The sequence below is a fragment of the Ochotona princeps genome, chromosome 6, assembly GCF_030435755.1.
Source record: "Ochotona princeps isolate mOchPri1 chromosome 6, mOchPri1.hap1, whole genome shotgun sequence".
Lineage (NCBI taxonomy): Eukaryota > Metazoa > Chordata > Mammalia > Lagomorpha > Ochotonidae > Ochotona > Ochotona princeps.
Window position 1 is genome coordinate 71,495,375 of NC_080837.1, and position 71,587 is coordinate 71,566,961.

At 43.7% G+C, this 71,587-nt stretch overlaps 2 protein-coding genes across 2 annotated transcripts; one reads left to right on the top strand and one right to left on the bottom strand.

Moving 5' to 3' along the window:
* The first annotated feature begins 3,237 nt into the window (after nucleotides 1-3,237).
* LGALS3 (galectin 3) lies at nucleotides 3,238-10,606 on the top strand. Its single transcript, XM_004584844.3, has 5 exons — nucleotides 3,238-3,662; nucleotides 4,177-4,473; nucleotides 6,398-6,486; nucleotides 8,161-8,326; nucleotides 10,307-10,606. The coding sequence occupies exons 1-5, from the start codon at nucleotides 3,645-3,647 to the stop codon at nucleotides 10,460-10,462; spliced, it is 726 nt and encodes a 241-aa protein (XP_004584901.2). The 5' UTR covers nucleotides 3,238-3,644; the 3' UTR covers nucleotides 10,463-10,606.
* Nucleotides 10,607-12,617: 2,011 nt separating this feature from the next.
* Nucleotides 12,618-53,078, bottom strand: DLGAP5 (DLG associated protein 5). Its single transcript, XM_058666482.1, has 19 exons — nucleotides 53,057-53,078; nucleotides 51,311-51,549; nucleotides 44,771-44,964; nucleotides 40,870-40,929; nucleotides 35,746-35,830; nucleotides 35,537-35,656; nucleotides 33,645-33,715; nucleotides 31,776-32,050; nucleotides 29,319-29,443; nucleotides 28,540-28,663; nucleotides 27,972-28,057; nucleotides 26,840-27,000; nucleotides 24,912-25,007; nucleotides 21,884-22,103; nucleotides 19,869-20,064; nucleotides 17,820-17,880; nucleotides 17,116-17,332; nucleotides 15,135-15,184; nucleotides 12,618-13,001 (listed from the first exon to the last, which is right to left on the bottom strand). The coding sequence occupies exons 1-19, from the start codon at nucleotides 53,071-53,073 to the stop codon at nucleotides 12,861-12,863; spliced, it is 2,538 nt and encodes an 845-aa protein (XP_058522465.1). The 5' UTR covers nucleotides 53,074-53,078; the 3' UTR covers nucleotides 12,618-12,860.
* Between the last annotated feature and the right edge of the window lie 18,509 nt (nucleotides 53,079-71,587).

Below are 71,587 nucleotides of genomic sequence, written 5' to 3' on the forward strand. Positions count from 1 at the left end.
CCTAGTGATGGGAGGGGGCCTCGAGATCCTTTGCCACAGTGGCAGGAGGAAAAGCAAGAGAAAAAAACCCGTATTAATGGGGGGGAAAGCATCTTTTAAAGGTTCCCCTCAAAGATGTTTCTCCATAAACAAAGAAAATTCCTGGTTTCCATGGTACCTGGCCTTGGGGACAAAAGGCCAGAAACCTACCTTTCTTAATCCTGGAGAACAAGTAAGAGAAAGCAATCCTAGGAAGGAGCTAGTCTCCTGGATCCCAACTCGGCACTGCTGTTTGGCCCTGGAACAACTTCCCCTAGGCTCTGCTTCGTGTTTCAGTTCTCCTGCGCTCTTTGGAGAGGAGCTAGGTTGGGGGGACAGTATCCCAAGGGCTTCCATGGAGTCCTCTGAAGGAGTCCGGATGCATAAAAGCTGGAGTGATTTTGAGCAGAGATTTCCAACTTGTCCCTGGGAACCTGGACAGTGGGAGTGACTGCTGGGTGGGCCTGGAATAGCATAGTGGCAGGGCTACCTGCTCTTCGTGAAAGGGAATGCTTAGCAACTAACAGCCAGTTAAAATGGTCTACATTCTAGCTCATGTTTATGTGCCCTACTACAAAGTTACACCTGACCATTTCCTGGACATGATTCCAAATGGGTAGAATGTCTCTACCCATTATTTTTGATGAAGTGTCTCCACCCTCCAGTTCCCTCCCCCTCTCCTGGCTTCTCTAATTTCTGTAAATTCTAGGAAAAACAGGGTGGAGCTTGCATGGTCACAGAATCTTTAGAATGGGAAAATATGTTTACATTTGGTTAGGTGCATCCTTATTTGTCAACTGCACATCAAAAAATAAAAAGAGGGCAAGAAACAGCTTCCAGGCAGCTAAGGAACTATTTATCTTGAGATGTCTTCTTGTTTTTCTCTAAAATTCTCAGGCTGTCAACTTTGATTTCAAAAATACATCAGTTATAACTGAACCCACTTTGAAAAAGAGTTGGGAGGGGTGAAGATACATCTGACCCAAATAGAGCTTACCAAAGCTCTGGAAAAGTACACTTTATTGGTTAAAAAATGTGGTTCCAATTAGCCAAGTGACTGTAGCAAATGGTGCCTTACATGGAATGAGTCAGCCAGTTTTTTTTTTTTTTTTTTTTTTTTTTACTAACACCATCTTCTTTTGAATTTGTTTACACTTCAGCATGTTACTTCTGGGTGAATAAATCAGAGAACTCATTTCTCAACAACATCATGAACACTTGCGAAGAACTATTCTTTACCACGGCCAAGTGTGAGGTTTTGTGTTCATGTAGAAGGAGTCTGCGTGAGGAGTCCGCAGACTGGGGCCCTGGTCTTGGAGCTGCTGTGGGCAGGGTGATCTGGGGCCGCCATGTTAGCGCTATGAACCTGTTTCCTGCGAATACTCGTGGTCTCTTGTCACTCTCAGAAGATGGCTCGCCAGAACTAAAATGCGAAAGTGCATTGTAAACAGACGAGAACCACATACAAACAGGGTGTCTCAATTCAAATGGGCGTGTGTGTTTCATCTCATGACCCATATGTCATGCCAGGTCTGTGGGGAACATAGTGGAAATACAGTGAAATACGCTTTGCTCTTCAAATTATATTTGTTCAGATTGGAAACTAAGCAGGCCGGAGCAGAGACTTAGAAAAAAAGATGAAATATGAAATTCTGAAAATGCATTGCTCATAGTTTCGGGTTGTAGTTTATCTTTAAGCACATCTTACTGAGTCCCTTTAATGGAGAACTGTATGCAGCAAATGATACACAGATAGCTTGTAGTTACCACGGAGATCTTTCAGGTCTCTGTTGACCTGTCTAAACACACCCATGCAGGATACGCATGCTCACCAGCCTACAGGAGTGGTTCTCTCCATGGATGGTTCTTACCATTGATCTTTGCTGCAGGGCATATCTGGCAACATATCCTTGGCTGGCACAAGTCTGAGGATGGCATGCTCTTGACACCCCTGGGGTTAAAGTCACCAATGCTGTGAAGGAACTCTGAGTGACGCACAGTCCACAATTCATCTGCAGTGTCAGCAGACAGGTTGAGAACAAACTCCTATACAGTGGGCACCTAATGCACAGCAGGTTAGAGCTGGGGCTCTGCTGGGCTTCCCCAGGGTTGGAAGGCGCACGTGTCATCTAAAGAACAAAACTCTCTGCCTACCTTGAAGTTCAAGATCGAGTATTACTGGTGTTCAAAGTGAGAGGCTTTATTTGTTGGGCTGAGACATTCCATTCCTTTCCCTTTCTATGACAATTCCCCTCCCAACTTCCTTTTGCTGTAGTAGCATATTGTCTCGCGTGGCAGTGTGGCAGTCTTTTGGGAAATGGGGCCACAGGCAGAGCTGCTAGCTTGGTCTTTAGAAAGTCAAATCCTGTAGGAAAAGCAGTGAGTGGACAGTGAGGAAAGTGCTGGGGTCACTGTGACTTCCTTTCTGAAGCTGGCAGCAAGCAAGGAGTCACACATACTAGTGAAACATGTGGTTGTGAATACATACCCGGGGACATCTAGAGTATCGAGTGTGTCAATGACGCACATGTTAATTATCAGGAAGGACTCTGAGTTTTTATAGAAATACATACATACAGTCTTTGGGACCTATCTGGTTGTCATCATTAATTTGATCTCTTGGGGACAATGTCACTTCCTAAAAGGATTTAGTAAATATCACAAGTGGGCAAATCAGGAAACATGACTCCCCGAGCATGTCAAGATCTGGCTAACTTGGGTCACAGCAGGCTATCTGGAATCTGGAAACAGCTCAGTCAGGCCCAGGTGCCTTACTGTTCACACTGCCTGTTGTCCATACCAGGGGACTTCAAAAATGGAATTAAAAGATAGGTTAATTTTGATGGCAGATTGTTTGAAATGCACACATAGCTTTTTCATCACTCTTACTCTGGAGACCCTTTGCTTCTATAAGGATTCAAATTCCTGCTGCACCTGCTGACTGCACTGATCTAGACATCCCTTTTCTACTTGTGGGTCCCATCTTCTCTAGTGGATCATGAAGCCTTTCGGCAACCCATACGTTGACCATCTCTCTTCTCACTTAGGCAGGACCCTGACAGTGTCAGGCAGGCCCAGGGTGGCACCAGAGTGTGCTGGTGAAGGAATAAATAACCAGGCAGCAAGCAGGTCTACGTGGAGATCACTGTGTTTTGTGTCTCAGTAGGAATCCACCCACACTGCTGTTCTAGAACAGCAGACAGGGCAGGCGGGCCACTGAAACCCACTGAAGCCATTAGAGAGGTCCCGGCTAATGGCAGGTGGCGAGCGCCCAAGCAAGAGGCCACCACCATTTTACCATTTTTCCCCTGGCATAGGGACAGCGATTTCTCCTTCCTACTTCCTTCTCCATCTTGCATCTGGCTCCTCCCCAGCACGAGTCAGAACACGGGGTAGTGTGCTGCAAGTTGCGGTTTATGAGTTAAATAAGGTTCTGCAATCCAGCTGGCAGGCAGGCACCTCCGCCCCAGGAAGGTTCCTGGACTCCTCACTGCCAAGTGAGGCGTTGCGCCTGGAAACGGACTGCAGCTGGGCAGTGGACTCCGTGAGGTTGCTTGCAGGAAATCCACAAGCTCCCTTCTAGCCTCACTCACTCACCTGTCTCTTTTTGCTTCCCTCACAGGAAAATGGCTGATGGTTTTTCGGTGAGTGTCTCCTGCTTTCTCACCCTAACACCCATTGCCCGTGGCCACCATGAGACTTCGTCTACTAGTCTCCTAGCCTGTGGTTTTCCTGTGGCTCTGTGCAGATTCCAGAAGAAAGCCAGGCACAGGCGGGCCTGGAACCTCTGTAATGGCCCAGGAATGGGGGCAGGGGTGTTGCTAGCTGCTTCTCTCCTGTTGATAGGCGCTTCTCTCCTGTTGATAGGCGCTTCTCTCCTGTTGATAGGCAAGTGAGAGCTTGGCGAGGAGAGCTAGCTCCCGGCCATGCAAATACAGTCCTCTCTGCTCCGAAATGCAGGGAGCCAAGAAGAAAGTGGAAAGGTCCCATCTCATCAGCTGAGTTTTGTTTGGAGAACTCTAGACTATTAAGAGATGGGGAAAACTTATTACTGTTTTAGACCTCTCCACAGCCTTTCAATTTGTGCATCACATTTTAATTTTCAAAAAACTGTGTGACTATTCCCTATTTTGTAATTATTTATGTCTTTCTTTCCAGCTCCATGATGCCCTGTCTGGGCCTGGACAACCAAATCACCAAGGACATCCTGGCCAATGGGGGAACCAGCATGGTGCACCAGGCTACCCAGCGGGCCCCCATCCTGGACCCTACCCTGGGCATGGGCCCCCAGGACCTTATCCTGGACATGCACCCCCTGGCCCCTACCCTGGCCCTGGAGGCTTCCCCGGGCATCCAGGTGGACCTGGCGCCTACCCACCCCCACCCCATGGACAGCCAAGTGCTGCTGGAGGTTACCCAGCCGCCGGCCCTTACAGCACCCCTGGTGGAACACTGGTAAGGTGGAGCTGGTCATTTCGTGTACTTGCCACATCGAGGCCTTCAGGGAGCTGCTCCCAGCCACAGTGGGTGTCCATGCTCAGATTGCATTTGCCACATGTTTTTCTGTTGTAGGATATCTGATGCAAAAACACGGCAGCAACCTCATTTCTTGTCTCACACGAAATAATAATTTTCATGTGGACAATTCCTGTTGGTAAAGCAGCATTTATTTAGGAAAAAAGGGGGAAAAGGGCTCCTGCCATGGTGGCAGGAGGAGGCTCCATGTGTCCTGAGAAAAAATCCCAGAACTCTGCCACAGTATCAGGAGGAAGGAAAAAACTCAAGTTGATGGTGGAGATGGTGTCTTGTATGAATCATCTCAGGGGAGTTATTACAAAGGACAAGGGCACCTGGTTTCGAATCAAACCTCATAGGGGTGGGACTGGTTAACTTCTTCCTCCCAATCTAAAGATAACTGATCACGCAGGTACCATCTCTCTGACAGTGGCCAGAGATGAGATTAGGTGCGTCACTTCTTGCTTTTGTTAAAACTTTGAGATGGTGAATTCCTATGTTAATTCTACCCCGTGTCTGGGGAAATTAAGACATGGGGGAGAAAAACAATTCTATATTTAAAAAAAAATAACTTGGGGAGCAGAAAAACCCTAGCTGCCTAGTGTCCTGACTCCTAAGACTCTGCGATGCACCTTTTGCAGGCATCACTAAGGTTGCTTTCATAGAGGATGCATTAAGGCCACAGGACTGGGGAACAAACACCCCCAGTACCTAACACGTGCAGCAGTGGTGCCAGCACAGAGTAGATCCACCTGTAGGATGCTGTGGTTATGCCTGGTTTTCATCTGAGGAAATTGGCAGGAGGCTTGTTCTCGGAGATGCCTCCCTAAAGCTCATGGGAGATGTGTCTTATGGGAAAAAATATGCATGGGTTTCAAAACCTTCTAGTAGTAAAATGTATGCAAATGTTCCATTTGCTCATGAACTCTCCGAAGTTCCCTTGGTAACAGGCCCAGGGTCATGGTAAGAGTAAGAACCCAGGTGACCCAGTTGTGAAAGACAACATGGTGATGATCCAAGGGCTGGGTTTTCGTTACAACACAATTGAGAAGGGAATTCTGAATGTAAGCCCAGTCCTGGGGGCATAGGGGGCCCTTCCCCTCCAAGACAGTGCAAACATTAAGGCATAGAGTGAGAAAAGTGCCAAATAACTTAGTGGGATCAGATCATTCTGGGACTCCAAGGAAGCTCCTCACATTGGGGACTCCAGAAGGGAAAATTTGGGGGACAGAGTGACAGAGACCCCTGCTGTGCTGGAAGGAACTAGTGGCAAACCAACAGGAGGATGTGCAGGAGTCACCTGGCTCTGGGCTAGAGACATTTGGGTGCAAGTTGAATGTGGGGGACACACTGTAAAGGGAGACAGGGCCACCAATGGGGTTTTGGGGATAGCCCCAGACTGGGAACACAGAGAATCACTCATTTGTGGAATGAACTGTGCTAACTAAAAAGTGTTCAGGCCACAACTACCGTGTGCCTGACAAGTAGGAAAGTCCCAGTATGCAGCAGGGTGCCTGCCCTCAGAGAGCAGAACAGTTACAGCCAGGCTGTGAATAGGCTCTTAAGAGTGGCACGAAGCACCCTAGCTAAAACCTTACCCCAAACAGTCCATGGGAGCGACAGCTGGGGATGGCCCAGGTCATCAGGGTGGCAGTGTTCCACAAGGGAGCTGCTTCCTCATAGGCAAACTCGTGTCCCCAGGCGCTGAGCAGGGTGGCCTTGAAGTCTGGAAACGTGGCTTTGGGGAGGGTTGGGTGTTCCTCACTTGCGGTAACAGTGCCCGGGCTGCAACACCACCACTGTTCTCTTTTCCCAGCAAACCTGACCCCTAACTGTAATATGCACGTGCCTTTCTCTCTTGCAGGCCCTGCCGTATGAGCTGCCTCTGGTTGGAGGAGTCATGCCCCGCATGATGATAACGATTCTGGGCTCGGTGAAGCCCAATGCTAACAGGTAAAGAGGCCCGAACTAGCAAGCCTCAGGTATTTGCTGCTGGGTTGTTTCAAAAAGAAAGGTCTGTGTTGAGTTTAAAACTTTGATGTATGTATTTGAAATGCAGAGTGGTGATCATGGGGGAATCATCTGCTGGCTCCCCCGCTAGCCCCCAAAATGCCCACGACAGCCGGGGCTGGCTGTGACCCTGGAGTCAGTATCTCAATCCGGTCTGCTTGCTGCCTTCCAGGGAGTTCATTAGCAGAGGCTGGAATCAGAAACAGAGCAGGGACCCAAACCCCGGCACCCTAACATGGGGTGTGAGCCTTTTACGGGGTGACTTAACCACTGCCAAATGCCTGCCCCTATTAGGCTTTTAAAATTAACACACCGAGACTTGTGGCTTGGTATGCAGGTGAGGTAGGTTGCTTATACTCACACATGGTATGAGGAGGCGGAGAACGCATTGAAGCCACTAGTGAGCCAGACCCTGGAGTTCATGACCCAGTGCACAAAAGGTTCAGCTCTAGCCATGCACACAGGTTTATCCCAGAATCCATGAAGAGCCCTAGGAATGTCCACTGCATTGCCCCCTGGGCAATTGGGGAGACACAGCGTGGTTGACAAGGTGAACCCTGCAGCTACTGGGCTGATTCTGCACTCACACTCGCTCTGCAGCAGCCCGCTATGCTCCTGCACAATGCCACAGCCTAAACTCACCCTTCTGTCTGCACAGCCTGGAGAGCTTCGCCAAGCACCCTCTGTCACTGCATATTTGACAGCAAGTTACAAAAAAATATACCTAAGCACTATAAGTCCTTGGCAAAATGGATTGAAGATTTTGTTTTGGCTAAAAAAAAAATACATTGAGGCTATTGGTTCTTTGGTTCAAAGGAATCCTATTGTCATTTTCCTCAATTTAATTGTCTGAGGATACAACTTACTGGGCAGATTAAAACATCCTGAGAATCTTCGTTAATCAGTTCACTGGTGTCACCTGCAACAATCTGGGTTGGGCCAGGCCAAAGCTGGTTGAGCAGAGCTCCACCAACATCGCCCAAGGCGGTGGCAGGGGTCATCACCTGCTGCCCGCCAGGCCGCAGTGGCAAGGGGCTGGTAAGAAACGAAGTATTCTATACAGGCAGTGGATGTCCCAAGCAGGGGCCTCACCTGCTGCATCATGATGGCCTGCCCAGGCCTTGCTTTAGAGCAAGAAGCTCCCCGATTCTGGTTTAGTCCCCCAGCAACACCTGGGAAAATCAGCCCGGGCTAGTCCTCTAACAGGGGACTGTGTGTTATCAACCAACGACAGGCTCAAAAAGCGGCACATTTTTATTGTCATGACTTTCTTTATACCTTGCCCGCTATCTGCTAACTGTGGAGTTGCCCATGACAGGCACGGAAAGCACCAGGGCAGGGCAGGAGAGAGAGAACCATTAATATCTGCGATAAGGCTTAAAGGGTCCTCTACCTGGTTCTAACCCTCTCCACGGAATCCTGAAGGGCTGGCATGAGTGGAATCTGAAAGGAAGGTATTAGAGCTGAATAAGACCGGTGTGACCCAAGACAGAGACTTAAAACAATTTAGTTCATAGTCTTGCTGACTTTATGGCCAAGCATAGACTAGTCGGCCCAGTGTATTTGCAGTTGGAAACCACACTCATCATAGTCACTGTGGTCTCTGGTTTGAATCAGATTTGCTCTGGATTTCAAGAGAGGGCAGGATGTTGCCTTCCACTTTAATCCTCGCTTCAATGAGAACAACAGGAGAGTCATTGTCTGCAACACCAAGACAGATAACAACTGGGGAAAGGAAGAGCGGCACATGGCGTTCCCCTTTGAAATTGGTAAACCCTTCAAGGTAAGTAACTGCAGCTATTCTGCATTGATTACATGTATTTCTCAAGGGCAATCTAAAACTGCAGTGTACCAGTGTACTTGACATGAAACTATTCTTTTTAAAAGAATTTTTAAAATTATTATTGGAAAGCCAGATATACAGAGAGGAGGAGAGAAAGAGAGGAAGATCTTCCATCCGATGTTTTACTCCCCAAGTGAGCCGCAACGGCCGGTGCGCGCCAATCCGGAGCCGGGAGCCAGGAACCTCTTCCAGGTCTCCCAAGCGGGTGCAGGGTCCCAAGGCTTTGGGGCGTCCTCGACTGCTTTCCCAGGCCACAAGCAGGGAGCTGGATGGGAAGTGGAGCTGCCGGAATTAGAAACGGCATCCATATGGGATCCCGGGGCATTCAAGGCGAGGACTTTAGCTGCTAGGCCACGGCTGCCGGGTCCAACATGAATTTCTATCACTGGTCCTGGGGCACCTAAGCCATTGGTCTCCCCACCAGGCTGAGAGCAATTGTCAGGAGTGTCACACTGCAAAGTTCCTTACAGTGGCCTCCTCAGCATCACTGTGCCACCTCTCCAAGTTCAAGCTTTTCCAGAAATGAAAGACAGTATTTTCAATAATTTAAAAAATCACGTTTATGGCACAATTGTATTGAGACTTAATTTCTTTCTTTTAAAGATTTATTTCTTTATTGGAAAGTCAGATGTAGAGAGGAGCAGAGACAGAAAGGAAGGTCACTCCCCAGGTTGCCGCAACAGCTGGAGCTGAGACAATCTGAAGCCAGGAGCCTCTTCTGGGTCTCCCACACAGGTGCAGGGTCTCAAGACTTTGGGCTGTCCTTTCCTAACTTCCCAGAGCTGAATTAGAACTGGTGCCCATATGGGATCCCGGCAAGTGCAAGGCGAGGACTTAAGCCACTAGGCTACTCTGCTGGGCCTGAGACTTAGTTTCTTAAAACATAGTTGACATGGGGCCCGGCAGCCGTGGCCTAGCAGCTAAAGTCCTCGCCTTCAACGCCCCGGGATCCCATATGGGCGCTGGTTCTAATCCCAATAGCTCCACTTCCCATCCAGCTCCCTGCTTGTGGCCTGGGAAAGCAGTTGAGGACGGCCCAAAGCTTTGGGACCCTGCACCCGCGTGGGAGACCTGGAAGAGGTTCCTGGTTCCCGGCATTGGATCGACACAGCACCAGCCGTTGCGGCTCACTTGGGGAGTGAAACATCGGATGGAAGATCTTCCTCTCTTCCTCTCTGTATATCTGACTCTGTAATAAAATAAATAAATCTTTAAAAAAAAAAAAACCTCTAGAATGAATGAATACATTGGGTTTATGAAATAGAAAATCTTTAGATTTTTTTTAAAGATTTATTTTATTTTTATTACAAAGTCAGATATACTGAGAGGAGGAGAGATAGAGAGGAAGTAGAGCTGCCGGGATTAGAACCAGCGGCCATATGGGATCAAGGCGAGGACCTTAGCCACTAGGCCACACTGCTGAGCCCCAATCTATAGATTTTTAATTGTTTTCCATCATTTAGCCCTCTCATGCCCTCAAAGGTTGCAACCTGCTGACCTATAACCACCGTTTTATACAGCTTCACCTTTTTGTTGTGGGGCTAGCATTGTGGTATGAGGAAAGGGCATTCTGCAAAGTTGGCATCCTTTGTGGGTGATGGTTCAGTCCTGGCAGCTCCATTCTGACCTATGAGCTCTATGCTCATGTGCATGGGAAAGTACTGGAAGATACCCAAAGTGCTTGGGCCCCTGCACTGATGTGGGAGGCCCAGATACAGCTCCTGGCTCCAGCCTGGTCCTAGTTATTGGACTCATCTGGGGACTGAACCAGTGGGTGAAACTTTTTTCTCATTCTGAACTCAGGTCAGACTAACTTGAAATTATTTGGCATTTCATTTCTACATATAAAATTTGACAGATATAGATGATGTGTCTCCGACATACCCGAGACTTCAACTAACAGTGTGTGTGCCATTTCAGATACAAGTCTTGGTGGAACCCGATCACTTCAAGGTCGCGGTTAATGACGCCCATCTGTTGCAGTACAATCATCGCATGCGACACCTCAGGGAAATCGGCAAACTGGGAATTTCCGGTGACATAAACCTCAACAGTGCTTCACATGCTATGATATAATCTGGAAGGGACAGACAGCTTCAAAAAGTAAAATTCAATCTAAACCTATGTTTAAAAGCTTTATGTTCACTATGAGGGACAGGCTTCACATTTATTCACCAGCATCCTTCTTGTAGATCATCCTTTTAATAAACATTCTTATGCTGCCTGTCTTCATGTCACTTATTATAGCAAAGTAGGTAGTGATACTAAACAGTATTAGGGTCTCCTAGATTTTTCCATTCTTGTCCTTTCTCTCCCAAAATGACAAGCACCAGGAAACGCTTCAAGGAAATCACTTTCATTTTCTTACCTCAATAGTCAGGAAAGCAAGGTATTTCCAGTTTCAACGTCTGTGGGGCCAGGACAGCATGTGATTGGGCAGAAAGTGTTGAGCCACAACAACTGGGCCTGCTTGAGGGAGAACTCTGGGTTTGGAGGACCCTTTGGCATAGAGGGGCCAGGCCCCCCCCCAATCAGGCTCGGTCACTGACTCCAGGATAACTGGAACATGGTGCCGGTGCCACTGGCCCAGGCAGCTTTCTCCAGCTGAGGCAGCACTCCTACGGGGGCAGGGGGAGAGGGGCAGAGCTGAGGGCTTCCTGCCATGTTGTTCAGCAGTGAGGAGTTGTTTTTTTTTTTTTTTTTAAATAATAATTACATGGTTGATCAGAGTGGGAAGGATCGAGGTTTAGGGAAAATTGTGTGAGATTTGCTATTTCTTCTTGTTGTTTCTGGGGGCAGGGGGAATGACTCATGACTCTCCACACGTCCCAGTGTTCAGGGATGAGGAACCGCCACCTCGTATCAACCCAGAGTCTCAGTGTGCACATATTCCGAGGGGTTCTGTCCAAGTGGTTTGGTTAGTTCTGAAATACTGCTGATTTCACTGATCCAAGGATGATGTCACCCTGCCAGTGTCCATCGGCTCCATTCACCGAGATTTTTTGCTGTCATCGTTTGTTTGGGGTAGTTGTCCAGTTAGTTCTGGTCTTCTTCTGCTACAGCACCAAATGAGCTGCCATATTCTCCTTTTACAACAGGGCCTGTGTCCACTGCTCCGCCTTATCAATAGGTGGGGCATGTTCTTGCAGGTGAGTCCAAGTAGCTGTGTCAGGTGTTCCAAGCATTGCTGGACCCCCCACCCCTGGGGTACATGAACTCGACATCCACCTAGTAGGTGGGCCTCAGGGCCCGGGACAGGAGACCCAAGCCCTGCCAGATCCCCAACCCCAGAGTTCATGAAACCAACACCCACCTAGAAGGCAGGCCCCAGGATCTGGGCCCAGAGACCCACCCCTGCCACTGGTTCCCCTGTTCCTGGGGCTCAGGAACCTACCCTCATCACACATGTGGGCTCCATGACCTGAGCCAAGCTACCCAAGTCCTGTCAGATCCCCAGTCCCTGGGATTCATGTATCTGGCCCGCACTTGGCCCATGATGGCATGACTTCAGTGAAGAAGTTCTAAGTGTCTAAAGAGATGGGACGGTACATCTCAGTGTATATTCCAATAACTATGTGAATCGCTTAACCTCAACTGTCTTGCTTGTATAAATAAATGGAAGAACACATAAAAGAGATTGCTTGATTTCTATAAAATTAAATTACCTGAACCTTGATTTCTGTGATTGTAACAATATGCATCATGTAAAGAAAATAAGTATACCCTAGAAAAATATAATATTCAAACCTGTTACATGCCAATATATTTAAAAATTCAAACTAAGAATTAAGCACTAAAAATAATATAAATAACCCTGAGCCCAGCATGATGTCTTAGTGGTTAAATCCTCACCTTGCACACGCTAGTATCACATATGAGCACCAGTTTGTGTCTTGGCTGCTCCATTTCCCATCCAGCTCCCTGCTTGTGACCTGGGAAAGCAGTACAGAATGGCCCAAAGCCTTGGGAAGCTGCACCCGGCCTGGGAGACACAGAAGTTCTTGGCCCCTGGCTTTGAATTGGCTCAGCTCTGGCAACTGTGGCCACTTGGGGAGTGAAACAGCAGATGGAATATCTTTCTGTCTCGCCTCCTCTCTGAAAATCTGTTTTCCAATAAAAATAAATATATATATAAACAAATATAAATAATTTTATCAAAGTTTAATATAGTATTTCAGTTGAACTAAATATAAGCTCTAAGTGAGTATAGTTAACTTTTAGCTTAGACATGTTAAACAAGAGGCAATGCATAATACTTTTTATTCTGCATGTTTAATGTATAAAATGTTCCACTATCCACTGAAATATATCTACAACACAGTTTGAGAAATACAGAATATTAACCCATTATTTGACACTATATAGTGAATCAAACAGAAATAAACACAAATATATATTCTACAAATTTTCATCATTGAAGAATATATCACAGCACTGATAAGGTGAAGGAAAATGTTCGGATTTACTTTTGAACTCAGAGTTCCTCTGGCTGCTCAGCACCGACGGGCCTCAGAGGGGAAAAGGCAATCAGGTTACCCCCAAAGGAGACGTGTCGGCCATGATCCAGAGGCCTCCTCTCTATCGGAGTGTACGGATGGCTGCAGTTCACACTTGGCTATAGAACAAATCCAGAAATGTTACTTACATAATTGTCAGGAATGACTAATTAAATCTTCACATGACTAATCACATATGTAACTAACATAGTTATTTAGAAAGCCAATAACAAATGTTATTTGCTTTAACAAAATTACTGGTAGAATGGTGGCATTTTTCAGATCTACTTTCAAATATTCTAATTGAAAATATACTTAAGAAGGTGAATATTATCCAATGGTCTTAGCATATGCAGGACAAATACAACTGAGACCAGATGTTGAGACATACATGCATCTCCACAAATCCTGCACCTACGGGCTTTTTACAAAGAGAGTCTGCTGGGAATTTTCTCCATGTTCAAATGCTGCTATGGGGCAAGTTAAACTCTGGGCTTAGAGTAGACCAACGGACTTATTAAAAAAAAAAACAAGAAGCCTTTAAAATCTTACGATATGCAGAAATGGAAGAAAAAATACTGTGAAGCTAAATCATAAGATTAAAAGATTAAACATTTGTGTCACTGATAACAAAAACAGTATATCAAGATTCATTGATTTCTACATTTACCTAGATCACAGAGGGTGAGAACCAATCAACAATGTACATTTAGACCAGAAAACAGGAGCAAATCTTCGTTACAGAAGTTGGCCTATGCTGAAGCCCCCGACCCTCCAGGTCTGTATTCATTTAAAGAAGGTGAAGGCCAGGCCCAGCTGGGTACCTAAGTGCCTGGGGTCCTAGCCTTGCGCACCAGGATCCCAGAGGCATGCCAGTTCCTGTCTCAGCTGCTCCACTTGCTATCCAGCTTCTGGCCTGGAAAAGCACTGGAGGAAAGCCCAAAGCCTTGGGAGCCTGCACATGCATGGGAGACCCAGAAGAAGCTCCAGGTTCCTGGCTTTGGATCAGCTCAGCTCCAGCTGTTGTGGCCGCTTGGGAGTGAATCAACGAATGGAAAATCTTCCTCTTTGTTTCTTCTCTATCTATCTGACTTTCCAATAAAAATTTAAAAATAAAAGTAAATAAATTCTTAAAAAGAATCAGCCCACAAAAACAGTAATCTTCAAGAATTAGAATGCAGGGCCTGGCGTAGTAGCCTAGCAGCTAAAGTCCTCGCCTTGTACAAGCTGGGATCCCATATGGGCACTGGTTCTAATCCTGGCTGCCCCACTTCCCATCTAGTTCCTGCTTGTGGCCTGGGAAAGTAGTCAAGGATGGCCCACAGTTTTGGGACCCTGCGCCTGCATGGGAGACTCAGAAGAGGCTCCTGGCTCCTGGCTTCAGATTGGCTCAGCTCTAGTCATTGCAGCCACTTGGGGGACTGAATCATCGGATTGAAGATTTTCCTCTCTGTATATCTGACTTTCCAATAAAAATAAATAAACCTTAAGATAAAAACAAAGCAAAAAAAGAATTTGAAAGCAAGAAGCAATGACGTCAGACATTAGCCTAGCAGCTAAAGTTCTTGCCCTACATGTCTGAGATCCCATATGGGTGCCGGTTCTAACCCCGGCGGCTCTGTTTCCCATCCAGCTTGCTGCTTGTAGCCTGGGAAAGCAGTCGAGGATGGCCCAAAGCTTTGGGACCCTGCACCCGTGTGGGAGATGCAGAGGAAGTTCCCAGCTCCTAGCTTTGAATTGGCTCAGCTCTGGCCATTGTGGCCGCTTGGGGAGTGAATCAATAGACGGAGATCTTCCTCTCTGTCTCTGCTCTCTGTATATTTGACTTTGAAATAATTAAAGAGAAAGAAAACAATGATGTCATAAGGTGGGATGTCTACCTCTCCTCAACTGTGTTTGTCAGAGGGGCAGTAAGCCTGTCCTATACTTTTCTTGCATTCGTGGCTAATAGCCAGCATAACCTAAGCCACATACTAGACTTGCAATTATTCAATCAATCTGTCCTAACAAATTTGATACACAAATCATATTGGGAAACAAATCTTCATGGTTTACACTAACACATGACACCTTTAAAAGCAAACCAGCTTATAGAGAGATTTTTTCCACTCTCAGAAAATGATAATGCAAGAGTAAGCAATGCAATGACAAGATTAAAATTCAATTTTTATACAAACTGAAATATTAGTATTCATTTTATAAAACAAAGTGACAATATAAAGAAACTTACAAAATGAAGCTAGAAAACTTACTGAATTAAGAAGATAGTGTTCAGTAGTGAGACTTCTATTATCAAACAGTACTGAAAAACAAAGAAACAATTAGTGATTCCTAGCTTTAAAAAACATTCTCAGTCAAGTGTTGGCAGACGTGAACCAATCCCTAAAAGGTAAAATTGCACATGGCAAATACAAAAACAATAGAGGCGTAATTCTAGACAGAGGAAGGAAGGAGATCTTCTGACTGCTGGTTCATTCCCCAGAGGGCCAGCACAGCTGGGCAGTCAAAGCCAAGAGTGTGCAATTTCATCTCCAACATGAGTCAGGAACCTTCCCCAAGTACTTGATCTGACACCAAATGGGATGCTAGCATCACAGGAAATATAATCCTCTAGAATGCAACACCAGTTCTTACCGTTACTTTTTATTTATTTATTTTTTAAAGTTATTATTTTTACTGGAAAGTCAGATATACAGAGAGGAGGAGAGACAGAAAGATCTTCTGTCCGTTGATTCACTCCCCAAGTGGTTGCAATGGCTGCAGCTGAACCAATCTGAAACCAAAAGCCTCTTGCAGGTTTCCCACGCTCCCCAAGGCTTTGGTCCTTTCTCTACTGGTTTCCCAGGCCACAAGCACGGAGCTGGATGGGAAGCGGGGCTGCTGGGATTAGAATTGGCCCTGTATGGGATCCTGGGGTATGCAAGGACTTTAATCTCTAGGTTACCGCACCAGACCCCTGAAAAATTATTTTTAACATAGGTAAAAATTTTGGCACAAGTTCCTTTTAGAACTATTTATTCATTTAAATTATTTGACATATACACAGAAAGAAATCTTCCATCAACTGATGCAATCTCCAAATGCCCCTGAGACTGGGCCAGATTTTAAGAAAAGAGTCAGTATCTGCAGCTGGGTCTCCTATGTGGGTGGCAGTGATTGAAACACTTGGAGCTGGAACAGAAGTGGAGTAGCCAGATTTCAAGCTGGCGATTATATGGGATGCCAACATTGCAGGTAGCAGTTTAACAAACTGTGCCACATGCAAGCTCTGCTCTTGGTAAAGTTTTGATCCTTAATTTTAGCATTAAAAATAGTTTCTTGTAAACAAATTTCATGCTTATAGCAATAAAGGTACCCAAAACAAGATGAACAGCTGAACAACCTGGCCATAGTTGTAACTTTTTTTTTCCTTGGGCCCCAGCTAAGTCAGCACCAGAAAGTAGGTAAAGGCCCGGCGCGGCAGCCTAGTGGTTAAAGTCCTTGCCTTTGCATATGCTAGGCACTGGTTTGTACCCCACCTGTTCCATTTCCATTCCAGCTCCCTATTTGTGGCCTGGGAAAGCAGTAGAGAATGGCCCAAAGCCTTGGGACGCTGCACTGATGTGGGAAACCTAGGAGAAGCTCCTGGCTTTGGATCGGCTTAGTTCCAAATATTGTGGACCAGCAGATGGAAGATCTTTTGTCTCTCCTTCTCTCTGTAAATCTGACAATAAAAAAAAAAAATCTTAAAAACAAACAAACACCCGCTAAATCTGGCATACACTATACGTAAAAAAATGTAAGAGCTGTTTCCTATTGTAGTTGTAGAACAATCCCAATAAAGTTGTTAAGGATAAAAGGACGAAAAATGGGATTGTGAAGGAGGAAGAGGAAAAACAAGATGCTGAAGAACGTTTGTAGGTATCTGTTTAAATCGTTAAAATTTGAGGGATATTCTCCGGAGCTTTCACTAACACTGAAGTGTCCCAAGCCACTATACGATGCATAGTGCCTCTCACAGCCAGACCGGGCTAGCATTGGTTGTGGCTCGTAATAGACTCCAGAGTTCAGAACTTGGGTGAAGAGTGGAGTATCATTCAAGCTAATATTTATAAGACATTTACAGTGGATGTCCAACTTTACAATCTTTATCTTCGGAACTGAAACTCACAGGCATTTGTGATGAGCTAACACCTTAGTCCAGGTTTATTTCCCTAAACAAGGGCTCACTTAAATACACTTGGAAAATCTTACCTGAATGAGAAACTTGAGTTTCTTCTGGCGACATGTTATTTAATGATGGCATAATTTTTCCAGGGCTAGTCATCAAAATGTCCTGTAGAACCACTGGAGCGTTTACTTTCATTTCTTCATTTCTATTCGCATTAATATCATCTGCTCCTTCACCAACATGAAGAGACAAACTTACTCTGGATAAACAATCCATCTCCAAATTTATCTTATTTACATCCTGAAAATTAAAATACCATCAATATCATTATTAAAACTGAGACAAATAATAAATTAATAATAAATTATAAATACCAAAAGAGTGACATTTTAAACACAGGCTGAAGAACATTATGTATTTTATGTTTTTGTTTTATAATTAGTTTAGACACTATTATAGAAACATCACGGTTGAAGGCAAGTTTCTTAGTATGTTACTAAGCCTTAGTTCAGCAACTGACATTTTCTGTGAATAAAATAGTAAATATTATGCTTGACACTGGGTCTTGTGTGAAAACTATTCAACTTTACCAGTACACTGCAAACACGGCTGCACGTATTACATAATATTCCACAGTGTAGCTTCAAGCAATCCAAGGCCATTATAATAAGAGCCAGCATTCTGTATCAGTCGTTTAGACTTCCCATGGAGATTCTAGGTGCTGTTTGCTAGTTCAGTCTATTTAATGATCAACAGGTGACAGACAGCTTCCTCTGACAGGACTTACATGGCTTATTTCAACAAAACCTTGTGATCTGGGACACTGAGAATCTTCTACTACTTGGTCTCTGAAAAAGAAAAAAAGGCAACATTATGCTCAGATAATTAAATATTCTATTACCATCTATGATGTTTGCAGCTTATCTTTTATGGAGAGAATTAGCTTGGGAACGGAACAAAGATGATGCCAGGACCCAGCCTGACGCAGAGAGAGAGGCTCTGGACTCCTGTTGCAGTGGATGGCTTCCCAGGCGTCGGGCTACTCTGGAGGCGAACGCAGCCATACTTTGAACCTTAATGGTCAAGATGAAGCTGTTTCTGAGTGGAAGCACATCTTCCTATCAGATTTACTACACATTCATGTTGCCTAAATGGGACCTCTTCAGGTAATTTTGATGCAGTTGTGTTAAAGGAACCACTGTGTAAGACTGCCCAGTGTCCAGTTTCACTAACTAAAACGTGAATACACTGAATTACAAACTTTAAGCTTCTCACTTAAAAACTGGGCGGGTGGATGGGGGGATTTTGTACCTCACAGGGTTGCTATTAAACTAGATACTATTAAAACCATGCCTGGCCCATAACAGTTATTCAGCATGCATTAGCTCCTCTAGCTCCACGCTCTGCCATCTGTCATAGTGGCTATGTCAAGGAACTTTCCGAGAAGGACAGTATCAAATCCCTACTTCTCCTTTTTTTTTTTTTTTTTTCAAAGATTTATTTTTATTTTTATCACAAAGTCAGACATACTGAGAGGAGGAGAGATAGAGAGGAAGTGGAGCTGCCGGGATCAGAACCAGCGGCCACATGGGATCAAGGCAAGGACCTTAGCCACTAGGCCACGCTGCCAAGCCCAAATCTCTACTTCTCAAAGACTCAGGAGGGAACCATCACAACTGCCTTCTGTGCTGAGAGGCAGAGAGCTGCACAGAAAGAACTCCCATCTGTGGGTCACTCCAAGCACCCAGTGGCCAGGGAATCCACGTCAGGAGCTCAACCAGCTCTTGCACGTGCTTGACAGGAACCCGGTCGCTAATACAGGAAGGTGGAATCAGACCCAGGGCCAGAAGGCAAATCCAGGGATTCAGATGGGAGACACGGGCAACTCAACCAGCACCTGAGCTGCTAAATCAAACACCTGCCCCAGCAATGCTTTTCATAGAGGCTGAAAAGAGTCAATTAACTTGCCCCAGAGTGGCACGGTCCTAAGTTATGAAGCTGATTCTGAGCTCAGATCTGTTGAGCACCAAAGGATACTGCACTGTATCCTTTTCCTTAGTGCTGAAGAAGCCTCAGTATCCTCCCTACTGCAATGCAAGTGCTGGTGTCCCATATGGATGCTGGTCCCAGCTGCTCCACTTCCCCTCCAGCTCCCTGCTGTGGTCTGGGAAAACAGTGGAGGATGGTCCGAAGCCTGGGAACCCTGCACCCAAAGTGGGAGACCTGGGGAGGCTCCTGGCTTCAGATCGGCTTAGCTTCATCTGTTGCAGCCAGCTGGAGGAATGAACCGGCAGATGGAAGATCTTTCTTGTCTCTCCTTCTGCTAATCTTTCAAGTAAAAATAAATCTTAAAAAAAAAAAAAAAAAAAAAGCCTGTATGTTACAGCGTCATTGTGAAATCCAAAAAAAATATGACACATTTTACTAGCTTAACAGTTTAAAATGGCATTTAATGTAAGCATCTATTAAACTTCTAATAACACATTAAAAGAAATAGCTAGGGCAGGCATGATGGGTTAATTGGCTAATCCTCAACCTGTAAATGCTAGCATTTCATATGGGTGCCAGTTCATGTTCTGGCTGTACCACTTCCTAACCAGCTACCTCTGCTTGTGGACTGAGAAATCAGTGGCAGGTGGTTCAAGTCCTTTGGACCCTGCACCCATGTAGGAGACCTGGAACAAGTTCCTGCCTCTAGGCTTTGGACTGGCTCAGCTCTGGCCATTGTGGCCATTTGAGGAATGAACTAGCGAATGAGAGATCTTTTCTCCGTCTCTCCTCTCTGTAAATCTGCCTTTTCAATACAAATAAATTTTTTTTTTAAAAAAAGCAATACCTGCTTTCAGAAACGTCAGCACACACAGTATGCCTCTCTTCGGCATGATCTTGGCTGGTGGCCTGAGAAGCTTTGTCCTCCGTGGACACATCCTGGGTCAGAAGGTTCGTGTCAGCCCAGCTCTGAGACCCAGCTTTGCTGACATATCTAGGTGTTCCCAGCCTTTCAGAATGCCGATCTGAAGAGATCGAAAGTCCTAGAAGATAAAAGAAATCACCTTTATAGCATCAAATACTTCTTTAAGTCTTTTTAATAATGAGGAAGACAGTGTAAATCCCAACAAGCAGCCCCTTTCTCCTATTAAGCAATGTCTGTTAATGTGAAACGCTAGTGGCTGGGGCTGCTGTTAGAACAGTGCGTTAAGCACCCATCTGCAGCACCAGCATTCCATGTGGACACTGGTTGTGTCTTGGCTGCTCTACTTCCAATCTATTAGCTCTCCGGTAATGGCCTGGAAAAGCAGAAGATAGCTCAAGCACTTGGACCTTTGCAACCATGTGGGAAACCAGGATGAAGGTTCCAGCTCTTGGCTTTGGCCTGGGCCAGCTGTCTTATGCAGTCATATGGGGAAGTAAATCAACAAATAAAACATCTCTCTCAGTAACACTTTCAAATAAGTAAGCAAATCTTTTTTTTCTCTAAAAGATTTATTTTTATTTTGTTTGGAAAGGCAGTACTGTGGAAACCAAGGTGGTGTGGTAGGAGGGAAAGCACTTTGCAGCACAGGCCCTACTCCCAAGCCCAGAGCTTCTAGTCCGCACTTCACACCTTACCCTTACCAGGAGCAAGCAATAAGGAACCACCAGCATGAAAGCCCAGGAAATCTTCCAGCACACAGAATCAAACAGCAAGGACAATAAGCAAACGTAAGAGTCAAAGATTTTTTTATCCACTGATCTACTCCTGAAATGGTCACAACAACCAGTTCTGGGCCAGGAGGAAACCAGGATCCTAGAACTCCATGAACTCCATGAGGGTCTCCCTGACGGCTGGCAGGAGGTGAGTGCACTGGCCAGCAACTGGCACTACAGGATGGCAGTGTCACAAGCAGAGTCTTACACCCACTGTTGCCAACTGAACAAAGTCTTAATACAAATGAAAATAAAAACCAACTGCCTCCTTTAAGCATTCGTTTTAAAGCCTAGTTAGAAAAGCGTGCTGGTTTGATGCTGGTTTCCTTTTCATCTTAAATTCAAGCCCAACTTTTAAATGACTTGTGCGGTAACAAAGTAGTGAGAGATGTAAACTCACTTAGAAAGGTGGGTGTTCAGCCTAGCAGCAGAAATATCCATGTCCTGTATTAGAAAGCCTGGGTGTAATCCTGGCTTTGGCTGCAGGCTCCACCTTCCTGCTAACATACACACTGGCAGATGGTAGCGACATGTGTGGCAGCCCTGGATTGAGTTCCTGGCTCCTGGTTTCAGCTCAGCCCAGTCTCAACCATTATGGGCGTTTGGGAATGATGACTAGATATGAACACTCTAACCAACACTTTCTCTGCCTCTCATAACAAACTAAACAGATACAAAAGCCACATTACACTTCAACTAATCCGATTACATCCAGCAAAATGTGATCCGCAAGTGTATGAGAACACATAGTGTATTTCATTAAAATGAAAAATCTTGGGTCCGGCGGGATGGCGTAGTGGTTAAAGTCCTCACCGCACACCCGGGATCCCATATGGACACCAGTTCTAATCCCGGCAGCTCCACTTCCCATCCAGCTCCCTGCTTGTGGCCTGGGAAGGTGGGAGACCTGGAAGAGCTCCTAGCTCCAGATTGGCTCAGCTCCAGCTGTTGCGGTCACTTGGGGAGTGAATCATCGGACGGAAGATCTTCCTCTCTGTCTCTCCTCCTCTCTATTTATCCACCTTTCAATAAAAATAAATAAATCTGAAAAAAAAACTTCTATCTCTTCATGTGAAAACTTTTCCACAATTTACATAAGTCCTACTGAGTCCAAATATTTCTTGAGCAGTCTTTGAAGAAACGAAACAATAACAAAAAACGAACCTGAGAATGATTTAACGGGGCTCTCAATTCTGAAAAATCCAGCATCAAACACAATTGTGTCAACTTCTGTTGGTATCACTGAGGCTGTTGCCTCACTACGTTCCGCTTGCTTAATTCGTGCTCTCATTGCATTTTTTATGGCAGCTAGACGATTTTTGGCTGCAATTTTTCCACTATCATCTTGTTTTGGTTTAACAGTTACTTTTGGGACAGCTTTTTGCTGCAAGAGAAATTCTGGTATTTAATAAGGTTTATATTATGATCTTATAAGAAAAACACAATTTTTACCTTCCAATTAAATTAAAAAACAAAAACAAGGCATTCATACATTTCATATATCCATCATTTATTCAACACGTTCCTAGTATGTGTTAAAAATTCTGGGGGCTGAAAGGTAAATGGCAAAGTCTCTGCCCTCCAAGAGTTGACACTGGTGGAAGACAGATGTCCCATGAGTCAACAGTTCTCAGCGTGGCAGACTGTGAGCAGGACACCCTAACTCCTCTTCAGACATCAGGGAAGGCTTATGGGAAATAGCGCTGCTATCTATAACCGCAATAAGGCAGGCTAAAGAATGAGAGAGAGAAAAGAACTGATTTAGTGAGTACAATGTCTGCAAAGCCCAAAGTGCAAGGAAAGCATGGTGGAACTGCCAGGGAGAAGCAACAGTTAGACTATTTCCAACCTAATTCTCTTAAGCTACATTTATTCAGAAGACAAAGAAAAAAAGAGTCACTGGTGGATTTTCAACAGGAAATTAATATTATCAAATGATTACTGGCTACAGCCTAGATATTGGACTACAGGGCTTATAAACAATTAAGAAGGCAACTATTGCAATGATACTGGCAACAGACAGAAAAAGAGGAAGAAAAGCGGGCAAAGGGAAGAGATTCAAGGGGCATGTAAGAGAGACAACCAAGAGACTTACACTCACTGGCTGGGCATACAGGGTGCACACGGTGGACCACAGGGAAAGGAGGACCACAGGAGAGCCTCACCTTCCTATCTGCACAGCTGATGCAATGGCAATACCTATCTCTGTGGCAGAGAAACAAGAGTACGTACAGACTTGTGTTTCTGTGGGACATACTGATTTCTAAGGCACACTTCTGAGTCACAGTACAGTCACCCCACGGGGCACTGGTTGCAAGAACCTCCACAAAACCAGCAGTTATAGATATCCAAGTGCTTTGCAATAAAGTGGTTGTAGCACTTACATTTAACTTGAATGCATTCTCCCATCTCCAGCTTATAACATCTAATACGTTGCTAGACTGTGCTGTTTAGGGAATGACAAAAGAAATATTTGTGTACATTCAGCTCAGACAACTAATGCACTGATCTAATCTGTGAGTGAGTGACTGTAGCTGTGGACCCCAAGGTGTGGTGGCCGACTGCATACAGAAACGGAGTGGAGTGGCAAGTGTGCTTTGAGGTGCAGATCTGAGAATTAGCACAAGGTGGGCAGGACTGTACAGGAAGAACACAGGAGAAAGGGCTGGTGCAGACATTTTAAATATTAAAAACATTTAAGAGATAAACAGAGAAAGAAACTTGCAGACATAACTAAGGAATGAACAGCGAAACAGGGAGCAAATCAGTGGAATGTAATTTCAAGGGAGCAGCAGGGGCAGGTGTGGTGGCTCAAAAAGTTAATCCTCTGCCTGAAGCAATGGTTTTAGTCCCTGCTGCTACATTTTCAACTCAGGCTCCTGTTTATGGACTGCAAAAAGCAGAGCAGCATGGCTCGAGTCTGTGGGTCCCTGCATCCACACGGGAGACCAGGAAGAAGCTCCAGGCACTGCATCCACCTGGGCAGTAAACCATGGTCGGAAGATCTCTCAACCTCTGTCTCTCCTCCTCTCTATTAATCTGCCTTTCAAATAAAAATTATTATTATCTTTTAAGGCAGCCATATTAAATTGTGCAGAAGAGCTGCATTTCATAATTAAGTAGGTAATGTCTAAGAATTTAAAATGCATTAGGGATGACAATGAATTGCAAGGAGTTGCAGAGATGAACGGGAATCAAAATTGTAAAGATAAGGGTAAAGGCAGCCTTTTCAGGAATCATCTCTGAGACTAGAAAAAGACAGGAATACAGAGGTACAAAAACGAAGGAACTGTGAACCCCACAGCAGGGCTGGCTTGTTTTAATAAACTCAAAGGTAAAAGACTTAAACCTGCCAAAAAGTTGCTAGAGAGCAGAGGGGAGGAGGGACAACCGACAGAATGGGGGTTTAATACATGGGAGTGGGAGACAGTGGTACCAAAGCATGGGTAAAATATCAGTTTCAGCTCAATCATTTCAAGTAGACCACAACATAAAGTAAAACAGAGACACCTGCTGACAAACGACAGAATTACAAGTCTCTGATGACAGCCATCATCTACTGCTGATATTCTTACTGAAACTCTCAGCAAATTAATTTTAGAAAAAAGTTCTTTTAATATTTTAACACCTTAAATCCCTAATAAATATTTGAATTACATAGCAATAATAAAGTATCAATCTAGATCTCTTGAGTTCATCACTACAGATGTTTCTTTAAAATCACAAAGAAAACCAGTAACGGAATTTGAACATTTGACAAATATCTGCCTAAAGGAAAAACATTTAAACTCCAGGATCACTACAGAAACAGTACCCACTGCACAGGATTTACATGAAGCTTACTAAATCAATACAGGAGGATACTCAGAATAATATCTGACACATACAAAACATTATGCAAATTATCTACTACTGTTCAAGTACAGATTAACAAATGAAACTAGGATGGAATCCCTGTGGCACTAGAGTCTACTAGGCACCCTAAATGCTCCGATTTAATCTTAGCTCACTTTCCTTTTTCCCAAAATAACCACCTAAATTGTGTGATAATTTCTTTGCTCTTTCTTCAACGTCAATAATATATGAAGCTCACTTTGATGAGAAATTTTAAGCTGCATATTTTTAAAACTTAGCCACAAAATTGTACTGTAATAAAAGATCAGGAATTTTGGTGTAAAGGCCATGAACTTACCCGAGAGACTTTTTTACTTGCATTATTGTTAGTGTTTTGCCACCCAGATTCTTCCAGTTTGGTCAGATTATTAAATTTTTGGTTTACATCTTCTATCTGTTAACAAGGGACAAATTTACTGAAATTAATGGCTAACTACATTAACACTACAAATTAATGAACTGAAGCTTTAAAAACAATTTTAGATTGTTAATTCTGTATAGCCCATGAATGATATTACAAATATGTAAAGAGCCACTGGCAGAAAACAGGCTTTCCACCACTGAAAAATGTCATATACAAAAACTCTCCTCAATTACTTAAGTATTATTAAGAAGTTTATCAATGTTTTTCTTCCTGAAATTGTCTACTCTTTTTGCTTTTTTTTTCTTAACTATTATTCATCTCTTCTCTCACTGAAGGACATTTTGATTGCATCAAGTTTGAGCAATTAGGACTAAAGCTGCTATAAAAATGTCCAGGTGGGCCCAGCACAGTAGCCAAGTGCTAAAGTCCTTGCTTTGCATGCACTGGGATCTCATCCAGACTCCGGTCTGTATCCTGGCTGCTCCACTTCCCTTCTGACTCCCTGCCTGTGGCCTGGGAAAGCACTAGAGAACAGGTTACAGGTGGGGTAGGTGTTTGCTCTATTGTAAGGGTGAGACTTGGGCTAAAACTCCCACACCCTGCAGCACAGCTCTTAAGTTTGATCCCAGCTCAGCTCCTGATGCAACAGGTGACGCCCGTGCCTGTGTTCTGTCACCCACCTGTGAAAGCTGGCATTCCCACTCCGGAAGGACCCAGGCTTATATCTAGGAGTCAGAGGCATTTGGAGAGGGAGCCAAAGAAAGCAGTTCTCTGCCTATCTCTGCCTTTCTGCTTCTCAAATACAACAAAAACAAAATGCCTCAGAAATTTTGAAGCTTTTCCTTTTACGTAAGTAAAAACGATTCAGGATTAATCAATTATGAGTAACTGCCAATGCAACTTCATGAGGCAAACAGTCTTCCAAACCAGCAGTGCTAGGAAAATTGGTTATCACAAGTAAAAAGATGAATTCAGACTTACCTACAACATACAAAAAAATTAACCAACTGGATTAGAGAGTTAATGTAAGAGCTGAAACAGCAACCTTTAAAATTACTTGTGCCATTATTCTTAACTATAATGTCATAATCAAAACAGAAAACAACAAAAAACCCTGATAAGCAGAGCTTCACCAAAATTCAAAATGCCCCGCACTCCAATCTGAATTCTAGGTTCCTAAGCTTGCTGCACTGCAGTTACCTGATCCTTTCTTCACACACCATGTTCCCTTCGACCCTTCATAGAGATAGGTCACAAACACTTCTCCTTTTCTTGGCTTATTTCCTTATTCTTATAAATTACATTATCAACTTTCCAAGAAAGAGAACATGGGAGGAGAAAAAAAGAAAAAAAAATACTTGGTCATTTACATTTTGCTTTCTCTTTTAAAAAATTTATTTATTTTTATTGAAAGGAAGATATACATAGAGGAGGAGAGACAGAGAGGAGGATCTTCCATCTGATGACCACAATGGCTGGAGCTGAACTGATCCAAAGCCAGGAGCCAGGAGCTTATTCTGGGTTTCCCATGTGGTTGCAGGATCCCAAGGCTATGGGCTGTCCTGGACTGCTTTCCCAGGCCACAAGCAGGGAGCTGGATGGGAAGTGGAGCTGCCGGGATTAGAACCGGATCCTGGCACATGCAAGGCAAGGACTGTGGCCACTAGGAAAGCATGGAGACCCTATTTCTGTCCTTTTTATGGACAGTTCATAAAGGCGCTTTCTAATATCTCTATTACAGGTAAGCTAAGCCACTATGGGCTCATTTTACAAGTTACTCTACTAAAAATTAAATTTAAAAAGTTAGTATATTCAAAAAAGATAACAAAAGTTAATATATTCAAAGCACTCAACTTACATACCTGAAAATTGACCATATCCCAGAACCCATCCAGGTCTGTACAGGTTGTCTCCTTTTCCCCTCGTTTATATTCACAATCGTTTACCAGTCCTTCAAACTGCTTGAACCTTTCCTTCATGAGCAGCCTTGTCTGACCAACTGTTGTGCGAATAAGATCTTTAGCTACAGGAAACACAGGGTTTGTAAAGTTAAAGGATGAAACAGGACCTTTACTGTGAGCTAATGAGTGGATAGTTGGTGAACATTTTACCCCAAATACTCTAGAGTTTATGGAACTAAATCTTAACCTGAAGGGAAACAAACTCCCATTGCTTCCAACAAACTATTTGCTTCCATGCTAAAAATTAGTAATATTAACTCATATATATACTACATAATTAAAAGCATTCTACACGTATTTTGTGACAATGCAATCTTAACTCACTACACACTAGTATCTAAGAAGGACTCTGTACTGACAGCAAACACACAAATGGTTATTTTTCTCAATAGGTTTCCTCAAGTAAGATTAACAAGATCTGGGCCCGGCGGAGTGGCCTGGCGGCTAAAGTCCTCGCCTTGAAAGCCCCGGGATCCCATATGGGCGCCGGTTCTAATCCCAGCAGCTCCACTTCCCATCCAGCTCCCTGCTTGTGGCCTGGGAAAGCAGTCGAGGACGGCCCAATGCATTGGGACACTGCACCCGCGTGGGAGACCCGGAAGAGGTTCCAGGTTCCCGGCATTGGATCGGCGCAGCACCTGCCCGTTGTGGCTCACTTGGGGAGTGAATCATCGGACAGAAGATCTTCCTCTCTGTCTATATCTGGCTATAATAAAATGAATGAATCTTTAAAAAAAAAAAAAAGATTAACAAGTTCTTGAGGGAATCTTTTCCATCTCAGTTTAGGCAATTTTTACACAGAATGCTTTTACATAATTAAACAATACCAGATACGAACACCCACAATGTCATAGTAACAAAATGTCAAATTAATAAATATAGAAAGGTCTAACTCAAAGGTGTGACAGGTATTTTAGGCACATCCAATTTTAGCACAGAGACATTACACAGCATTTGTGGACACAGGAAGCTATTAAGCTAGACATGATCTCTTTTATTACAAAGACATCAGAAAATACAGATGTTTCCTCACCATCTTCTGGAATTTCCAATTCAAGCTTTCTGTCCCACTCAAGGCAGCGTGATGTTAATTTCTCAGTTTCCGACTGAAGGATATTTCTAAAATTATGACATGTTAGTATAAGTGCTTCTCACCCTAGTTTCTAAGTACCAGCGTTATAACATTTTCGTGTGTGATATTAGGAAGCTTTAAAAGGTAGATGCAGCATAAACTTATTTCATAGAAATATGCACGTTGTTACTGTGTTTATCCCTTAGGTGGGCAAGTGTTCACAAGGACCTGCTTTTAAGCTAACATTTCTAGTACGCTGTTTTCATTTTTCAGAGGTTTTATCAGATTGTTATTGTCCTGGAACTGAGGCCAGTCAAAGCACCAAGATGAAATTGAAGATGGATACAGTGACAGGGCCTTACAGAGTCTGCTTACTTGATCAAAGGCAGCAATAAAAGCCTAAAACTAAGTGACAATCACCCAAAATCAGTTTTCATCTACTCATCTACTAAATTAAGCAAATACTCTAATTTTGATTTTTAAATGTTTAAATATTAATGCAAAATTTTAATTTCAGGAATAAACAAACCTGAAATATGGCACGTCATGCTGTGGCTGAGATATATGATCACTTATGTCAAGCGATGAGACATCTTTTATTGGAAGGTCATTTGAATTTTCAGTAGTAGCTTCTTTTTGATTTGAGACATGATCTATCAATTGAAATAATCCATATGAATCATTAGAATAAAGGACATTTTAGAAAACTTTCACTTCTTCGATATTGAATTTAAAAAAATCTTCAAATATCTGCTTTAAAAATTTCATTCATCTAGGTCCCAATAAGATGGTTCAGTGGCTAAATTCTCACCTTTCAAGTGCCGGGATTCCATATGGGCACCAGTTTGTGTCCCGGCTGCTCCACTTCCCAAGCAGCTCCCTGCTTGTGATCTGGGAAAGCAGTGGAGGAGGGAGCAAAGCACTGGAACCCTGCACCCGCGGGGGAGACCCAGAAGAGGCTCCTGGCTCTAGACATGCTCAGTTCTGGCTGTGGCAGTCACTTGGGGAGTGAGCGAGTGGATGGAAGATCTTTCTTTCCTTCTCTCTATAAATCTCATCTGCCTTTCCAATAAAAATAATAAATCTTCAAAAAATGGTTTTCATTCATCTCTCCTCCTCTAAAATTTAAGTTATATACCCTTTCTCTCCAATCTGTATTCTTCATCTCAACTCTCCACAGATGTCTTGCCCATCTTTCCTGACTCTGAGGTCACATCCCCAAACTGTATAGTGACAAGGACTTCTATACAAACCTTTAAAAACTCCTAATCTAGAAGAGTAGGTAAAAGTGTAATTAAAACATTATACCTTCATTCAAATCTGTCAGAGAACCTAAAGGACGCCAAGAGCTAGCTGAATCTTGATGTACACTCTTCACTGAGCAAGTTCCACATTTTTGAGCCAAATTTTCTTTTGCTGCTTCAGTTTTATCACTAAAAGCAATAAAGATATATATATATACCACATTAACTTAGAACTCCATACATCTTTAATTTATTGATTTCAAAATTGTTACTTTTGTAGTGAGATTCAGTTATTCTGAAGACATTTTAATAGAACTGAAGTAGTTAATAGTCTCGGATATTGTTGAGCAGTCTTTGTATATCTGCTGCTGGCCAAGCTTTAGAAAATAACTTTTATGCGTCTGCTAAAGATTACAATTGACTTTTCCACCACTTTGCAAGTTCATCATTTTATTTTCAGAGGTGCTTTTCTAAAATATTGGGCCCAGCGCAGTAGCCCTCGCCTTACATGCCTGGGATCCCACATGGGCAAAGGTTCATATCCGGTGGTAGCCCTGCTTCCCATCCAGCTCCCTGCTTGTGGCCTGGGAAAGCAGTCGAGGATGGCCCAAAGCCTTGGGACTCTGCATCTGTGTGGGAGACATGGAAGGCTTCTGTCTTTGGATTGGCTCAGTTCTGGCCGTTGTGGCCACTTGGGGAGTGAATCAGCAGTTGGAGGATATTCCTTTTTGTTTTTCCTCCTCTCTGTATATCTGACTTTTCAATAAAAATAAATAAATCTTTAAAAAAAAGTATTTAAAATAATACTATGAAGAAAAGCAAAGGTGTAGCTGAGTCACAGTGAAGTCATTAATTTTCTCCTTTAAAAACTACTTCTAAGTGTTATAATTAAATAACTTAAGAGTGATTTATTTATTTTTTATCGCAAAATCAGATATAGAGAGAGGAGGAGAGATAGAGAGGAAGATTTTCCGTCTGATGATTCACTCCCCAAGTGAGCCGCAACGGCCAGTGCTGTACCCATCCGAAGCCAGGAACCTGTAACTTCCTCCAGGTCTCCCACGTGGGTGCAGGGTCCCAAGGCTTGGGGCCGTCCTCGACTGCCCTCCCATGCCGCAAGCAGGGAGCTGGATGGGAAGTGGAACTGTTGGGATTAGAACTGGCACCCATATGGGATCCTGGTGCGTTCAAGGCGAGGACTTTAGCCACTAACCGGACCCAAGCTAAATAACTTATTAAAAAACAAAGCCAAATTAAAAAAACCCAAGAATCCCCAAATACTCAATAACTGTATGGCAGGAATAGCAAGATAAAGACTTATGGTAATTGGAGTAAATGTTGATTTTGGTGCAAAACTTTTTAAAACCTGTGATAGATATCTAGTATAACAATAAAGATGTGAGTTAAGATAGTTCTGTCAGGGCGGATGCTGTGGCATGGTAGGTTAAGCTTCTACCTGTAGTGCTGCAGCAACCCTGGCTGCTCAATTTCCAATCCAGTTTCCCACTAGTATGCCTGAGAAAACAGTGGAAGGTGGCCCAGATTTTTGCCTCTGCATCCTCATGAGAGACCTAGAAGAAGCTCCTGGCTGCAGTGCTGGTCACTGTGGTCATCTGGGGGGTTGGGGAGTGAACCAGTGTATGGAAGATCTCTCAGTGTCTTGCTCAAACAAACAAATAAGCAAACAAACAAAAAAAAAACCAACAACAACAAAAAAAAACTTTAACCAAAGAAGAGAGAGCTTTCTCTGTCCCATATCAGACTACCTGTGTTTGATGCCTGGATCTTGGATCCAGCTTCTGATTTGAGCTTTCTGGTAATGCAGACCCCGGGAGGCAGCATTGAATGGCTCAATGCCAATGGTCCCTGCCACCTATGTGGGAGACCTGGATTGTGTTCTAGCTCATAGCTTCAGCCCAGCTCCATGGAGACCTTTTTGTTGGGGTATCGGTTAGTCAATGGTTGGGAGCTTTCTTTTTGTTTCAGGAAAAAGAAAAAAGAAAAAGTTAAAATCCTTGTATAGCTTTTTCATATCGGTATTTGCATGAACTTTTAAAAAAATGCTCATAATGACAACAAAGCATATTAAGTATCAAAACTGCCAAATGCATTCTGGTAGGCTTCTGAAGAACCTTCTTAGATTTTAATTACCATCTTAAAGGCAGATTCACAGAGAGAGACAGACTGGGACAAAGAAATCTTTCACTTGCTGACTTAATCCCCAAGTGGTACAACAGCTGGAGCCAGGACAGGCCAGGCCAGAGGCCTGGGAGTGTATCATTCAGAAGTGGAGTAGCCAAGAAGCAATCCAGCACTCAAACTGAATGTCAGCATCTCAGGCAGCAGCTTAACTCACGGTGGCATGACACCATCCTCTGAAGAACATTTTAACAAATTTTCACGATTTGTAAAGTTGCTTCACTAACAAATAAACAGTAAACTTTTAAACAGCATAAGCAAAACCTAAGAAAGAAATTAATTTCTCTTAGCATTACTACATATTTAAAGATTTTGTTCTTACACTTTTCCTTCTAAAGGGGTCCAGGTGTAACTGGGTGTTAAGAACGCATTAGCACTTCTGGGAGTCATGGGTTTTATTTGGTAAGTCTGCAGGCCATCCAGCGGCTGGAACATAAAATCTTTAGGTGCAAACGAAGCTTTCCTTTTTGTTTTTGCAAGATTTGTCTTGGGTACATTTTCCATTTTTGACAAAACTTCATCTTGGTCCATTCCGTTTGTTGTACTGTTTTGTGCATCCAATGTATTTTCTGCATTATCAACTTTGAGATAAATGACCTAGGTTTAAGTAGACAGAGTGAAGTAAGAAATTTTCCTACAGGGACATACTTGGTCAATTTTTGAGATTCATGTTACATATGAGAGTACTTCAAAAAGCTGGTGAGTAAATGGATTAAAGACTAAGTTAATCTTGCTACAAAAGAATCTGTGCCTAATTTGGTGCAGCAGTATGCACAGATTACAAAGTATGGGTTTTCCATGAACTTTCTGAAAAACCCCTTAGGGTAAAAACAGACATAATTTAATGCATACAGGTAATCAGAAGACCAGTCACACTGAACCACTGCTACAGTAAGGGAAGACAAAGAATCAATCTGTGTTAAAGGACTAAATGATACCTCGAGTGTTAAAACAAAACACATACTAAAATTATATGTAGTTTCACTAAACCAAACATATTCTCAGATGGAGAAATTCACTCAACAAATCAATCTTTTATGCTGATAATTATAATACCTTGAGAATCACAAATCTAATATTTACTGGATGTCTACTATTATCATGGGCCAGCCCTAAAAATAATCTTATCAAAAGAGTGGTGCTTTTCAATGTGACACAGTAAGATGAAGCACATAAAAATGAAGCATGTTTTTCAAGTCAAGACCATTGTCACCTGGCTTTGAAACGCATTTTTAGAGACATCTAAGTTGCTGCTTATTAATGATATGAATTCAGATCAAGGTATTTCAACTTGGACAAGAGCTGAAGTGATAACACTGTTCCTGAAGCCAGTTTGGCAGCGAACATAAAAATGATAATCCTGAAGGGAGACTGATCTCCAGGGAAGGAGCCCTGAGGTCTAGCTGGCTTCAAGAGTCACCTTCTACTGTCTCCTTTGGATGACCTATTATTGATATTTAGCAAATTCTAAGACTTTTACTCTTTGTTGTAATATTTTTGAAGCATAATCACACTGTAGTAAATTGTTATTGCACATAATTAACTCCCCCAGCACTGTCTTAAACAGCAAACACTACAAACTAACACAGAACAGAGTAGCTGGTCAGTACTGGAACTGAGAATACCAAAACTTTAACGGCATTTTCCCACATTTTCCAATTTGGATAAGGACTGTCAATAATGCAGACTAAGGGAATGGGTCCTCAGAACAATATCTCTTTTTTTGAGGATCTAGTGCGAGGTAATTTGATTTATACTATTCCGTATTAGAGCCGGGGGAAAAAATCTGAATTGCATAGCTTGTTCTTACTTACACATCTAAACATAAGGAGAGATAATATTCAAATTCAAGTCTAATTTATTCCAATGTCTACATGTTACCATTCTTTACCCTATCAGCAGACTGCCACATAAAAGCTTATTTTGGCTATACTTTGCATTTTTCCTCCAACTGCTTTTGGCTAACAATATTATACTTTCACTATTAATAAAGCTCTGAGAATCTGAGAATCAGATATCCTCTCCCCGCCCCCCCCAAAAAAAAAGGTGCAGGACAATAATAAATTCTTTTAACATTTCCTTATGGCTCAAGAAGTTTTAACAGGCAAGTTAAGCTAGCTTCCTGAAATTTGCATGCTTAATTTCAACATGAGATTCTTAAAACATACAGAAAAAGATGTTTATACTCTACCGTGCCAGGGTTTGTTTCTGTACTTTTAGCAGGTCTTCCTTTAATTGGTGCTTTTTTTTCTGGTTCATTATCTAAAACAAAAGTAAAATAAATATGCAGTCAGACTAGACAGAAATGTTGATTTGAAGGCATTAGTAATTTGTAAAGAAAGGGCAGCATCGGGGCCCGGCGGCGTGGCCTAGCAGCTAAAGTCCTCACCTGAACGCCCCGGGATCCCATATGGGCGCCGGTTCTAATCCCGGCAGCTCCACTTCCCATCCAGCTCCCTGCTTGTGGCCTGGGAAAGCAGTCGAGGACGGCCCAACGCATTGGGACCCTGCACCCGTGTGGGAGACCCGGAAGAGGTTCCTGGTTCCTGGCTTCGGATCGGTACAGAACCGGCCGTTGTGCTCACTTGAGGAGTGAAACATCGGACGGAAGATCTTCCTCTCTGTCTCTCCTCCTCTCTGTATATCTGACTTTGTAATAAAAATAAATCTTTAAAAAAAAAAGGGCAGCAACAGAAATACATGTCTTAAAGGACTTTTAGGATTTTATGTTATAAAATGGGGTAAAAACTAAATGTATGGAGCCAGCATTCTGGCACAGCAGGTAAAGCTGCAGCCCGCAAACCAGCATCCCGCATGGGAGCTGGTTCATGTCCCAGATGTTCCACCTGTTAATGACCTGGGCAAAGCAGCACAAGATGACTGCAGCGTTAGGGCCCCTGCCTTATATATGGGAAAGCAGATAAAGCAGGCTGCTGGGTTTTGGCTTCGGCCTTGCCCAGCACTGGTAGCTGTGGCCATCTGGAGAGTGAACCAGCATATGGATGATCTATCTTTTCGTCTCTCCCTAACTCTGACTTCCAAAAAAAACAAAACAAAAAGCTTTGCAGTTCAGGCAAAGTATTGTTTCATTTTCAAAACAAAATGGTGTTTTACCTTTTTTTCTTTTAACAGAAAGTAAAAAGTAATTACACATTAGCAGAGAATAGCACACACAAAAAAACCACAATAAAAGCAACTAATACTTATATACATGTCATCCAAGATTCTAATACTCAGTTGATATTTCATGGTATGTTTAAGTCTTTTCCCATGCCTGTTTCACACATTCATTTACTATTTTTAAAAATGTGACTGAACCGTTCACAATTTGACGATATTTTTCCTTTAGTATACCTGAGTCCTGTCATCAAGTGTTCTTTTTTACATTATTTTTAGTGGCTACACTGCTTTGCTGCAAATGAATTTATATGTCACTATGAAGCACTCCTTATAGGAAGGGTGGTGGTTCCATTATCTGTGTATTCACCCAACTCCACCCAGATGCCAGGGCATAGAACTTACATGAAGAACCCTCCTCCTTTTCCACTCTTTTTTTTTTTAAAGATTTATTTATTTTGGGCCCAGCGGCGTGGCCTAGCGGCTAAAGTCCTCACCTTGAATGCCCCGGGATCCGGCTTTCCAATAATAATAAAATTAGAAAAAAAAAAGATTTATTTATCATTACAAAGTGAGATATACAGGGAGGAGGAGAGACAGAGAGGAAGATCTTCCATCTGATGTTTCACTCCCCAAGTGATCACAACGGCCGGTGCTGCGCCAATCCAAAGCCGGGAACCAGGAACCATGCAGGTGCAGTGTCCCAATGCATTGGGCCGTCCTCGACTGCCTTCCCAGGCCACAAGCAGGGAGCTGGATGGGAAGTGGAGCTGTCGGGATTAGAACCGGCGCCCATATGGGATCCTGGTGCGTTCAAGGCAAGGACTTTAGCCACTAGGCTACACCGCTAGGTCCATCCTCTTCTACTCTTATTCTATGAAGTTTGTACTGATTTTTAAAAACATAAAAATCCCCCTCAAGACTCAAACATTCTGGTTGAGACGCTGATCAAAGGAAAGTTCTTACCATTAGTGGCTCTTGCACCTGGCTTTCTTGTGGTGGCCGAGACTGTTTTGACAACCTGGTTTGCTGCTCGAGTGGCTGACCGTGTCATCCTCACTGATGTGGGCAGGGCAGGCCGCACAACTGGGGGGAAACACAAAAGCTCTTTGTAATTGCAAAGTTACTATTGTGGTAACATTAGCATTTATAAAAATAATTGCTATTACTCCTACCTGCTCGCTCTTTGTCCAGCACTTTCTTTTCAGAAGCAGGCTTTTGACCAGGTTGAACAGCCCGAGCAATACTGCCATTAGCAATCTAATAAAGAAATGAGTTACCATGTGACACAATTGTACAATCAAATTATCACATTTTTTTATTTGTAAACTGACCCCACATCTAAACTGATAATTATGAAGAACAACAAAAACACATGTATCCAAATAGAATGAAATAAATAAATACATCTTCCATTACACCAAAGGTACTTCAAAAAGTTCATGGGAAATGAGATTAAAAGATAGAGGCTGCCATGGTGGTGTAGCATTAATCCTTCAGCTGAAGTGCCTGTATTCCATACAGGCTGCCTCACTTCTGATCTAGCTCCCTGATAATGGTCTGGGAAAGCAATGAAGGATGGACCAAGTCCTAGACCCCGCCGGACACATGTGGGCAATGCAGAGAAGCTACTAGCTCCTGTCTTCAAATCAGCCCAGCTCTGGAGACTGCAGCTATTTGGAGAGTGAGTTGCTGGATGAATGATCTTTCTTTGTCTCTCTTACTCTCTCTATAAATCTGTCTTTCAATTAAAAATAAATAGACGAGGAGAATCAAGATGGCGGAATAGGGTGAGGACACGTTTAAACGGACAGAAAAACATTTAATCAGGATTAAGCAGAGAGGACATATTTCAGGAAAGAGGAGGGGACAGAACAACAGCAGAGGGGTACCTGGAGACTGACAGACACAGAAAAGCAGCGGGCACAGCAATGTGGTGTTGCAGAGACTGATACTCCAGCACAGCGATCTAAACTCTACCAGCAGCCAGAACTCCACCAGCAACCAGGTGGGAAGGGACTTTCACTGGGAGCTTGGGAGGTAAACCCAGACAAAAAACTGTCCATCCTGCTGGTCCGTTTGATTTGACCAGGAGCAGAGACAGAGCAGCAGATCTCAGATGGGCAATGTGAGAACAGGGTGGATTTCACAGCCCAGTAAGCCCCCTTAAGCTGAATTGGGTGCCATTTTGTGTAAGGAGGAAAGGGCAAGGGAAAGGACGGAGCATGCACTGAGCTGGGAGTGAGCTCATTTCTGACTCAGTGAACTGCAATAACGTGGCATTCTGCGGGTTCCACCCGGGACAGGTCTGGGTAGCCCTCGGATCTGACAGCCAGCAGGTCAAGAACTGTAGTGGTGCTACGTCAGGCGCCATTTTGCGCACTGTGGCAATAGCTTTAGGACTGCAGGGAACAACAGTGAACTGCGCATGTGCTGAGCTCATGAAAACTCGCTGACGTCAGTGGATGGCACTGGTCCTGCAGGAAAATAATACTGACTGTGGCATCGTACAGGTCAAAATAGGTCTGTGTGGCACCCAGACCTAACGTCCAACAGGTTCAGACAAAATCAGCACCACCAACAACCTAATTATATAGGACACCTGGTGTCTCTCTAATCCTGGGACCTGCTCCAACCAGAAGTGGGAAAAGGTTGCAGAGACAACGGTGCAGCCTCAGCACGGTATCACAGGAGGTGGAGAATGGTGAGGCAAGAGCTGGGCTGTGGAGACCACGGTGGAAATCTGACATAAGAACCCAGACCTGGAACTTGCTGGAGGTTGTGGCACAAGTGGCTGCAAGCAAACCGCTATGTACCCACCACAATAAGTAAAATTAAACTATAGACCTGTGGGTGACACAGCTTAGAAACCTGCCCCAAGGAGAAGACTCTGCTAACCAGAAGTACAATGACCAAGAGCAAAAGAAGAGACAAAGGGACAAGGAATATTCCTGAAAACTCCCCTGCAAAGGAGCAAAACCCTATGCCAACCTCAGAGTTAACTGAGAAAGACATCGAGAAAATGGGGGACACAGAATCCTTAAGACTCATTTTAAAGATTCTGATCAAAAATGAGAAGCTCGGGCCCGGCGGCATGGCCTGGCGGCTAAAGTCCTCGCCTTGAATGCCCTGGCATCCCATATGGGCGCCGGTTCTAATCCCGGCAGCTCCACTTCCCATCCAGCTCCCTGCTTGTGGCCTGGGAAAGCAGTTGAGGACGGCCCAATGCATTGGGACCCTGCACCCATGTGGGAGACCCGGAAGAGGTTCCAGGTTCCCGGCTTCGGATCAGCACAGCACCGGCCGTTGCGCTCACTTGGGGAGTGAAACATAGGACGGAAGATCTTCCTCTCTGTCTCTCCTCCTCTGTGTATATCTGGCTGTAATAAAATGAATAAATCTTTAAAAAAAAAATGAGAAGCTCATGCAAGAGTTCAAAGAATTTAAGGAAGCAACAAAGCAAATCAAGGCTGGTATATCAGAAATGAAAAACACAGTAGAGCAAATTAAAAGTATAGTGGAGAGTCTCCAAAAGAGAATGAAGCAAGCAGAAGAAAGAATCTCAGAATTGGAAGGTATTTCCTATCATAAGAGGGGAAGCGAACAAAAAGCTGGAAGCAGAGCTGGATCAGGCCAAAAAAAGTATTCAAGAATTGAAAGACACTATTAAGAGGCCTAATATAAGAGTTATGGGAGTCCCAGAAGGTGCAGAAAGAGAAGCTGAGTTAGCAAATGTATTTAATGAAATAATAAAGGAAAATTTCCCTAATCTGGAGAAAGAATTGGGAAACAAGATCCAGGAGGGGTACAGAACTCCCAACAGGCTTGATCAAAAGCGATCTTCACCAAGACATACGATCATCAAGCTCTCTTCAATTGAACATAAGGAAAAGATCCTTAAATGTGCATGTGAAAAAAATCAATTGACATATAAAGGAATGCCAATTAAACTCACAGGAGATCTCTCACAGGAAACTCTACAGGCCAGAAGAGAATGGAGTGACATATTCCAGAATCTAAAAGAAAAAAATTGTCGACCTAGGATAACATATTCAGCAAAGCTTTCTTTCGTCTTTGAAAATGAAATAAAATTCTTCCACGGTAAAGAAAAGTTAAAAGAATTTGCCTCTTCCAAATCTGCTCTACAAATGATACTTCAAGATGTTCTCTTTCACAGAGAAGAGGAATAGCACCTACCAAAGCCAAAGGCAAACGGGAAGAACAGACCAGTAAAATGACAACAGAAGACTAAACCAATGAACAACCCATTCCTAAAATGACAGGGCCAAAGTATCACCCATACATATTAACCCTGAAAATAATTGGCTTAAGCTCAATCAAACGTCCTAGACTAGTAGACTGGATTAAAAAAAAAAAACCATCTGATTATTGTCTAGAGGAGACACATTTCAACAAAGATCAGCGGAAACTATATCACATGTATTTTTTGTTTTCTGTTAGTTTCATCTCTTCAAAACACTTTCTTCTGATTAAATCATTCAATGACTCGTAGATCATGCAGTGGCATCATTTTCTTCAAGAAGGTTATTGATTTTCATTTCTTCAGCTACACATTACAGCACGGTATTTAATTTCTTGGTGTTGTTAATTTTTTTCTCCCGGATGTTGATTTTGTTTTGTGGTTCTTCATTTAAGGGGATGTATAGTAGCTGTGTAATGGAGACTGTCATATTTAGTAACATGTCATTTAACTTAAGGGCATGGTAAATTTCTATTTTTCTTTCTATTGTTGATTTTGTTTCATGACTTTTCATTTAAAGTGATGTACAGTAGTTGTGTAATGGAAACTGTCATACCTAATAACATGTCATTTAACTTCATGGCATTGTAAATTTCTATTTTTCTTTCTATTGTTGATTTAGTATCATGCCTTTTCATTTGAGGGGATGTACAGTAGCTGTGAAATGGAGACTGACATCCAGATGTGAGGATGTAGTGTGGTATGCATCTCTATTTCCAGACAAAGATGGAGTTGCAATGAAACTGTTTACTCTATCTTGACAATAGGATTCTGGACTCTCTGCCATTTTCCGTGCCCGCAATGATGGACATATGACTGAGGATGAAGAACTATATGTCAGTAATGATAAAGAGGAACTAGGTGGGGGGGGAGGGAAATGGGGAGGGGATAAGGCAATATGGAGCAGTATCATAAAATGATAGCAATAATAAAATGTTTAAAAAAAATTTAAAAAAATAAAAATAAATAGACCTCTTTACTTATCTCCCCACTTCCCCCAGATGCAGGAAGAAGAAAAAGAAAATTTGGAAGCAATGGTCTCATTCACTTTCTCCTAATTCTCAACCCTTCTCACCCTAACCAACTATGTAAACATCATTAAACATATAAACTTACAGTAAATAAATAAACATTTACAAAAGGGTAAATTAATTCTGGCACAATTTTTTTTAATTCATAGCTTATTCATAATATACATTTTCCATAAAATTTTGAAGCTCTCCTAAAAATTTCTTATTATTCTTTTTCTAGAATCCTAGAATCTACAAAATGCTAATATCCCAAGATACTACTTATACCTGTCTAACACTGCTTAACTTACATGAAATTAAGACAGGCAATTTTGGTTGTTCGGTTTACCCAAAAAAAATAGTGTCAGAAACATGACTCAAAGTCTATTGAATCTTTATGAAACTTACCTTCCTTTGTTTCATAAAGCTTACTACTCCCTGTGGCAACTTCACTTTCAGTTAACTTCATAACTCTTACTAGGAGTATTTTGAAGACCTTATTTTTTATAAGGATTCATTTATTTATTTGAAAGGCAGTTAGAGAGAGAGGGAGACAGAGGAATCTTCCATTCACTGGTTCACTCCCCAAATAGCTGCAATAGCTAGAATGGGCTAGTCCAAAGCCACAGATTTTTTCTGTGTCTTCTACATGGGTGCAGGGAGTAGATTCGAAGTAGAGCAGTTGGGACTTGAACCAGTGTCCATATAGGATGCTGGCAGCACAGGTAGAGGCTTAACCTACTGCGTCATGGTGCCAGCCTCCACCCTGCTCACTGAACCCCACATACTTTTAATGCAAACAACAAGGAATGCTGATAGTAGCCCAATAAACAAAAGAATGTGGCACAAAGTTTGGTATAGACCTCAAAGGATTTTTGAACAAAGAATATTTTAAGTGAAAACTGACTGACTTTGGTAACTCTAGTAAATTAGTCACTATGTTTGAGCTGACATTAGTAGTGAATTTACTTACTCTGAAAAAAAAATGGACATTTTGTCATTTTAGTAACAATTATTATCAACTATACCTTAGGCTGCTCCATCTCGTCTTTTGCCTTTAACCTTGGTATTCGCAAAGGTGGAACAGCCTTAAAACAATCAAAAGCAGACAAAGTTTAAAGATAACTGGCAAAAGTTTACTTCTAAGTCTCATTATGAAACTACGTTTCCCATTTTATTTGTATTTTACCTATTTACACAAAGTAGGGCAATTAGCTACCGTAAGTCTGCTAGTTCATTCCCAGATGGTCACATGGTTGGGGATGGGAGAAGCCGAAGCTGGGAGCCAGAACTCCCTTTGGGTTCCATGAGGGCATAGGGCCTTAAGTACTTGGGCTATCTTCACTGCCCTCCCAGGACATCAGTAGGGAGCCAGACAGTCACAGAGTGGTTCAATGCACCACAGCACAACACCAGCCCTAAAGTTCCAATTTTAAAGCTAAACTTCATCCTTAATCCTTTATGGCAAAGACACATTGTCTACTTAACTTCCTCTTTTTTCTAAGTTCTTGGCCTGGCCAGGCCCAGACTGGGCTCTTCCAGCCATTTTAAGAGTGATCCAGTGAATCTAAGAGCTCTCCCTCCCATTTTATTGCTCTGCCTTTCAGGGCTGGTGTATGGCAAAAACATAGGAGGTAAAGCCACAGTCTGCAATGCCAGCATCCCATATGGGCACTGGTTCATGTCCTGGCTGCCCCACTTCTGACTCAGTGCCATGCTAGGGGCTCTGGAAAAGCTTTAGAAGATGCCTCAAGTGTTGGGGTTACCACCCATGTGGGAGATCTGGAGGATGTTCCTGGCTCTTGATTTCAGTCTGGCGTACCCCTGGCCTTTATGATCATTTAGAGGATGAACTAGCAGGTGGGAAATTGAGCACTCTTTCCTTCTCCATAACCGTCTAGTTAAAAAATAAACCCTGGGGGGCCCAGGGGCGTGGCCTAGTGGCTAAAGTCCTCCCTTGAAAGCCCCGGGATCCCATATGGGTGCCAGTTCTAATCCTGGCAGCTCCACTTCCCATCCAGCTCCCTGCTTGTGGCCTGGGAAAGCAGTTGAGGACAGCCCAAAGCTTTGGGACCCTGCACCCGGGAGGGAGACCCGGAAGAGGTTCCTGGTCCCGGCATCGGATTGGCGCGTACCGGCCCATTGCAGCTCACTTGGGGAGTGAAACATCGGATGGAAGATCTTCCTCTCTGTCTCTCCCCCTCTCTGTATATCCAGCTTTCCAATAATAATAATAAAATCTTTAAAAAAAAAATTAACAGATTCAAAAAATTTTTAGTGATTGGGCCTTCTCCCTTAATACCCCCCTTTAAGCAGCAAGGAAACAAGATGGGAATAATAGTCTTACCCACTTCCCTATAGCGCTTGAACCTTTTTACCATAATTAACTATGTAAAGATTGTCAAAAAATACTTTAAAAAATAAATAAATTTTAAAAAATTTTTAGTGAGAAAAAATTTCAGGTATTAGAATTCTCATTAACATACTTAGCTATGAAAATAAGGTAGATATGCATTTTATTTTACAGAATGGCAATGAAGACTTTTCTAGTTTTAATACTTGTTTTCACATCTCATGATTAAGTTCTCATCCATTATCAACAGGAAATTAAAGAATTCTTCACAAAATATGGGGAAATTTTAACAAGACGGAGTAAAATGTGATAAGATAGTCTTCCAACTGATAATATTTTTTAGACTTCTCTAGATCACAGACCATTTGCGTGTCCAAATTTCAGTGAAAATCCAGTGCTAAAGAAACCACGTAACAGTACACACACTTGGGCCCGGCGGCGTGGCCTAGCGGCTAAAGTCCTCGCCTTGAATGCCCTGGGATCCCATATGGGCGCCGGTTCTAATCCCGGCAGCTCCACTTCCCATCCAGCTCCCTGCTTGTGGCCTGGGACCCTGCACCCGCGTGGGAGACCCGGAAGAGGTTCCAGGTTCCCGGTATCAGATTGGCGCAGCACCGGCCCGTTGCGGCTCACTTGGGGAGTGAAACATAGGACGGAAGATCTTCCTCTCTGTCTCTCCTCCTCTGTGTATATCTGGCTGTAATAAAATAAATCTTTAAAAAAAAAAAAGTACACATGCTTACCAAATCAGAAAAAATAATCTCACAGAATCTGATAATTAACAGAATCATGACTCTTTCCTCCCACTTGTAGTTGTTTAAAGCTGTATGCAGCTTTTAAATAGCTGTTCGCGGAACGATCGGCACCCTACATATTCTCGAAGAGTCAGCCTAATTCTAACCCTTCCAAGAGGCCTTCCTTACTTTTCCTGCCAGATGCAAACCACCTCTCCCTCCTTTATCAGGTAGAACAAATGTATAGCTTTCTGTCCATGAAGTATTTTCTATTGGCTTTGTCTCTACTAAATTATCCTAAGGTCATTTGCAAAGTAAACAATTAAAGATCATCAAATCAATGGAGATTCATGAAACTTAAAAAAGTGGGAAATACTTAGGTCTATTATTATTAATTCTTTCTTTAAGGCAGGAAAAGCTATGACGGTGCATTTAAAAACCCATGAAGAAAAATAAATAAACTTACATATAGATTTACCTTGATTCAAAAAAAATTTGCAATCCATGCCGTTTCCTCATAACCTGTTTTCCACAAACTTTTTTTTTTAAAGATTTTTTTTTTTTAATTGTTATTGGAAAGCTGGATATACAGAGAGGAGGAGAGACAGAGAGGAAGATCTTCCATCCGATGTTTCACTCCCCAAGTGAGCCGCAACGGGCCGGTAAGCGCCAATCTGATGCCGGGACCAGGAACCTCTTCCGGGTCTCCCACGCAGGTGCAGGGTCCCAAGGCTTTGGGCCGTCCTCAACTGCTTTCCCAGGCCACAAGCAGGGAGCTGGATGGGAAGTGGAGCTGCCGGGATTAGAATTGGCGCCCATATGGGATCCCGGGGCTTTCAAGGGAGGACTTTAGCCACTAGGCCATGCCGCCAGGCCCCCACAAACTTTTTAAAGAACTTTAATACTACCAATGAGATTTTTTTCAACGTATTAAAAAAAATGTTACACATCTCCTAAAGCAAGCACCAGTGCCCACATAAGATCCAATCTGCCTGCCTCTGTTCCCATTTCCTCCTTAGACCCCAAGACCTGTTCCTACTTTTCAGATGACCCCTCCTTTCCCTTCCTCTGCTTTCAGTTCTCCTGCCATTAAGACCTACAGATTAAACCCAAGAACCACACTGCTAATACTGTATCCTAGATATCTACATAGCATCTACCCCATCCTGCTTTCCCATTTTTATTCTCAATTGCCCGTTATCTAAATGTTCCCCAAAAGCTGGGAGGATAAAAGGCTATTAACATGCACTTCCCGGCCCTCTACACCTGGCAGACAAAAGGCCCCCCCAGGTGCGGCTGGCTCTCTGGTCTCTCCCCCCTCTCTCTCATCTCCTCTTCTGTCTTTCCTCTCTCTCTAGTCTCTCCCCTCCCTCTCTCTTATCTCCTCTTCTTTCCTTATCTCCACCACCTCTAACCTGTTCCTGCCCCATTGGAATAAACCTCCTAAGATACCTCAAAAAAAAAAAAAAAAATGCACTTAACAATTGTGTTTTACCTTCCACATGGCTTTTAGTAGTAGCACAATTTGTGTAACTGCTCACACTAATTGCTTTAAAATCATCTCATCCCTGCCTTCTTGTTCCCCTATATTAGTCCTTAACATGCCTTAAAAGAATTTCTTTCCTTTCAAATTGACCCAGTGCACTGATCCTGGTTTACCTATTCTACTTATAGCTCTTTCTAGAAACTGGATTTTCACCTTCTACGCGACCATTGCCATCTCCAGGTCTTACCAACTAGTTAAGTGCAGATAAGGACTAAGAGACAGCAATTATTTTCATTTTCTCTTACAGAAAATTCCAGATAAAATACACTTCCTTTATATTAAGATATTAAATTTACCTTTTTTGGCTCAGTTTTCATAGCACTCTGATTTGATGAAAGAAAACCAGGGTTAACAGGTCTATAAAGACCTACTTTAAATACTCCTCGTTTAGCTTTCTCTCTCTGCTCTTTCAATTTTTGAAGCTGTTTTTCTTCTTTGTATTTTTGGAGCATTTGTTTACGTTGATCTCCTAGAATAGTTTTCATTGACCCTAAGCAGGAGAAAACAAACCGCAGACAGTATAAGACATTTTAGATAAAGCAGCCTTGTGAATATTTAAAAAAATTTTTTTTTGGTCAAATTTCAACTACTTCTAAGAAATATAACAACTTAATTCCTTATCATTCTGAGCATGTTACCTCAATTCCCAGTTTTATTTATTTGAAAGGCAGAGTAACAGAGATGCAGAGAGTGACCTTCCATTTGATGATTTGTTCATTCCCCAAACAGTCATAATGGCAAAGGCTGGACCGAGCTGAAGCCAGGAATTCCACTGAGGTCTCTCACAGGGATGTCAGGGGCCTGAGAACCTGCACTATTACCTACTGCCTTTTGAGGAGCATTAACAGGAAGCTGGATCAGAAACACAACAGTCTAATAGAGCATGCCACTGAATCCATAGCGCCGTTCCTCCAGCTCCACGCTGAACCCTGGGCAGCATCCCCTAACAGTCAGGCCTGGGTGTTGACTTTTATGACTAAAAAACACAGATTCTCCATTTAAGGTTGTGTCTGCCTCTCTGGGACCACTTGCTCTGGAGGACGTCAGTGGCCATGAAGTCCTAGGGATACTCTGAGCAGCCCCATGGAGATGCTGTTAGGACAAGGAACGAAGGCTTCCAGCACAGGGCAGCAGTGTCCTGCTGCTCATGTCCATCAGTTGTCTTAGAAGCAGACTCTCCAGTCTCAGCAAAGCCTATGACCTGGGGCTGGTGTGTTGGTGTTGCACATTAATCCTCCACCTGTGGCACTGGCATTCCATATGGGTGTCAGTTTATGCCCCAGCAACTCCACTTCTGATTCAGTTTCCTGTTTATGGCCTGGAAAAGCAGCTGAGAATGGCTCAGTTCTTGCATCCCAGAACTCCACTGTGCCCATTTGAGGAGTAAACCAGCCGAAGGAAGATCCTTTGTATTTCTATAGATAAATTTACCTTTCAAATGAAAATTAATAAGTGTTTTTTTTTTTTTCAGATTTGTTTATTTTTGGGCCCAACACCATGACCTAGCAGCTAATGTCCTCGCTTTGAATGCACCAGGATCCCATATGGAAGCCAGTTCTAATCCCAGCAGCCCAGCTTGCGGCCTGGGAAAGCAGTTGAGGCCAGGCCAAAGCCTTGGAACCCTGCACCCACATGGGAGACCCAGAAGAGGGTCTGTGCTCCTGGCTTCGGATGTCAGCTGCAGCTGTTGCAGCTGCTTGGGGAGTAAATCATCAGACAGAAGATCTTCCTCTCTGTCTCTCCTTCTCTCTGTATATCTGCCTTTCCAATAAAAATAAATTAATCTTATAAAAAAATTATTTATTTTTGAGCCCGGCTGCCCCACTTCCCACCTAGCTCCCTGCTTATGGAAAAGCACTTGAGGACGGCCCAAAGCCTTGGGATGCTGTACCTGCATAAAAGACACAAAAGAAGCTCTTGCCTTCTGGTTTTGGATCAGTGCAACTCTGGCCGTTGCGGCCACTGGGGAATGAATCAATGGACAGATCTCCTTCTGTCTCTCCTCTCTGTATATCTGATTTTGCAATAAAAATAAATCTTTGAATAATTCTTTTTCTTTAATCAGAAAGTGAGATATACAAAGAGAAGGAGAAACAGAGAGCAGCTTCCTCCAGATCTCCTATATTAACATGGAGCTGTATTAGAAGTGGAGCAGCTGGGATGCAAACTGGTACCCATATAGGTTGCCTGTCATAGGCAGTGGCTTAACATTCTGTGCCACAAAGTCTGCACTGTCCTTTTTTTCTTTTTAAGATTTTATTTTATTTTTCTACTGCAAAGTCAGATACACAGAGAGGAGGAGAGACAGAGAGGAAGATCTTCAGTCCCCAAGTGACCGCAATGGCCAATGCTGTGCCCATCTGATGCCAGGAGCCAGGGACCTCCTCCTCCAGGTCTCTCACGTGGGTGCAGGGTCCCAAGGCTTTGGGATGTCCTTGACTGCTTTCCCTGGCCACAGGCAGGGAGTTGGATGGGAAGTGGAGCTGCCCATATGGCATGCTGGCGTGTTTAAGCCGATGACTTCCGTCGCTAGGCCACCATGCCAGGCCCCTGCACTGTTTTCTTAATGGCAGCATTCAATAGAGAGGAAAAAATATAGGTGAATGAAAGGGTCTTGGATATGTGTAAAGGGATGGAATACATCTATTGTAATAATTTTTTGAGTTACATTGTTTACTTCAAGCTTAGAAACTAAGAAAATACATGTTTATTATTTCATGTGAGTTTTGTGGATCATGAATTTGGGTGAATGATTTGGAAGATGGTAGTCATGGTGAATCTTTGAGAACGTAGTCTAAAGAATTTGCCTCCCCCCACTTCTTTAAGATTTATACATTTTAGGGCTCAGTACTGTAGCCTAGTGGCTAAAGTCCTCCCTTTCATGTGCTGGGATTCCTTATGGGCGCTGGTTCATATCCTAGCAGCTTCACTTCCAATCCTGCTCCTTACTTGTGGCTTGGGAAAGCAGAGGAGGATGGCTCAAAGCTTCGGGACCCTGCACCTATGTGGGAGACCCAGAAGCTGCTCCTGCCTCCTGGCTACAGATCAGCTCAGTTTCAATCGTTGCAACTGCTTCGGGAGTGTGTGCGGAAGATTTCTCCTTACGTCTTTAAAAACAACAAAATGACAGTAACAAAAAGACTTCTTTATGTGAAAGGCAGTAAGAGAGAGATTTTCCATCTACTGGTTCACTCCTTAAATGTCTGTGATAGCCAGAAGTGGGCCAAGCCTGAAGTCAGGAGCTGGAAGCTTCATCCGGACTCCGCGCAGAGGCCCAAGCACTGGAGACATCCTCCACTGCCTTCCCAGACACATCAGCAGGCAGCTGGATCAGAAGTAGAGCAAGAACATGAAGCAGCACTCCTACAGATGGTGGTTTTACCCACTACACCACAGCGCTGCTTCACCCAACCCATCTCTTCAAGCTACTTGTCTTGTTTTTCCAGTCTTGTTTATAGCCAAATTTGTCTAGTAAAAAATTTATTTCTATTTCGCCTTACATTTTCCCCTATTTTCAAAATTCTGAAAACTGTCTAATGCATCCTAAAGTAGAATTAAACTCCAAATAATCCAGATTCAGTAACTATGAACGTTTTGCTGTGTTTGTTTTCAGAAATAAATTCTACTCATAAGATTCCATCCCCAAATATATTGAAGGTTCGACTTTTAAGGCAAGAATATGCCCTAAGCTGCCATTCGCTCTTGAACCAGACCCACTGGCTTTCCCCGCATGCAATTCACTTCATCAAAGCTCCTCCCCAGGATCACCCCACCGTCCACAGCAGTGAATATGAGTGTCTCACTTCTGACATTCCTTGCTGTGAGCAGCACTGGCTGAGCTGCACGTGCCCTACCCAGCACTGACTGACACGGGGACTCAGGTACCTTCTGCTTGGTGTCTAGAAGCACATTCTTCTGGCTCCCCTCAGCTGCCTTTGCTCAGCATCTGGGTCTCCCACACAGGTGCAGGGTCCCAAGGCCTTTGGGCTGCCTTCCCAAGCCACATGCAGGGAGCTGGATTGGAAGCGGAGCAGCTGGGACACAAACCCGTGCCCATATGGGATGCCGGCATGTGCAAGGTGAGGATTTAGCCGCTAGGCTACGGCCTTGAGCCCTCTCAGCTCCTTTTTGTTTTTTTATTTATTTATTTATTTTAAGTTTTTTTTTAATTGGAAAGTCAGATATACAGAGAGGAGGAGAGACAGAAAGGAAGCTCTATCTCCTGGCTCACTCCCCAAGGGCTGCAGCAGCTGGAGCTTAGCAGATCCAAAGCCAGGAGCCTGGAGCCTCTTTCAGGTCTCCCACGTGGGTGCAGGTCAAAGGCTTTGGGCCATTCTCTACTGCTTCCCCAGGCCACAAGCAGGAAGCTGGATGAGAAGCGGGGCCACTGGGACATGAGCCGGCACCCACATGGGATCCTGATGTGTTCAAGGCGAGGAATTAAGCCACTAGGCTACCGCACTGGGCCAGCTCCTGTTTTTTGCTTGTCTTCCTTCACGTGCTCACTTCTCCTCTCTCCCTTTCCTTCACACCTGAGTTCTGGAAGCCACAGCCTTCTTGTAGTTTCACACATCATGAAATGCAGATAAACCCCTGAACTTGAGGCAGACTTTCCCCCAAATCATCTTGTATATCCAGTCTCCATCATCTCCTCTCTTCATGTCTAACAGGCATCACAAATCCACAAGCCCAAAACTGAACTCTTTTGAGGAGCTACTTATTTGCAAGTGGACTTCCAGAGAAAGGAGGAGAGGGACTGAGAGATTTTTTTGTTCACTGGTTTATTCCTCAAATGGCCACAATAGGCGGGGGGGTGGGGGGGGGCAATCCAAAGCCAGGAGCTTAGAATGCTATCTGGGTCTCTCACATGGGTACAGAGGCCCAAGGACTTGCGCCATGTTCCAAAGCTTTCTTTCCCAGGTATGTAAGCAAGAGAGCTGGATTCAAAGCACAGCAGCTGGTACCCATAGGAGATGCCGGTATCACAGGTGGTGAGTTAACTTGTGTGCCACACTGCTGGCCTCACAAACTGAACTTTCTAATCTCACTATATTTGTCCAAAACCTTTCATCCTTTAGAAAGTGGCCTCTGAAAACTTTACCTCATTCAGGCTTAAAATCTTCAATCATGCTAAATTCTCTACCCTAATCTCACATCCAGTCCATGGGAAATCCTACTGAATGAACCTTAAAAATGTAATCACTTCTGGGGCCCGGCGGCTTGGCCTAGCAGCTAAAGTCCTCGCCTTGAACGCCCCGGGAGCCCATATGGGTGCCGGTTCTAATCCCAGCAGCTCCACTTCCCATCCAGCTCCCTGCTTGTGGCCTGGGAAAGCAGTTGAGGACGGCCCAATCCATTGGGACCCTGCACCCTTGTGGGAGACCTGGAGGAGGTTCCAGGTTCCCGGCTTCGGATCAGCACAGCACCGGCCGTTGCGCTCACTTGAGGAGTGAAACATCGGATGGAAGATCTTCCTCTCTGTCTCTCCTCCTCTCTGTAATCTGGCTTTCCAATAATAATAAAATCTTTAAAAACAAAACAAAACAACAAAAAAAAAATGTGATCACTTCTTTGCTGCTATTACCTAGATGAATCAACTAATGCCTTCTTACAGGTGTCCCTGTAGCCATGCTCCCTGTCCTGTAATCTGGACCTTTTTAAGATATAAATCAGATGACATGATCACCATTAGTGGTACCATTAGTGGTATCGCCTTTGCTTCATCCTAAAAGCCAGCATCCTGGTACCAATACCCCCAGGGCTCTCTCTGAGCCAGCCTCCTCTCTGGATAGTTCTCCAACCTTGCTCATTTGCTTCTCTAGAACATACTGGGCACACTTCTCGCCTCAAGTTTTGTAAATGGGAAATAAAATATATTTTAATAGCATACTGATATGGTTAAATTTGAGAGGATAGGAGTAGAGGCAAGACGACTGACCACTTAAGGGTTAAGAAACTTTCCTCAGAAAACTCTTGTTTTTCTTTAAGATCTTATACCATTCTATGCCCTCACTTCACTTCCTCCCACCTAAGAGATGTTATTCTTTTCTTTCTCTCAACTATCTGCAATTCCTTCAAATAACCACATTGTTTAAACCATAACAGAAACAAGAACCTCACTCTTTCCTACAATTCTTTTTTTTCAAAAACATAAAAAATTAAAAATCTGGATATCTTTAGCCCAACATAACCCATGACATAGTCAATTAACCTCGAAGACATTAAATATCTTGTGTGTTACACATTACACTGATCTGGGAAAATGATCAAACTAAAGCTGTGAACAGTTAAACCATGTGACGTCTCATTTCATCCTCTATAAAATCTCCATCCTAGGACCTCACGTGATGGCTCAAATAGCTAAATCCTTGTCTTACACGTGTCAAGATTTGGGCAAACGTTCGTGTTCTGACTGCTCCACTTCCCATGCAGCAGCTCCCTGCTTATGGTCTGGGAAAGCAGTAGAGAACAGCCCAAAGCTTTGGGACCCTGCACCTGCGTGGGAGACCTGGAGGAAGCTCCTGGTTTCAGATCATCTTCAGGTTAGAGTGAACCAGTGAACAGAAGAATTTTCTGTTTCTTGTCTCTCCTTCTCTCTGTAAATCTGACTTTCCAATAAAAATTAAGGGAAAAAAAAGCAAAACAAACAAAAAAACACAGATGAACCAACAGAGATGGAAGGTCAGCTATATTTAGTTGCAGAAAATACCAAATTATGCAGGATGATATTCCAAAATTCCACTCTTTTGGCCAGGGTTTTTTGTTTTACTCACAGGCATTAAACCAACTTACTTCACTCTTCAAAGTACTTAAAATTACAACAGACCTTTACTTACTTGGCTTCACACTGGACTTTTCTGGAACAAGATCTTGAGAAGACTCTTCTAACTCAACGAGAGTTCTACCTTCCCAGATTGGAATGTTGACATCTTTCAAACCAAAATGCCTATTTCGTTCATATTCCTTATGTCTGTTTTCTTTTTGAGACAATGATTTCCTATGAGCAAGTTTAGTTCTAATCATTTCAGTACTTAAATCCTTTCTGTGTCGACTGGCAAAAAGTGATGAAGACATCCTGTCAGGAAAAAGAGAGACACCAACTTACGTGGATTTTCATTCCATTATTGAAAAAAAAAATCAAGATTCCAGCTCACGTGCTACCCTTCCTGAAATCAAAATTCACATAAGCAGCTCTGCACTCCCGCACAGAACACTGCAGAAAGAAGGTAGAGGGGAGGCAGGAAGAGGGAAAGCAAGGACAGGTCTGTAAGCGGAAGTTCCATGATCTCCCCCTGCTGCTGAATGTAGGTAGCCTACCACTGCCTACAAAACACACAGGGATAAACAGACGGTTGGTTGTCAAAGATTGAGACAAAGGGTTTCCATGTAAGCAGTACCCTCAGAACATGCTCCACATCGGGGATCCTGGGATGACACTGAGTGGCTGTCCCACATCCCAGGCACTAATGTTGCTAGGCTGCTGCTGCTGGAGCTGCCCTCTTACAAACCTGGAAGCAATGGCCTTATCCACTTTCTCCCATACCTCAGAATTCTTCCTGAATCCAGAGCTCTGCCAAGTCACATTGCAAAAGGAGGACTGATAATCTGGGAGAAAGGTCTCAGCAGCCCAAAAAAGGCCAAAGCAACCAGGGAGCCTCCCAGAGGAGGCTCAACAAGCTCCATACCCTGACAACACTGGGATAAATGCGAAGTCTCGGTCTCTCCCATTTATTCTCCTGACCCACTTATGACATCAGGAGTACGGAAGGTCTTCTCCCAGGTCAAGCAAGCACTGAGTACCAGGTAAGAGTCTCTAATGCAAGGCCGTTCTGACACTGTGTACTTGGAGATAGCATCAGATCCCATAGGTTAAGGGCTGCTCTGAACTTCTTTCCAGTCAGAAGTCCAGGTTGCTTTACCTGCACCACTGGCCATCAACATGCCAAGAACTCCCTCCTCGGGCCTGATGAATTTGCTTTGTGGTTGACAGAACTCAGAGAAACTCTCACCTTCACTGCTCTCTTATGGAAAGGTTATGGCCAAGGACAGAGGTGCAGACACGCAGGACAGGCTCTGTCAGGGAACTGCTTCAGGCGCCCTTCAGCGTGCCATCTGCCAAGCGCCGCTCCACATGATGCCATCAGAAAGCTCCTCTGCATTTTATGTGGACTTTATTATATGGGCATGATTGAAGGAACCAAGTGCTGCTGTGCCAGCTACCTTTTTGCCCCCTTCCTGCCCTAAAGGTTGGGCGAGCTGGGGCTTGACATTCCAATCCTCTAGTCCCACTTCAATTTTTTTTTCCAGTGGCCAGCATCCCTCCAAAGCTGTCAACAGGCTGTTGGTCATCGCCGTCGTTCAACCCCCTACCACACAGAGACTTGTCACTTCAAAGATAGCCAAGATTCCACGCCAAGAAAGGCCTGTTTGTGTATTCAATATTACAACATAGCCTTCACCAAGAATAATTAAACTCCATTGCAAGAACCTCAGTCAGAAGAAAAACCGGGCCATGAAATGCAACTGTTAACAATTCACATTATTTTGAGCAATTGATGAAGTACAAGAAAAGGCACTCTCACTCGGATTCCAGTACCATTCTTAAGAACCCAAGGGAAGTGACCACCGACAGCCTGCGACTTTCATCAAGAATTCTCTATGATTTTTTTTAAAGATTTCTGTTATTTGTTACCTTCTGCAAGTACTAATTTGTTAAACATAAAAAAAAACCCTAAAACGTACGAATGTGTTAGACACAGAATAGTACCAAGCCACGGGAAGTGGGACATAGAGAGAGAACAGTAAACATTATTTATCACCATAATCCTAAAACGCAGCTCCTTTTCTTTTGGAACCACCCTTGTACAGGTGAAATAAATTTACAGCCCACCTTGGAATAACTGCGCGGTGGTCGGTCCCAGCCCGGCCGCACGGCTCCCACCGGCTAACAAACAGGGCCGCCACGAAGACCAGTGAGGCCACCTGGGCCACTTCTACTATTCCGGGAGACCGGGTCATCTGCCACCGCGGAAGCCAGGTACCGCGGTCTCAAAGGAGCCTCCCAGCCAGCGGCGTTCAGACCCTTCTAGAACATACCGGAAGCCGGGGCGAGCGTCCTCTAACCCGCGAACCTCCCCAGTCTCCACTTACCTGAGTAACCGCCTAGTGGGAAACCTCTAGAGAGAAATAAAAAACGACCCAGTCGGCCTGGCCCACTTCTACCTTCTCCGAAGCACAAACAGCTGACTCTCCCGAACCTCCGCAAAATTCAAACTTCCCGCACCAAGATGCTGATTGGAGGGATTTTAACCCACACTTCCGAGAAAGGTGCCCGCCCCTTCCCCTTCAAAGAAGCTTGCGATTGGTTCTCGCCGTGCGACTTTTGAATTGATTGAAAGGTGAGGGGGCGGTTCAAAGGGTGGGCGTGAGAGAAGAACGCGCACGGCGGGAAATGAAGAGAGGTTGAGCGGCGGAGTCGGCGGGGCTCGGGCGGCTGGCTGAGGAGCCTGTGGGGCTGCGGGGCTCGGGCGGCTGGCTGAGGAGCCTGTGGGGCTGCGGGGCTCGGGCGGCCGGCTGAAGCGGCGGCGGGGCTCGGGCGGCTGGCTGAGGAGCCTGGGGCTGCGGGGCTCGGGCGGCCGGCTGAGGAGCCTGTGGGGCTGCGGGGCTCGGGCGGCTGGCTGAGGAGCCTGTGGGGCTGCGGGGCTCGGGAGGCCGGCTGAAGGGGCGGCGGGGCTCGGGCGGCTGGCTGAGGAGCCTGTGGGGCTGCGGGGCTCGGGCGGCTGGCTGAGGAGCCTGTGGGGCTGCGGGGCTCGGGCGGCTGGCTGAGGAGCCTGTGGGGCTGCGGGGCTCGGGAGGCCGGCTGAAGGGGCGGCGGGGCTCGGGCGGCTGGCTGAGGAGCCTGTGGGGCTGCGGGGCTCGGGCGGCCGGCTGAAGGGGCGGCGGGGCTCGGGCGGCCGGCTGAAGGGGCGGCGGGGCTCGGGCGGCTGGCTGAGGAGCCTGTGGGGCTGCGGGGCTCGGGCGGCCGGCTGAAGGGGCGGCGGGGCCGCCGAGGTGAGGAGGCACCCGGCGCGGACTCTGGGAACCCCCCCTGAGCGTCTCTCTTTCCTTAGCAGGGGTCGTGGCGGGCCCTCTGCTGAGGCGAAGCCGCCTCCCTGGAGCCTGCCAAGGGGTTCAGAATTTGTAGGGCTTTGGGAAGTCCTCGTTTAGTCACAAAACAACAACAAAGCTGCAGCTGACTGTACTGGATTCTTTCATTGAAAGGTTTAGGCTTGCCACACCAGATTTCCCTTTTACGTCATTTAGTGGTACTGCCGGCAGTCTTTAAAGTTTATTTCTCTGGTCAGTTTTTTTTTTTTTTTTTTTTGGTGGAAGCAAAGTGACATTCAGCGAAAAGCATCCATTGGCCAGTTGCACCCCGGAAGGCAGTGGTGGTGCCAGGTCGTTGGGTCCCTGGTGGCACTCCAAGCAGGATGGATTTCCCTGCCTCCCGCTTGAGCGTTTGGGAGAGGGAAAAAGCTCTGTATGCCTCACAAACAAAGATTGAAAATAGAAACTGTATTTAAAGACTGGAAATAGTAGATGCTCTCTTAGGTCAGCCTTCTTTGTCAGCACGATGTATTTGGGATCCACTTTACAGCTTTTGTTGTTGAGATGTATTCCCCACTGAATATTTTGTAGTACAGGTATTTTTGTAGGTATCTTATTTGTCTTAAATACAAGTGTGGAATTTCTGGGTATGTAAGAACTTATTCCAACTATTTATGCATCCGAGTTCCACTTGTTCCACGTGCTTTCCGACATTTGGAGTTGCTAGCCTGACTAATCCTTCTAGTGGGTGTGAAATGGCAACTTGTTTTAATTTTGCAAGTTTTCCTGTGACCAATGGTCATAAATATCTTCTCATATGCTTATTATTATGTCTTATTTTGTGAAATGTTTGTTCAGAGCAGGAACAGGGTAGGGGTGGTGAAGATCAGGAAAGAAAGGGAAGAGAGAGGGAGAGAAGAGATAAGAGAGAGAGCCGCACCTGGGGGGGCCTTTTTGTTAGCCAGGTGTAGGGGGTGGGGAGTGGGAGGGATTGAGGGCAGGCCCCAGGGGATTAGTGCCTGGGGATGATTGGTGAGTGGGCGGGGTTGGGGGAGGGGGCTGGAAGATGGGGGGTGGGATTCAGGTGGAATGCCAGGTTACATCTGATTGGTGGCAGCTAGGCCGGCGGGAATTTCGTGAGCTGTGAGGAAGAAGGAATGGCGCCGGGTCCAGGGTATCAGTCTCCGTGATGACCTTCGAATCGCTCCTCACATTCACCTCTTTTTTAAAAGTTTTATTTTATTTGAAATGCAAATTACAGAGAAATTTGCCATGGGCTGGTTGACACCCAAGATGGCTGTAAGGCCCAGGGCTGAATCCAAGAGCGTCTTCTGGGTGTCCCACGTGGGTGCAGGGGTCCAAGGACTCGGTGTATCTAACGCTGCTCTCCCAGGTGCTGGGGGCTGGATTGGAAGTAGAGCAGTCAGGACTCCAGCTAGTGCCCATGGGATGCCCATGACACAGGCAGTGCAGCACCTTAGCCAGTTACACTACAGTATCAATGCCTTTATTCCTTGTTAAAGTTGGGAGTTACCCAGTTTTAAAATTTGGGTTTCTTTGTTTGGGTTTCATTGTTGTTACACATTTGTAGCACTTCTGTCTCTTATGGGGAAAGGGTACAAGTCCTTATCAGATATATATATGATCAATATATTCTCCAAGCACATGGGTGGTCTTTTAAAAAATTAAAATGTTTAATTTTAGAATCCCAGAAATGGTGCAAAGTTAAAATTCCAAATGCCCACACTCATTTCTTCCTATTAACTTCAGGATGGAACATTTGTTAGAGTGGTTGAACTGACACTCAGATCCATGCTTTCTTCCGTTTTCTTCCTTTTTACCAACTCATCTTTTCCGAGATTCCTTCGAGAATTCTTGACTGTTTCTCAGACGTTATTATTGATGACCTTGACAATTTTGAGGAGAACTATTGACTTCTTTTGTAGAATGCCTTAAATTGGAATTTGCCTAAGATTTTCCTCATGATTTCATTGGCATTATGGAGTTTTGGAAGAAAGACCATAAAAATAAAAATGCCATTTTCATCACATCACATCCATAGAATGTATCATCAACAGTTCCTCACTGTTAACATTAATCACCTGAGTTTGTGTTTTTAAGTGTTACCCGCTGTAACGTTTTTGCTGTGTGGGTGGTAGGAACCGAATTACTTAAGGCGTCATCACTGTTTACAAGTGCAGTAGCAGGAGGCTGAAGCGGAAGCAGAGTAGCCAGAACTCACACCAGGCTGTGAGATGTGGGAGTCACAAGGAGCAATGCAAACCTCTATGCCAAACCCTCTGCCCCTTCATTTTCATAATGTTTCACTGATTAGTAGCTGGCTTTAAGTTTGCTCAAGCCCAGTATACAATTTTTTTTTCTTTTATTCTTAGTGCTTTGCTTTCTAAGAGTCATCTTTGCTTAATACAAGATCATTCTTCATGTATTTGGGGAAAAAAATTGATTTGTATGGCTGCTTGTCAGTAAAGTTGTCTCTACAAACCAACTTCTGGTGACTAAGTTAAACTGATACCTGATGGAATTAATAAATATGGAAACGCTTGATATATAGGAATAATGTAACATTACATAGTTATTTAAGGAAGGATGTGATGGGGTCCGGCACAATAGTCTAGCAGTTAAAGTCCTTGCCTTACACACGCCGGGATCCCATATGGGCACTGATGCTAATCCCAGCTGCTCCACTTCCCATTCAGCTTCCTGCCTGTGGCTTGGGAAAGCAGCAGAGGATTGCCCAAAGCCTTGGGATGCTGTACCTCTGTGGGAGCCCCAGAAGAGGCTCCTGGCCCCTGACTTTGGATGGGCTCAGCACAGGCCATTGTGACCACTTGGGGAGTGAATCAATGGATTGAAGAACTTCCTCTCTGTCTCTTCTCCATTCTGTATATCTGCCTTTCCAATAAAAATAATTTAAAATCTGTTAAAAAAAAAAGGACGTGATGGCAATCTTGATGAGAACAGGGTCAGCTGAATAACAGTGGTATAAATTCATATTATTTCGTATCACAATGAAGTAAAGATTCCTTGGAAATTACTAAAACAGATTCAAGTGTGATCAAGGACTCAAGAGTTTTAGTGATGAAAAGGACTTGGAAGATTAAGTGACTTGGTTAGATCCCAAACTGAGTTGCAGGATCAGGACCAAAACTTAAGTCTTTTCATCTTGCTGACTAGAAATGGATTTTTCTACACTGGTTTGAAAATATTAAAGAGTAAAGGCTTTAGTGTTGAATAGATATGACTTAAAATCACTGCTGGACATCGGCAAGTTCTAGCATCTCCATTTTCTTATTCACTCTAGGATCGTTGGGAGGATGAAATGAAATAATTAGTTCCGGTTCTTCTTTCTACTAAGATGTTAACATGATATAATTATTGAGTTTCTCCAACAAGATCAGCAGAAGAAGCGGGGGAAATGGTAAGCTATGTGATAAACACCAAAATATCAAGAAATAGAAAATTCTGCGGCAATGGGGCTGCTCTAACCTGGTGTTTATGGGATGATAGGTATGGCTGGGAGCAGGAGTCAGTGGGAGGGTGAATTAGGAAAGGAATTGTTGAGTGGTTTCATTTTTGTTTCTCCTTGCCATGGGCTTGGTAAAAGATGTGCGTGTTCCTTTATATCTATAACTAAGATTGCTTGAGGATAGAGAGAAAAATAGAAATATTTGAAGGTAAGCAAATACTTTAGCAATATCATTTATAAAAAAAACTGTTAAGACCAAAGGGAAAAGATGACATATAGTTACAAAAGCCTAGAAGGAACAATCCATAGATAACAGCAATACGAGGAAAGTGTGAGCCAGGAGAAAACGGGATGAGAGGATGTACTAACGTTGTTGTCTACTTAGGGTCTTTTACACATATAATTTTTTTTTCATTCAGAAAAGTTTATTAACAAAGGGACCAGGTGAGTGGGGAAAGAGGAGGAAAGGGGAAGCACCTCCCAAGAGAAAGCTGGGAGGTGGGATGCCTCTCAAAGGAGACAGGGAGAGAGACACATAATTGCTTAAAAGCAGGAAAGAAAAAATGGAATCAAGTTACAAGTTAAAGTAATTTTTATTTTTTTTTTAAAGATTTATTCATTTTATTACAGCCAGATATACATAGAGGAGAAGAGACAGAGAGGAAGATCTTCCGTCCGATGATTCACTCCCCAAGTGAGCCGAAACGGGCCGATGCGTGCCGGTCCGAAGCCGGGAACCAGGAACTTCTTCCGGGTCTCCCACGCAGGTGCAGGGTCCCAATGCATTGGGCCGTCCTCAACTGCTTTCCCAGGCCACAAGCAGGGAGCTGGATGGGAAGTGGAGCTGCCGGGATCAGAACTGGCGCCCATATGGGATCCCGGGGCTTTCAAAGCGAGGACTTTAGCCGCTAGACCACGCCGCTGGGCCCTAAAGTAATTTTTTTTTTAAAGATTTATTTTTATTACAAAGTCAAATATACAGAGAGGAGAGACAGAGAGGAAGATCTTCCGTCCGATGATTCACTCCCCAAGTGAGACGCAACAGGCCAGTGCTGTGCCGATCCAATGCCGGGAACCAGGAACCTCCTCCAGGTCTCCCACGCGGGTGCAGGGTCCCAATGCATTGGTCTGTCCTCGACTGCCTTCCCAGGCCACAAGCAGGGAGCTGGATGGGAAGTGGAGCTGCTGGGATTAGAACCGGCGCCCATATGGGATCCAGGCGCGTTCAAGACAAGGACTTTAGCCGCTAGGCCACGCCGCCGGGCCCCCTAAAGTAATTTTTTTAAAAAGATTTATTTGTGTTTATTATAAAGTCAGATATACAGAGAGAAGGAGACACAGAGAGGAAGATCTTCATCCAATGATTTGTCTCTGTTCTACAGCGATGGACTTGGTGCAGGGAGCCTATAATAACACCTGTGGATTCTGACAGATGGTCATAGCCGAAGTTTATTAACAGCACCAGACTTTTAAAGGAACGTTGTCAGGTAGGCCTCCAGGGAGGAGGGGTTTAAGTCATTTACATCTCAACAGCAAGGTACAGTTCCCCAAAACACAGCTAAGCAGGTTCTTTATCTAAACCTGTGAACCAAGATTTATCCTGCTCATTCATTTCGTTATCAATTGCTCCTGGCCCTTCAGGGGAGATTCAACTGGCTACTGTCTCCCACAGTAGCAAAGATTCTGAATACCCTTCTACAATGATTCACTCCCTAAGCAACCACAATGGCCAGAACTGAGCCAGTATGAAGCCAGGAGCTCTTCTGGGTCTCCCACATGGGTGCAGGGTGCCAAGGCTTTGGGCCAACCTCGACTGCTTTCCCAAGCTGGGTGGGAAGTGGAGCAGCTGGGATTAGAACCAGTACCCAAATGGAATCCTGGCATGTTCAAGGTGAGGACTTTAACTGCTAGGCAACCACACCAAGCTCTAAAGTGATTTTTAAAAAGGCTGCAATAACTGAATTTTCATAAACTCACAAGTCAAAAAATAGATAGGATTCTATATATGGGAGGAGTTAGACTGGGTATTAGGCAGTTAGGGTTTTCTGGGTCCCCAAGTCATTTTTTTCTCACATATAAAGGGGTATTTTCCCCACCATGTCTTGGATTCACCAGAACGCGTCTCTCGCAAAGACAAATTCATATCTTATCAGGAATGCTTCCCAGGAGACAAGGGTGACATTAACATATCTATTCCCCACCTGAAGCCTCTGCCCAATTCTGTCTCCAGCCATTGCCAAGGGGGAGGGCTTCAGACTGGCCCCTTTATCATTAGAAAGGGACCAAGGAAGTTGGCCAGTGACACCTTTCTGGCCTTTTGTCCCAAGGCCAGGTACCATGGAAACCAGGAATTTTCTTTGTTTATGGAGAAACATGGTTGAGGGGAGTCTTTAAAAGATACTTTCCCACCATTAATACGGGTTTTTCTCTCTTAGCTTTTCCTCCTGCCATTATGGCAGGAGACTAGGGTTTTTCTCTCTTGCCTTTCCCCCTGCCACTATGGCAGAGGATCTCAAGGCCCCCTCCCATCACTAGGATGGGAGTCTACTTTCTCAACTATTTCTAATAAATCTTACTTTAAAACTAAACTGTGTCCGCATGAAAATTCTTCTTTCCTGCGAAACAAGAATTGAGGTTGCTGCAGTATTCAGGGTTCAAAAACCCTACAACATATATATGCAGGACCCAGAGTCTGTGCTGAATTGAAGTGCCCGTGTCCCATGAGTACCTAGGCTTGCTCCTGGCTCTGGCTCCTTCCACTTGCCTGCTGTCAACCCATGGCAGGGAAGACTTGACGCTAGGATTTGAGGTGGATGTGAGTGGAGATTGTGTCTCCCTCTTAAATAAATAAATAAATAAATGACACATTAAAAAAAAATCCAAATATAAGCACCAAGAGATATATTGGGGAGAGACGGGCAGGAAACAGAATGATGCATACTATGTCTGGTAAATACTGACAAGAACAAAGTTAAATTGTTAAAGAAGATCTTGGCACAAAGATAAAAGGTGCAACTCACCAATATGTATGCATCTAATAACATAGGCTCACAGCAGATGAGACAAAACTTTCTAGAACTGGGCCCGGCAGCGTGGCCTAGCAGCTAAAGTCCTCGCCTTGAAAGCCCCGGGATCCCATATGGGAGCCGGTTCTAATCCCGGCAGCTCCACTTCCCATCCAGCTCCCTGCTTGTGGCCTGGGAAAGCAGTTGAGGACGGCCCAATGTGTTGGGACCCTGCACCCGCGTGGGAGACCCGGAAGAGGTTCCTGGTTCCCGGCTTCGGATCGGCGCGCACCGGCCCATTGCGTCTCACTTGGGGAGTGAATCATCGGACGGAAGATCTTCCTCTCTGTCTCTCCTCCTCTGTGTATATCTGGCTGTAATAAAATGAATAAATCTTTTTTTTTAAAGATCTTCCTCTCTGTCTCTCCTCCTCTGTGTATATCTGGCTGTAATAAAATGAATAAATCTTTTTTTTTTTTTTTTTAAAGATTTATTCATTTTATTACAGCCAGATATATACAGAGGAGAGACAGAGAGGAAGATCTTCCGTCCGATGATTCACTCCCCAAGTGAGCCGCAACGGGCCGATGCGCGCCGATCCGATGCCGGAAACCTGGAACCTCTTCCGGGTCTCCCACGCGGGTGCAGTGTCCCAACGCATTGGGCCGTCCTCAACTGCTTTCCCAGGCCACAAGCAGGGAGCTGGATGGGAAGTGGAGCTGCCGGGATTAGAACCGGCGCCCATATGGGATCCCGGGGCTTTCAAGGCGAGGACTTTAGCCGCTAGGCCACGCCGCCGGGCCCATAAAATGAATAAATCTTTAAAAAAAAAAAACAAACTTTCTAGAACTACCAAAATTGAAAAATATATCATTATTGTACGAAATTAAACACATTTCTTTCATTATTGATGAGGTAACCAGATACAAATTTAGCAAGGATATATGGAAGCAAAACAATAAAACTTGACCAAAATATCAGAGACAATGTACTTTTCTCTGACAGAAAAGGAAGAGATACAAATGATCACATATGAGACCACAAAGATACCTATTAAAGAGTAGAAAATCAGCTAAGTTAGATTTAAGTGTGACAAGACATATTTAAAATTCATGTTAAAATAACTCTTGGGCTTAAGAAACCATTGTGATAGAAACTTGAAAGTTTCTGAGGTAAGTGATAATGGGAACAAAACTGCTTTGGAATTTGCAGGATAGGCCAAAAGTGAAGCTTTGAGGGAAAGGTCAAGCCTGAAATGCTTCTGTTGAAAAAGAACACCTTCACATTAATGAGCTGTGTGTCCCTCCTCAAATATTAGGAAAACAGACCCAAAGAAAAGAGAAACCATGAAAAAGCAGTCTGATTAGAAGGCATAGACAGTTTTTTAAAAAATGCAAAGTTAAAATGTTAGCATTTTCTTTAAAAATCATATTAACTCCTCATATATATATATAAATGTGAATTCTGTGAGATTTATTTTAATGTTCAAGTAGTATTTTTAAAAAAATTATTTCAATGGGAAAGGCAGATTTATGGAGAGAAGAGACAGATCTTCCGTCTGCTGGTTCACTGCCCACGTTAAGTAGTATTTTGTAGCAGGTGTGATTAAGCAGGTTCAGCTGATCCCTGGCTTGCCAGTACTCCACATGAGAGGGCCAGTTGAGGTCCCGGCTACTTGGCTTCTGAACCAGTTCCCTGCTGTTGTGCCTGGGAAGAAACCAATAATAGCTCACATAGTTGGATCCCTGCCCATCCACGTGGGAGATATGATTGGAATTCCGAACTTCTGGTTTTGACCTGGCTCAGCCCCAGCTGGTGCAGGTATTTGGAGAATAAACCAGTGGAGAGAAAATTTCCCTCTCAGTCTCTCTCCTTTTTTCTCTCCCTTGCACTGTGTCAGTAAGCCCTTCAAAGAAATAAGTAATGTTTAATAAAATAATAAAGTAGTAGTTTATCTCCTAACATCTTTGGCAGTGTTAAGTGCTCCATAAGGAAGCCCCATTGTTATTCTGTGGTTAGATATTTATTAAGGTGAAAAGTATAGAAGACTGATTTGTTACATTCTGAAAGAAATCCAGAAACAGAGTTTCCATAATTTTCCCTGATGTCTCTTATGCCTTTTATATTTTGGGCCTATTTATAAGCCCATTTCCTGAATCTGTTTCTTTGTAGTATAAACAAAACCTAGCTACAGATCTACCATTGTCTGTACAGTTCCAGACAGAAATCTGCCTGTAGAATATGAAGGATAATCTATTTCAAAGACAACCATTTTACTGTTAAAACTGAAACAGGATAATCTTATCCTCATTATAACAATATCAGTAGTCAATTGAGAAAAATGTAACAGCATTAAGGTGGAAAGTTTCAAATGGATAGTGTTCCTTTCTTTGTAACAACAACAAAAAAATTCCTCATCAGGAATTGAAACTGGATTTCAGTCCTGGCTGTACCACTAATTAGTTATTTATCTTTGGCTCTTAGCACAATATTCCCAAAATGCAAACCATAGAGGGATATCTATGGGCATACCCAATTGTTGGGCTAAGGGAAAAATGGAAATAACACTTATAAAATGTTCCATAAACCGGAAAGTTCAGTATATCTAAAAGTGCCACTGTAAGTACAGGTTTGCAAATGTTTTTTGTCCTTATTTTATCCCCACCTATGGAGCATTAATGGTACAACCTAACTTAAAATAGTGATGACCGAAAACCAGGATGAGACCTAAGTACTCATGGGGGGAGGGCACGGGGAGGGGTTGGGGGAATCCCAGAGCCTATGAAACTGTGTCACATAATGCAACGTAATTAATTTTAAAAAAAGAGAGAGACCTAAATACTGAAAATTAATGGATTAACAGTTACTGAAACTGGAAACCCTGAAATAAAAAACCGATGAGAAAGAGACTGGGAAAGGGGTCATAGCACTGCTCTAAGATACATGTACTGTTCCGTTAGTATGTATGTGTGTTCTTCCAAAAAGCCACGGGAAACGAAACCTCAGAAAGTTCACTTGGTTGTGAAACAGAACTGAAATCTGTGCAGTTTTTTCATAATATTCATCTTCCAGGAACTTTTTGAAGATATCTTCTGTACATGGATTTCAAAAATGTTTACATAAAAGGGAACTTTTTGAAGTACTTCTATATTTTAGAAAAAAATCAATATGCGTATATAAAATTTAAAATACAATAAATTGTCAATTTCTCTGTGACAGGGAAGTTATACCAAGATCATATTTAGAACATTTAATTGTGGTTAAATGTCATATGTGTTTATGCTGAGTTACTCTTATATAACTAATGACACTATAATATAATACTTTTAGGAAAAATTTTAGCAGTATGTGCCAAGAACCATAAAAGTTTTAGAGCCTCATGACCCCAAAATGCCATATCTGATGATTTACCACAAAATCATATGACTAAAGGTGGTCACCAGTTTTCTCACAATGAAAAACTGCAAGCAATTTAAATGTCAACAATGAGAATGTTTAGTAGAAACTAATTTATTTGATGGCATATTATGCAATCACTAAAAAATAATAACTATGAAAACCAAATGTGAATATGGTACAAAGCATATGATATAGTATTGAGTGAGCAGTACATTTTTGTTGATTTTGGAAAAAGTGAACTGGAAATTATAATACCAGCATTAAGGTGGAATTAGAGGAAATGTTCCTCTTTTTAATTGCTTCAAAATATTTGATAATATGATGCTGCTACTTACAATTGCGTGAAATTATTATCAGAATACAAGTCTTAAATATGAATTTTAGATGTTTCCAGTGGACGTTTGGAAGCTTAGAGATTACAAATTTGAATGTGTTTATATTATTTATATACCAATTGCTCTAACCATTTGGAGGAGAAGTATTTTTTGTTGTTAAGCTTTATTTGTGTATTTGAAGGGCTGACATTGTGGCATAGCAAGCTAAGCCTCTGCCTGTGATGCCAGCTGCTCCCCTTTGAGTCCAGCTGTCCATTTCTTTTTTTTTTTTTAAAGATTTATTTTTATTACAAAGCCAGATATACAGAGAGGAGGAGAGACAGAGAGGAAGATCTTCCATCCAATGTTTCACTCCCCAAGTGAGCCGCAATGGGCCGGTGCGCGCCGATCCGATGCCAGGAACCAGGAACCTCTTCCAGGTCTCCCATGCGGGTGCAGGGTCCCAATGCATTGGGCCGTCCTCGACTGCTTTCCCAGGCCACAAGCAGGGAGCTGGATGGGAAGTGGAGCTGCCGGGATTAGAACCGGCGCCCATGTGGGATCCTGGGGCGCTCAAGGCGAGGGAGGACTTTAGCCGCTAGGCCACGCCGCTGGGCCCAGCTGTCCATTTCTGATGCATTTTTCTGCTGGTGTGCTGGGGAGAGCAGTGGAGGATGACTTGAGTCCTTGGGATCCTGCACCCATACAGAAGACCCAGAAGGAGCTGCTGGTCCAGTTCCAGCTGTTGCTGCCATTTGGGGAGCAAACTAAAGCATGGAGGATTCTCTGTATTACCACCTTTTTCTGTAACTTTGCCTTTCAAATAATTTTCTTTAAAAAAGTGTTAAAAAAAAAGGCTTATTTATATATTTTGAAAGGCAGAATATTAGAGAAGGAGAGCTGGATATACAGCAGTCTTCCAACCACTGGGTCACTCTTCAGTGGTTTCAATGGCCAGAGCTGAACCTATCTGAAGTCAGGAACCAGGAGCTTCTTCTAGGTCTACCATATGGGTGGCAGGAGCCCAAGGACTTCGGCCATTTTCTGTTGCTTTCTCTCAGTCATTAGTAGAGAGCTGGGTCAGAAGTGGAGCAGCTGAGATTCAAACTAGTGTCCGTGAGGGATGCCACGGTGCAGGCAGCAGCTTAGCCAATTGAGCCATAGCACCATCCCTACTATAACCATGTGTGATTCTCTAAAAATGAATATTAATGTAGTGATCAACAGCAGCTATTGGCATGTATAGAGGGTTCCCCAAAACTCAAACTTAACCAAATTGAAGTATTAAATTTACTTATGCATCTATAATGTATGTGTGTTTTTAAATCTATTTTATTTTTCAAACATTCATTTGGGAGAGAGTAGTCTTCCATGTGTTGGTCTATTCCCCAACTGCCCACAATAGTCATGCTTGGGCCAAGTTGCAACAGGAGCCAGGAACTCAATCCGGTTTCCCGTGTGGGTAGCAGGGATCTAAGTGCTTGAGCCATGACCAGCTGCCCTCCAGTGCGCACATGAGCAGAAGCATGGCAAAGCCATGAACTCAGGTACTCCAATATGGGATGTTGGTAATCCAGGTGGTTTTTGAACTCCTACACTAAATGCCTAACACTATAAAGTATATATTTTTCTCAGAATGCCTATCAATTTTTATACAATTGATTGTCTAATACTATAGTCTTTTTATGGAGGTTAACAGGCATTGAGGCCCTCCTAAGTGCTATCAGAGACAACACAAATGTATCAGATACTTTTTTTGCCCTTACAGTTTTAATGCCTAACTTGTAAGTAAACATGAGACTACTTCAAAAGTTGCTGGAAAGAGCCTGGCGCAATGGCCTAGCGCCTAAAGTCCTCGCCTTGAACGCTCTGGGATTCCACATGGGTGCTGGTTCTAATCCTGGCAGCCCCATTTCCCATCCAGCTCCCTGCTTCTGGCCTGGGAGGGCAGTCGAGTACGGCCCAAGCCTTTGGGATGCTGCACCCGGATGGGAGATCCTCTCTGTATATCTGACTTTGCAATAAAAATAAATAAATCTTAAAAAAAAAAGAAAGTTGGGCCCGGCGGTGTGGCCTAGCGGCTAAAGTCCTCGCCTTGAAAGCCCCGGAATCCCATATGGGCACCGGTTCTAGTCCCGGCAGCTCCACTTCCCATCCAGCTCCCTGCTTGTGGCCTGGGAAAGCAGTCAAGGACAGCCCAATGCTTTGGGACCCTGCACCCGCGTGGGAGACCTGGAGGAGGTTCCTGGTTCCCGGCATCGGACTGGCGCGTACCGGCCATTGCGGCTCACTTGGGGAGTGAAACATTGGATGGAAGATCTTCCTTTCTGTCTCTCCTCCTCTCTGTATATCTGACTGTAATAAAGTGAATAAATCTTTAAAAAAAAAAAAAAGAAAAGAAACTTGCTGGAAAAATGGAATTAAAAGGTACGTTTAGGGACCCGGTGCGATAGCACAGTGGCTAAAGTCCTTGCCTTGCATGTGCCGGGGTCCCATGTGGTCGTCGGTTCTAATCCCGGCAGCCCTGCTTTCTATCCAGCTCCCTGCTTGTGGTCAGGAAAGCAGTTGAGGATGGCCCAAACCCTTGGGACCCTGCATCTGCGTGGGAGACCTGGAACAGCTGCTTGCCCCTGGCTTTGGATTGGCTCAGCTCCAGCCGTTGCGATCCCTTGGGGGGTGAACCATCAGATGGAAGATCTTCCTCTCTATCTCTCCTCCTCTGTATATCTGTCTTTCCAATAAAAATAAATAAATCTTTAAAAAAAAAAAAAGGTACATTTAGGGTCCAGGGTTGTGGCAAAACAGGGTAAGTGACTACTTGCAATGGTGGCATCCGCTGTGGGAGTGGTGGTTTGAGTACTTTCTGCCCTGCCTCCAATCCGGCTTTCTGTTAATGTCCCTGGGAAGATAGCAAGGCCCCTGCCACACAGTGGGGGTCCTGGATGGAACTTCTGGCTCCTGGATTTAGCATGGCCCCAGATGTGGCCATGTGGGGAGTGAAGAACAGGTGGAAGATTCTCTGACCACTTGCTCTGACACTCTGCCATTCAAGTAAACCATTAAATCTACTTACTGCTAATTTGGCCTAGCAATTGAGAAGTGAGTTGGAATTCCAATGTCCTGTCCAGAGTGCTTGGATTTCAGCTTCCTGCTAGTGTAGACCCTGGGGAGGCTGCAGTGCTGACTCAACTAATTGGGTGCCTACCACCCATGTGGGAGACTTGGCTCCCAGCTTCCAGTTTTGGTGCGACCCAGCCCTGGCTATTACAAGCATCTAAAGAATAAACCAAGAGGTTTTTGTTTGTTTTTTTCTTTACTCTCTCCATCTCTCTCTTTTCTAATTCTCAAATTGACAAATTAATTGAAAAAATTTAAGATTAAGTTTCTTTAGTTACAGGTTCAAATCTGAGGTTCAAGCATAGTCTTTGCATAATATGCATTTAAAAAAAAGATTTATTTATTTTTATTGGAAAGACAGATTTACAGAGAGTAGGAGAGACAAAGATCTACTTTTCACTGGTTTGTTCTCCAGATGACTGCAATGGCCAGAGCTGAACTGATCTAAAGCCAGGAGCCAGGAGCTTCTTCTGGGTCTCCCACATGGGTGCAGGGTCTCAGGGCTTTAGGCCATTTCCTCTGTTTTCCCAGGCCACAGGCAGTGAGCTGGATGAGAAGTGGTACAGCTTGGACAGGAAGCAGCGTCCTTATGGGATGCTGGCAATTGGAGGCCTAAGATTAGGCAGCTGAACCAACACACAGGCCCGCTATAATATGCATTTTCCATGAAGTTTTGCAGACCTCTCCTACAGAGGAGCCAGTTTGACCCCATTTAGTGTTAATCAATTTGGTTATTTTTTCTTTTAGATTTTTTTTTTTTTAAGCAAAGTTACAGAGCAATGAAGAGAAAGATCTCTTTGGTGGCTCATTCTCTAGATGGTCACAATGGCTGGACTAGGCCAGTGTTACAGCAACAACCTGGAACTCCATCAGGATCTCCCCTGTGGGTGGCAGGGACCCTGGTTCTGGGGCCATTTTCTGCTGCTTTTCCAGGGGCATTAGCAGGGAGATGGATAGGAAGTAGAGCAGCCAAGATTTGAATGAGCACCTAACTTCGATGTTGGCCTGTGCAAAATGCCAGCCCTTCAACTCTGTTTTCTGAGCAGGCACTTGCTTATTAAATGCCCACTATTAACCAAAATGAATGAAATTTTCATAAACATTAACAACCTCAGAACCGTACACAATTTTCAGTCTTTTACATCATAATGGTGTTTAAATTTCATACTAAACATCTTTTTTAAAAAAGATTTATTTCTTTTTATTACAAAGTCAGACATACAGAGAGGAAGAGAGACAGAGAGGAAGATCCTCCATCTGATGATTTACTCCCCAAGTGAGCCGCAACGGCCAGTGCTGTGCTGATCCGAAGCCAGGAACCAGGAGCCTCTTCCAGGTCTCCCACGCGGGTGCAGGGTCCCAAAGCTTTGGGCCGTCCTCAACTGCTTTCCCAGGCCACAAGCAGGGAGCTGGATGGGAAGTGGAGCTGCCGGGATTAGAACAGGCGTCCACATGGGATCCTGCGTTCAAGGCGAGGACTTTAGCTGCTAGGCCACGCCGCTGGGCCCAGATACTAAACATCTTCTAATGGGTACAGTCTCACTAGAATCCTAGTGAATTGTGTCCTCCATAAATGTCTCCTAATAGTTCTTCCACAAAAAGAACTCTGCTATGTAGAGCAATGGCTATACCGATGATGCTGAAATATATTCATGTAAGAAAAATATTAAGAAAGTAGCAAAGTGCTGTCAAAGTAATCATACCTTAAAAAATATGTATATGGGGGCCAGTGCTTTGGTGTGGTGGCTAGAGTCACCACCTGTGGTGCCCGATATGGACACTGGTTCAAGTCTTGGCTACTCCACTTCTGATCCAGCTCTCTGCTTATGGCCTGGGAAAGCAATGGGGAGTGGCTCAAGTCTTTGGGCCTCTGTACCTCCCTGGGAAACCTGGAAGCAGCTTGTGGTTCCTGGCTCCAGATCAGTTCCTAATGTTATGGCCATTTGGAGAATGAAACAGCAAATGGAAGATCTCTCTTTGTGTCTCTCCTTTTATCTGTAAATCTGCTTTTCAAACAAAAATAAACAAATCTTTTAAAGCAAAACATCAAAACAAACAAAACAAAAAGTAAAACATCAAATTGAAATATAGGTTTTTTTTTTAAGAGTTATTGTATTTTTATTGGAAAGACAGATACATAGATAGGAAATATTGAGAGAAAGATCTTCCATCTGCTCGGTCACTAGCAACAACTTCTGAAGCTAAGCTGATATGAAGCCAGGAGCCAGGAGCTTCTGGGTCTCCCACATGGGAACAGGGTCCCAAGGCTTTGGGCCAGCCTCTACTCCCAGGACCTAAGCAGGGAGAGGGATGGGAAGTAGAGCAGCCAGGATACAAAACAGCACCCATATGGGATCCTGGTGCATACAAGGCTATTGCAGTGGACCCTAAAATATAGTTTTAATCCCATTTTTAAAAGGAAAAATACTTAGAAACAGTAATTGTTATTAGTTTAAAAACCCTCACTATATAAAGCAGGTGTTGTTCTCTAAGTGTGTTATTTATATGATCCTTCCAAGATGTCCACGAGGTGATTAGTAAACCCAGATTAGGGGTGAGTGTTTGTCCCGGTGGTTAGGATTCGCTGTTAGGATGCAGCATTCCTTATGAGAGTACCTACTTTCAAGTCTCAGCCCTGATCCCAATTCAGCTTCCTACTGAGGTAGCCATGGGAGGCAACAGGTCACAGCTAAAGAACTTGGATTGTGATCACCCATGAGGAGACCTGGATGGGTGGTAAGATTTCACATAATTTACAACACATATCATTTGCCCCCCACAGATGCTCATTGTGAGATTTTAATAAAGTAGAACTCACTCATGTTTCTCTTTTCATCCACTTGGAGCTGTTTTCCTCCACCAAGCAGTAAGAGCTGTTGGTGATTCTTGTCCCAGGAACTGTCAGCGAATAGCAGAACTGAATTAAATATCTTGATTGATATTTTTATTATTAAGATGTTTTATATAAAGCGACAAATACTTGTTTTATGTTAACTCATAAAATATTATTATTTTTATAGATTTATTTACTTTTATTGGAAAGTCCGGTATATAGAGAAAAGGAGATACAGAGACAAAGATCTTTCGTCCAGTAGTTCACTCCCCAAGTGGCCGCAATGGCCGGAGCTAAACTGATTCAAATCCAGGAGCTTCTTCCAGGTCTTCCACATGGATGCAGGGTCTCAAGGCTTTGGGCCGTCCTCAACTGCTTTCCCAGGCCATGAGCAGGGAGCTGGATGGGAAGTGGGACGGCCAGGACACAAACCAGCACCCATATGGGATCCTGGCTCATGTAAGATGAGGACTTTGGCTGCTAGGCTTCCGCACCAGGCCCTCATAAAATATTCTTAAAAGCACTTTAAAAATCTCACTAAAATTTCAGCATACACTTCCCAAAACATTTCTGAAAATGTGTAAATGTAAAATTGACAGATGATTGTATTTTAAAAGTTATGCAGGCATACTGTAACATGATGTGGCAAGATTGTGATGATCCTTTCTTGCTTTTCAGTTTCTACTAGGGTTGTGGTAACTTAATAAACAATAGCTTAAAATGATTGCAAAGTGCTGAATCTCTCTCCAAATATATATCCCTGGGGAGCTAAATGTTATATTTTCCTCTTAGTAAGAAAGCATTTCTTTCTTTAAAGGAAAATATTTCATTGGTAGCCATATAACTATGTTTTTTTTTTAAAGATTTATTTA

Coding starts and splice junctions, on each gene's coding strand:
- DLGAP5 (XM_058666482.1), bottom strand. Junction 40,930..44,770: donor TGAAAACTGAGCCAAAAAAG/GTAAATTTAATA, acceptor GATTGTTTTAAG/GCTGTTCCACCTTTGCGAAT. Junction 22,104..24,911: donor CAAGTAAAAAAGTCTCTCGG/GTAAGTTCATGG, acceptor TTTCTCTTGCAG/CAAAAAGCTGTCCCAAAAGT.
- LGALS3 (XM_004584844.3), top strand. Junction 4,474..6,397: donor GCACCCCTGGTGGAACACTG/GTAAGGTGGAGC, acceptor TCTCTCTTGCAG/GCCCTGCCGTATGAGCTGCC. Junction 6,487..8,160: donor GTGAAGCCCAATGCTAACAG/GTAAAGAGGCCC, acceptor GGTTTGAATCAG/ATTTGCTCTGGATTTCAAGA.